Source organism: Salvia splendens, chromosome 18, assembly GCF_004379255.2.
Source record: "Salvia splendens isolate huo1 chromosome 18, SspV2, whole genome shotgun sequence".
Lineage (NCBI taxonomy): Eukaryota > Viridiplantae > Streptophyta > Magnoliopsida > Lamiales > Lamiaceae > Salvia > Salvia splendens.
In genome coordinates this window covers 15795035-15867123 of record NC_056049.1, presented here as the reverse complement: position 1 = coordinate 15867123, position 72089 = coordinate 15795035, and the positions used below count along the sequence as shown (strand labels likewise).

Sequence of the window (72089 nt, the reverse complement as noted above, 5' to 3'; positions counted from 1 at the left end):
ATAATAAAATAAAATAAATTTCTCTCTCCATAATATCATATTACAATTTCAATATATAACAATTAAAAAAAGTTGTATATATCCTGGGATCTTTAACAAAACAAATTCTATTTGCTGATACGATATTTTATATTTCTAAAATATATAGCACTACCTTTTAGATTGAAAAAATTAGCATAACTAAATTTAAAATTGAGTTTGTTGTTATAGTTCCAGGAATAGAATAAGATTGCATGGATTAAAAAGACATGGATAAGAATAAGTGGATTAATAAAGTGAATGGCCGCCACGTTAGCAACCTAAAATGAGAAAAATCGCCACGCAATTCGCACCCCAACTGACGCGTTTACCATTCAGAGAAACACGTGTCCCTCTGCTACCTAAATTAACTAATTACCAATTCCCGGACAATCTGGCTGAGTTTTTTAAGACAGAAGGGAAGGAAGAAAATTGGTTTGATTTGTTTGAGTAAAGAAGGGAAAAACAATGTCGGGAAGCAATTTGGAGACGAGATCATTGATTGATGAGCTGAGAAGCTTCGACAGTGGCGGATTCTTCGATCTCGGCCACCCTCTCCTCAACCGCATGGCTGAAAGCTTCGTCAGAGCCGCTGGGGTATGTTTTCTTAATTTAATGTGTTTTATTTGTTTAGTTTGATTTGATTTGATTTGATTTATGTGTGTAATTGATCGTTGGCAGATCGGAGCGATTCAAGCAGTAGCGCGGGAAGCATATTTTACAGCAGTCGAAAGTGGGTTGATGATTTTGATTCGTTTTTATTTTGTATATATGATTTGGTGATTTTGGAAAATCAGGTGGCGGTGGAGATGCGAGCGGGAGCATCCCTCCAGAGACGGGGAAGCATCACAGGTTCCCAAATCTTAGAGGTATATACCAAAATAAAAATGTGTCGATCAAAGTGGGACGACAAAAAGAGAGTAGTACTCCCTCCGTCTACTTGACTCGACACGAGTTTTAAGAAATTATTTGATTTTGTAAATTAAGGCCAATGAAAAAAGTTAATGCAGAGTCATTTTTATTTGTCCCTTACTTCCCTTCTAAGTGGAGAATTTTTATTTCGGCATGAAATTTTACTAATGTTGTTTTATGACTTAAGTGAAGAGATCAAAGTAAAAGTGTGAGAAAAAGTAGAAGAGCAATATTTCTATTTTTAGAAATTTCTTATTAAGTGTAAGACATTTGAAAGAGGAAAATGGTTAACTTAGAATGGGATAGAAGGAGTATTAGTTTTGTATCTCCTCCTTAGTTTTGTATGGAAGGAGTATTAGTTTTGTATCTCCTTAATTTTACTAATGTTGTTTTATGACTTAAGTGAAGAGATCAAAGTAAAAGTGTGAGAAAAAGTAGGAGAGCAATATTTCTATTTTTAGAAATTTCTTATTTAGTGTAAGACATTTGAAAGAGGAAAATGGTTAACTTAGAATGGGATAGAAGGAGTATTAGTTTTGTATGGAAGGAGTATTAGTTTTGTATCTCCTTCTTAGTTTTATATGGAAGGAGTATTAGTTTTGTATCTCCTTAGTTTTGTATGTTAGTGGACTGTGATATCTACTAACCACCGACTAGAAAAAAGTTGGACTCTCTCTAACCATGATTAAAATGATTTTTTAATCATGGATAGGGAGAGTATAATTTTCCATTTACCAATATATATATCTAATATATATATGGGCAGGTGCGGGCGGAAACTCTGTGGAAGCATTGGTAAGTAAGCCCTAATTAAATTGGTAATAAGTTGGTAGGTTAATGTTATGATGTAATAAGTTTGCATTGGGATATGCAGGTTATAAGTACTGGAAAGGAATCGGTACAATGGGGTAATTGAGCTTGATCTATTAATCTATTCTCTCAATTAGTAGTCTATTACCCATTAATTCCCATTGTTTTGTTTGATCACAGGTTTAGCAGCAGGAGCCTACTCAGGTCTTACTTATGGGTTGAAAGAGGCTCGGGGAGTTCATGATTGGGTAGTTAGTTATTATCAATCTCAGAGTCACAACAACTAATTAATGGTGTTTGGTTTGATGGGAATGAGTTTAATCATGTTGCAGAAAAACAGTGCCCTTGCCGGAGCAATCACCGGTGCAGCTTTGGCCATGACATGCGAGTATCACTCCCACGAGCAGGTAGTGCAGTATGCTATAACCGGAGCTGCCATATCGGCCGCAGCTAATATTCTCACCGGCATATTCTAGTTTTATCAACAAAAATGGATGTAATTTCCGACTAATCTCAACAATAGATAGCTTTAGTGTTGTATGGACTGGACTAAGCACAGCACAACGGATGATAGACTTTATTTCATGATTATCTGTTGCTAATGTGCGTCTTCCAAATTATCAGCAATAACTAGTAAGAGCCACTGTTAATAAAACTAATAATTGCCATTCAATTAATGATTGCATTTTTTTCATATATAGAAACAAAGCTTAAACGAGTCTTTAAGGTAGAAAATTCAGTTTTCTGAAACTATCTTGAGACACTCATGTTCCAACATTCAAGCGCAAGCTTAGCCTAGCATGTCGTTGCCTCCTTTCTTTTAAGAGGTATTGATGTTTTGCATACAACGGTAACTATGTACGCATACAACTGTAACACTCTCTACCTGTCATTCGATTTTTTTTTAAATTAACTCTTATATATTTTTTTCCTTTTTTTAAAAATTAACTCCTATATAAGGGAGGAAATTAGAACTGATGTCAAGAGGGCTCAAACTCAGCACCTCATGCAATAATGTCTAAGCTCATTGCCGCTAGGACAAAGGCTTTGGACTCTACCTGTCATTCGATTGATTGAATATGAGATGTCACAATTTGATACCATTAAATAAATTCTCACCTAATACCATAAAATAAATTCCCATTCCCATATAATTCATTCACAAAATATGTTAGCATTAGCACATAATTCTCGCATATCATCATTTTTATACTGTAATGTCATATTAGCCCATCCGCAACGCATCCCTTAGCCGTCTCTTATCTCGTTCCGGAGAGACGAGACGGATATGAGACGGCGTTGCAGCCTTCCGTCTCCATTCGGTCTTGGAGAGACGCCCGTCCCGGAGAGACAGCTCGCGAGACGTCTCGCCACGCGCGTCGAGCTCCGGTTCGTCCGTGACGCCCACTCGACGGCCCGAGAGTGGGCGTCGTTTTTATCCGAATTTTTTTTTGTTTTTTTAAAAATTCAGGAAAAATTAAAAAAAAAAGCGCCAACTCGCCGGCCCTCGAGTGGGCGTCGTTTTTATTCGAAAAATGTTTTTTTTGTATTTTTTTAAAATTCAGGAAAAATTCAAAAATAAAAAAAAAATCCCACAAAATATACTAGCAGTTTATTGGCATTTTTTGCAAATTATTTATTTATTTTTTTATTTTTTAAGCCTCCAATCACTTCTATAAATATAAAATCATTCCCATAAATTAATCCACCATAAAAAATATGTTTTTTATTTAAATTATATATTTTTAATTTTTTAGGATTTTATTAATGAGGTTTTTAATTTTTTTAGAATTTTAAGTTGTAATTTTATTTTATTTAATGAAGTGTGTTTTTATTAATTGAATTTGTTGGAAATAAAAATAAAAATTGAAATTGAATGAATAGTTAAGGGATGAGATGGTTAAGAGACGGATAAGAGATGGAGGGTTGCAGGTGTTGTCTCTTAGTTAAGAGATGGAGTAAAAAGTACAGTGGGGCCCATGAATAGTTAAGAGATGAGACGGTTAAGAGACGGATAAGAGACAGCATTGCGGATGACCTTATGTCACTCACAATTACGTAACACTTTATATCCTATGATCACGTCATATCTCATCAGATAGTATCATACTATATCCTGAGATAAATTCAACGTCATATCTCATCAGATAGTGTCATACTATATCCTGAGATAAATTCAAGAACGTTAGATAATACTCCCTCCGTCCCACATAATTCAGGTCAGTTTGACCTGGCATGAGTTTTAAGAAATATTGTTTGAATTTGATTTAAATGAAGGTAGGTAGTGAAAAAGGGGTCCCACCTTGTTTCTTTTTCTTCTATTTTTATGGAAATCTTGCATTAATGATGATTTGAGGATAATTAAAATTAGAAAGTTCAATTTTTTAATTGTAATTAGTGTTTTAATGTGCACAAAATTAAATTTTGTTGCTTAATTCGGCAGCTCAAAACTATGCCTCAGTCAAAAAATTTATGAAATACACATATGCACAGATTATAAATCAAATTGCCTATTCCATACAACTCCATAAATTACAAATTCTCAAGGAGAGCTAATCAATTTACATTTGGAGATTTCTGGGAGGGAAATCCCAAATCCCACTAAACTTAAACCAATTTTTTTGGAGGGAACTTAGGAGGGAAATGCCAACTACCACTAGCTAAAAAGGACTACCTACACAACAAAAGGAGATTTATAGAAGTATTGCCCACAGAAAATTTTCATCATAGGGCTATGGAGTCTGCTGGTGGAGACAGTGCCGGAGACAGTGCCAGAGATATCACCGGCGACAAAGACTCACGCATCGTAGGAGTGGACACCAAAAATTTGATAGCTCAAATGCTGCTACAATTGAGCCATGAAGGTAAAGTAGCACATGGAGGTTTTGTGAAGACAGCAAAGGACTTTGGAGTGAGAAAGAATCTGGGCAGAGGCTAGCAAACAAATCCAGAGCGGAGTACCTGTGAGCATAAACGATCGTGTTAAAGGCTTCAAGCGCAAATATCGAGTTCAGCTTGATTCAAACATGGTAAGAGCTCTTTCATTCCTCGAAAGACCTACCATCCGCAAGATGGTTGTCAAGCTGGATTTAAGTAAGAGTGCAGTGGGCAGGAAGGTGAAAGCAGGGGAACTGAGGCCACACACAAATGATGTGAAGCCCCTACTTACTGCTGCAAACAAGTTAGCAAGAATGAAATGGGGTCTCATTCATGTCACACAATGCACAATGTAGTGCACATTGATGAAAAATGGTTTTTCATGACTAAGACTACGGATAGATACTACCTGCTGCCAGATGAGGAAGAACCATATAGGTCATGTAAGTCAAAGCGGTTTATCACAAAGGTGATGTTTATGAGTGATGTGTGCAGACCGTACTTTGGAGAAGATGGAGATGTCATATTTGATGGAAAAATAGACATCTTTCCATTCACAACAAAAGTGTCAGCACAGAGAAAATCCAAGAACAGACCAAAAGGCACCTTGGAGACAAAGCCAATTCCATCAGTGAACAAGGCAGTCATGAGAGATTGTCTTATTCAAAAAGTACACTGTTTTTTGTTCCTTTTTGTATCCGACTGTAACAAATCATAATTCAGACTTCACATAAGCAACAATTATGCAGATCATACCAACAATCAAGGCTAAATGGTCAGATAACATAAGCAACGACATATTCATACAACAAGACAATACAAGACCCCACATCATGCATAATGATGCAGAATTTCAGTCAGTTGCAAATACAGATGGGTTCAAATTCCATATCATTTGCCAACCAGCTAATTCCCCAGATTGCAATGTGTTGGATTTAGGTTTTTTCATAGCAATCCAGTCTATACAAGATGGCAAACTGGCTAGGGGAGTGGATGACTTGTTGGGTAATGTGCAAAGCTCTTTTGAAGAACTTAGTGCGCAAACACTCAACAAAGTTTTTCTAACTCTTCAAGCTTGCTTAACAGAGATTTTGAAAGTGGAAGGGGGAAATGGCTACAAAACTCCACATATAAACAAAGACAGGTTGCCAAGGCTGGGGATATACTTCCACACACATTGGAGGTTGAAGAACATGTTGTCAAGGCTGCAGTGGCATACCTCCAACAGACAAAAAATGATGCTGGCACATCATATGACATCTCAGGTTTCTGTAGAGCTGTAGGCTTCTAATTTCAGTAAGTAGGAAGCATTTTTTGGCAGTTGGGTGTGGAAGCCTCAAGATTAGGTATGGCTTATGCTATCAACTATTTTTTGACATCTTTTGTAAAGCCTCCACACCTACATGTGTAGGGGTGGCTTCTAAAATCCTAATCCCTTAGAAAATTGTCATCATAGGGCAGCCTCCTAACCATACATGCGTAAGGGGTGGCTTCTAAGGCTGCCTAACTAACAAAACAACCTCCTAACCATGTAAAGGGGTGGCTTTTGTAATGTCAGTGTATGGTGTTTTTGAAACATTTTCCCTCAGATATTGGTGTTTATATCAACTCACAAATAAACCTCCTAACCTAACAAGAGGGGTGGCTTAATAATCAACAACCACAGACTCCACCCCACATAAACAACCACAACCCCCAATCCACACAAGCACACCAACAACCACAGACTCCACCCCACACACCAAATAACATCCTCCAACCCAAACAAACACACCAACAACCACAGCCTCCAACCCAACTAAAAACCACAGCCCCCAATCCACACAAACACACCAACAACCACAGACTCCAACACACACAAAAAATAACAGCCTCCAACCCAAACACACACACCAACAACCACAGACTCCACCCCACACACCAAATAACAGCCTCCAACCCAAACAAACACACCAACAACCACAGCCTCCAACCCAACTAAAAACCACAGCCCCCAATCCACACAAACACACCAACAACCACATACTCCAACACACACAAAAAATAACAGCCTCCAACCCAAACACACACACCAACAACCATAGACTCCACCCCACACACCAAATAACAGCCTCCAACCCAAACAAACACACCAACAACCACAGCCTCCAACCCAACTAAAAACAACAGCCTCCAACCTAACTAAAAACCACAACTCACTACCCAATCAAGAAAACAACCAAATTGAGGGACAACATACTTAGAATAAATCTAAAATCCCAGGCAGCAAAATAGCAAGAATCTGCCTCTCGAAGTCAGAATACACGATGGGGGCGGCTTGAGCTGGAACGGTGGGGGAGGTTAGTTGCCCGTTGTAGGGGGTGGCTGGTGGTGGTGGCCCGTAGTAGGGGAAACCACAGTCATCGTACTCGATGGCGGAGTGAGACGGCCACACATCTACGGGTATGAGGAAATCAATTGGGGTTTTGGGAAAAACGGTGTCAATTAGGGCTCCGGCGTCGAAGGCGGAGTCAGAATCCCATAGATACTCCGGCGTGTCTGGGACGACGAGATCGTCCAGATCGACCGATAAAAAACCAGTAGGAGAGTCGGGATAAGCATCCATCGCAGTCGGAGCTCTCGAGGCGGTAGAACTAGTGGAAGGGGAGTCGATTTGTGTGGAGGCGGTGGAAATTGTGGAGGAATCGGTGTAGATCTAGGGTTTTCAAAGGGAGTACTGAGAGTGGAAGGGGAGTCGAGTTGTGTGGAGGCGGTGGGAATTGTGGAGGAATGAGTGTAGATCTAGGGTTTTCAGAGGGAGGGAAGGGGAGACGAATTGGAATGGGAGGCGAATTGAATGGGGGAGACGGTTGGGAGGAGTAATTTGGTAGATTGAATGAATTAATTGTTTGATTTGGGGTAGGCGATTGTAAGTAGGAAGGGTATGGTTTTTTGCCATAAATGGATAATTTGAAGTGGTACAAATTATGTGGGACAGACCGAAATAGAAAACTGGGATGAATTATGTGGGACGGAGGGAGTACCTCTTACCATATGAGGATACTGAAAAGAGGGGTTTTGCACGTGTGTCGTGTGCACATGTTGTCACGACCGCACTTCCTAAGGATAGAAAGTACGGTGGGTCGCGACTAATGGGGGAATTAAGAAGCGGGAAAGAAGGTGAAACAATCAAGGGGTTCGACATGTAGATCAAAAGGTGAAACTTTATTACCAACTTATAGTCTGAAATCACGAAGCGACATAGTTTGTATGAAAAATAGTTCAATAGATTAAGGAAACATAAGAGTTTTAAAACTTGGCATTGCGGAAGCATCTGAGAGTTTGCTACTACTATGTATAAAGACACAATAGCAACCGGAACACTTATTGAATATGGTCTCTGTCCAATGCTCAACATCCTCCGCCGCCCGTCCCCTCTCAACCTGCACATAGGGAAAACACATGCAAGGGCTGAGTACTTGATGCACTCAGTGAACTCATGCCCGAAATTTATTTTATCAATAATTTTATGTCAAGCCATCATTCAGTGAAACTTGGGTTTTACTTTAAAGAAAAAAAAATACCGAGAAACACTAAAATCATTTCCGTAAATAAAATAGTGCCCGCGCAGACAATGTCATCATCACCCTCCATCGTATACCATATCTGAACCATCAGGTGAAACGAGAATGTGGCAACAAACTCGATCACTGGACCGGCCGACCCAAGGGACGACTCGCGATCCCCATTAGTGCACTAGCCCAAGTAGGGCTTGGACCCTAGTTAGACCCGAATTCGTTAACCATCAAAGTCTAGTAGAACATTATTCTAGTAGACAATCAGATTGGCAATTCAAAACATAAATTATGGCATGACATAATATTTAAACCACCCTTATCTCACCATAAACATATCATTTGTAAATAAAGAGTTAAGTAATAAAGCCCACCTCCAAAGCTTAGAATTTCCTTAAACAACTTCTCGATCCAACTTTAGCGGGCGTGCGAACCACCTTTTCGAAGAAATAAATAAGGTATACATCAATCTCAATAACGAAGACATTTAGAATGCATGCAGTCTAATTAAATTCTTTTATCTCGTTTTATCAATTTTCGTGCATTTTTTATTATTCGGCGGCAGCCCAAGGCGTCGCGGGCGACGCCGGTCGGTCGCTTACACCAATACTTCCTCCATTGGCTCCTCGTATTTTTTCCCATGTTGTCGGAATAAATTTCCAAAAATTATTTAAGCGCATAATTAAATTATCGCAACTATGTCTCTTCACAATTATTTTCACACTTGGGATAAAATTATTCACCTTTCGAAATATTCTGGGATTTAATTAATTTTTCCCATGATTAAATTAATTATTTGCTCATTGATTTAATCAACTAACCCAAGCTATTTTATATTCGAGCCCAACGTAATTATCGAACAACCCACCTTATTTCTCCATTTTAAAAGATGAGCCCAACTTAAATAAATCATCCAATCAATTTATTAAGCCCAAATTTTCTTAGAGCAAAGGCCCAATTTCTTTTTTTTAACTCCCCATACCCCCACGCCTATCTCTCACTCTTCTTCTTCCCCTTTTCTTCTTTCTCCTTTATTCCCCAAATTCTCTCTCTCTCGACGAAATGCAGTCGACGGGAAAAAAAAACAGAAGCGCCCTCTCAAATTCCGTCGTCTCTCTCCCGTCGTTGGTGTCCGTTGGCCTCTTGAACCGTCGCCGCTGCTGCTGACGGAAAAATCGCGACGCCGCAGTCCCGTCGCCGTCTTCTGTCTCACTCGACCCGCACCAGCGCGTCCACTGCCGTTCGCCACCAACGTCACCGCCGCTACCGTCGTCGGCAGCCGCTGAACTGACGCCGGCCTCTGCGTCGTCACTGCTGCTGTTCCTCGGCAGAAGGATGCTGCTGCTACTGTCGGTTCGTCTAGCTCGCCGCTGTGAGGCTGCTGCCATCGTCGCCGGGAGACGCCGCCGTCGGTCAGCCTACGAATCCTTCGATTCGACCCAAATCAACTCCGAACAGCCCCGAACTCCACCCGAACAGCCCCGAAACCAATTCGAACTACCTCGATTATCCCCGATTCCCATTAAAGGTAAAATCTTGATTTATTTAGATCCGATTGATGTTATTGTTTTAGTTGTTTGTGTGGGAGGTTGATGTAGGAAATATGTTATGAGCTACATGCAAAAAAAATTCATGCTTTGAAGATAGGTAGAGATTATACCTCAATGAATTGAACTTGGTTGTGGAGAAAACAAAGAATGGCAGCAACTTCTTCTTCCTCTTCCTCTCTCGGCTCTCTCTCCCTCTCTCTCTTTGTTTCTTCTTCCTCTTCCTCTCTCGGCTCTCTCTCCCTCTCTCTCTTTGTTCTTGTTGTAAAGTGTATTGTGAGGAGTTAGGGGAGGGGATACATGAAGGAGCTTATGTATTAAATGTGTGACTTTGGGATGTAGGATTGAATGAGGGAGGTGGAAGGTGGAAGAGTTGAAAGATGAAGGGTCTCCATGGTGGAAGGAATCGGCGCAAGGGAAGGAGAAGTAAGGAGGAGAAAAAGATTTTGGGCTTGCACCAACACATTTTTGGAAATGAATTGGGCTCAAAGTCATCTCCCACAACTTTAATTAAATTGTTTGGGCTCATTTAGTTGCAGGGCCCAAATTTATATAATTATTTATTTGTTGGACTTTTTTTTCGATGGTTATGGCCCCAAGCCATTTTTATAAAAACATTTTGTAACATCCCAAATTTTGTGACATTTATTTAAGATATGTCGATTGGAAATTTCATTTATGAAATTTAAATTGTTGTTACGTGATTGAGTTTGATTATGTGGAATAAATCGTCATGGGGAAATTGGAATTAAGTGCTAGTTATATTTAATGTGAGAAATCAATTTAAATAAAGATCATGCATCTTGTTCTAGCCAAATAAAGTGGCTATTGTCGGCCCTTCCAATTATTGGAAATTTTCTTGGATTTAATTAATTGTTTTGGGATATTCATCCATATTAAATCCAAATCAAATTATCCCTAAATTGTGCTACATGAAACTCAAACTCTAACCTATTATTTTTGTGAGTTTCGGATATCCTGTACTTGAATTAAGAGGATGCATTAGTTTCTTTGATAAAATTGGTACCTTGTTGATTCATTCATTTATTTTAAATCCAATTAAATCTTGCCACATTTTATTCCCTCACCCCAATTAAATTAAGAGTTGCATTATTTCCTTGGGGCTAATTAAGCCAATTTTCGGCCCCCCTATTTGTAGATGAGAATATATTTGTTTCCTATTTTATGGAATTCCCTTTATTCAATACCAAATTAATACCTAAGCCAAATTAACTGGGGATGTGAATATTTTCCTTTTATTGTGTCTCCATCCCACACTTTTTTTAGCTTAGTTTCCTTGGGGGAAATCTATTTTATTGCTGCCTATTTTATGGGAGTCATTTCCTATAAAGAAATTACCAAATTTAAATCCTATTCTATTACATTGAGGATTTAAATAATTTCCTTGTGCACACCATCAAGATTTTCGCCCCTTCCCTCATTATTTCCTACTTGGAGATTTAATTTATTTTGTTCCCTTGTTTATGGAATATTCATTGACTTATTTCCTAAATTGTAAATCTATTGCTCTCCAAGTAAATACCAAATAAATTCCTTATTGAATTTATTAACCTAATTTTTGAAATTTTGCCTTCTTTTTAATTGTGGGATTATATTTATTGGCCTCTATTTTATTCCTCCACAATTAATTAATTAATTAATTTATGGGATTAAACCTAGGACTATATAATCACCTAAACTAAACCCTAGCCCCCATTCTCCCTCATAATTTTCGTGCCTCACCTCTCCTCCCTCTCTTCATCCTCTCCAAAATTTCTTCCATCATTGTTCTTGCATCCATTGAAGTTTGATTTTCAAGAGTTCCCGACGAATCGCATCAATATTTGCTTCTACCGTTTGGTTTTCGATTCAAGAAGGTATAACTAAATATTTTCCTCATCTTCTCCATTGAAACCTTGTTCTAGATTCCTTCATGCATATAGTGAGTGTAGGAATCACAGATCGCAAAATTAATCGGTGGGAATTTGTGTTTGTATGAGAAAAACTGTGAATATGCGATTGTGAATGAATATGTGTAAAGTTTGAATGATTCATTGGTGAATGATGTGTGGTTATATGAGAACATGATTGTGAGAACCTTTTGAAGCATGTTTGTGTGTGGGAAGCATGAAAAATTGTGTTTGGTTGAATGAGGAAGAAACCCTAATTTCGAAATTTTGAGACCTGAAAACTGTGGTGTTCAGACAGTGGATTCCGACGTGTGTTTGAATGTCCAAAGGATCTTATTTTGGTTCGAATTTTTAACTAAGTAAACTTCAAGGTGTTTTCTGTGTGGTGTGTAAATTTCAGCCCCTTTTGACGAAAGATGAATTTTTAATAAATTTTTGAAGTCGACTGCGCAATTCTGCCAGAAACTTGTATTCTCGCCCAGAAAGTTTCATTTTCTATTTGACCGACCAAATGGCCTCATTTTAATGTGAATTTTTAACTTGATGAAATTAAAAGTGTCTTCTGTGTTTTGTGAAAATTTTAGCCTCATTGGGCATCGGATGAATATTTGGTGAATTTTTCAAATGAACTGTGCAGTGCTGCCAGAATTTTTATGTTCCGACCAGAGAGTTGCATTAATGTTTTGACTGACCAATCGACATGATTTGAGTGAGAAATTTTAACTGAATGAACTTGAATGTGTCTACTGTGTTGTGAACAAATTTTAGATTCATATGAGGTCGGATGGATTTTTGGTGATTTTTACTAACAAACCGCACAGTTCTGCCAGATTTGTTGTTATGTGGAAATATCACTTGTTGCCAAGTTTTAATGAATTATCTGATGCTTGTATGATTTGGGAAGGTATCCTGTGACGTGATTATGCGTGACACGTTGAGAAATATTATGGCATGTTGTTCCTTAGGTTGATGAATGTTGGGATGGGTAAATTAAGGGAATGATAAAAGGAACGATAGGACATGCATGGTAATGTGAATTTATGGAAGGCTGATTTGTGTTGTGATGATTGGCAAGGGTTATTGTGTGTACGTGAGCACAAGGAACGAGGGTTGCCTTAAGTGGATATTGAATTGATTAAACCAACGAGGTGGGCTTTCTTTACAAATCTTTTATTTTCCGAAAATATGATGTGGTGTTATAAGGGTGGTTTAACTTGTTATGTCATGCCATGGATTGTTTTGATTGAGATTGTGTGCCTGATGCCTAGTTCGTCTGAGTTTACTCCGTTAGGCTATATGGCTGTGTTGTGAAACGAATTCGGGTCTGAGTACGGCCGCAAACCCTATCAGGCTGTGTACACTGGTGAGATCGAGAGCCGTCCTTGCTAGTCGGCCGGTCTCGTGGGCGAATAGTGTGGCCACACTTTCGTCGCACTGTGGATTGATGATTTTGATTGATGGATTGTTGAGAAAATGGGGAGATTATTTGACTGGTCAGTCTATGAAACGTTTTTGTGTTCTCGATGATATTTCTTTACTACGTATAAAACTCGAGATCACTGGTATGGATGACATAACTGTATAAATGTTTTCGGCATGAGCCCATTGAGTACAACAAGTACTCAGCCCTGCATATATTTTTCCCTATGTGCAGGTTGAGCGGGATGTTGAGGTGGATGTTGAGTTGGCCTAGGAACTTTGGATGCGTTGTGTCTTCATACATAGACGTCATCCTTGACTCTCTTTAAACCTTATTTCCGCTGCTATATTTTTGAACCATGCCTCAAGACTTTATTCTGTTTCGTACTGTGTTTGAGCATGTTTGATTGTGTTAGGCGTTAATCTGATGTTTACTCTGTTACTCTGAAATGGTTTTTCGTAAACAAATACGTTATCTCTTTGAAAATATTTGGGTTTTAATAGTTATTTACCTTATTGTTTTCTTTATGAAAACTTTTATTAGGAATCTTCTCATTATATAAATTATGAGATTATAACATTTATTATACTTTTAAAACTGATCACTTAACTTTTGAATAATTAAATGTCTTCTAAATTGTTTGAGTTGTGTCCCCTTTGTATTGCTTTCCCCCCGCAGTCGCGATCGTCCCGTCAGTAAGGGCGGTCGTGACACATTTGGACTCCAATTTTATTTGAAAAGCCCAAGTGTTTATATTTATTTTTGTTCGTTTTCTTTCATTTAGACAAATTATTATTTGCCTCGTAGTAGTTTGGTGTTGTTCCAAGTACTATAAAATCCATCTCATTTAATCCCGCCAAGCATAGCAATATCAACGTCATTACTTCAACAGAACTTTCGAGCACGTCTCCTAGAAAACTCCATCAATTAATTAAAAGGGACGTCTCATTCCACACCAAAACACATAAATAATATACTCCATTCCAAAGAAAATTAACGGGAAGCATAGCATGACGATAAAATTTTATTAACTATTTTATGACGTATTTTAACTTAGTACTTAAAAGTACGGGTGTTACATTCTACCCACCTTAATAGAAATTTCGTCCCGAAATTTGCTCATCTGTAACGAACAACTCCGGGTATTTCTCTTTCATTTTATCCTCGAGTTCCCAAGTAGCCTCCTCGTGACCATGATGTTTCCAAAGCACTTTCACGGACGCAATTGATTTATTTCTCAATTCTTGCACTTTCCTGTCCAGAATAGCTTCGGGCTTCTCCTCATAACTCAAGTCGGGATTCAAAATCATTTCCTATTGGTGGACCACATGTTTGGGATCGAACACATACTTTCTTAATTGCGACACATGAAAAACATTATGCACGGTTCCAAAACTCGGTGGTAGTGCCAAATTATACGCTACGGGTCCCACCTTCTCAAGAATTTCATAAGGTCCTACGTAACATGGTTTTAACTTATCCTTTAAACCAAACCTCGCTATCCCCTTCGACGGAGATACTTTCAAGAAAACTTTATCTCCAGCGTTAAACTGTAAATCGGTACGCCGGACATCAGCATATGACTTCTGCATGTCTTGAGCTTTTTTTATCCTTTGACGAATTTGTCGAACAATCTCAATCATTTCGTCTACTGAATCTGGCCCAAGTATTCTTCTTTCACCAAGCTCATCCCAGTAGAGTGGTGATCTACACTTCCTCCCATACAACGCTTCATATGGGGCCATATTTATCGTTGCTTGGAAACTGTTGTTGTAGGCGAACTCGATTAACGGCAGTACGACTTCCCAATTTTCTCCTCTTTCAAGAACTACAACTCTCAACATATCCTCGAGAGTCTGGATCATTGTCTCGGACTGTCTATCGGTTTGTGGATGAAGAACAGTACTAAAATTTAATCGGGTACCAAGCTCTCGTTGCAGACTTATCCAAAATCTTGAAGTGAATCTTGTGTCTCGGTCTGACGTGATTGTTACTGGCACTCCATGTAACCGAATAATTTCTTTCACATAAATTCGGGCTAGCTTGTCGGATCCATGAGTTATGGGAATAGGTATAAAATGTGCACTTTTAGTGAGGCGGTCTATGATTACCCAGATGGTAGTATTCCCTTGTCGAGTTTTTGGTAAACCCGTCACAAAATCCATGGCGATGTGTTCCCATTTCCATCCCTGAATCTCTAGCGGTTGCAACTTCCCATAGGGTCGTTGATGCAGAACTTTTACTTGCTGGCAAGCCAAGCCTTTCTCTACAAACGAAGTTATATCCCTCTTCATCCCATCCCATCAGAATGATCCCTTCAGATCATGGTACATTTTTGTACTTCCAGGATGAGCGGTATATGGAGTCTCGTGTGCCTCAGTCAAAATTTCATTTCGAAGTCCTTCGTCATTCGGCACACATAGCCTTACCTCGTATGTGAGGGCATTATCAGCCTCTTCTCGGAACTTCTCTTGCTCACCTTTCCTCACCTTTAGTCGAACCTTCTCCAAATCTTTATCATTTCTTTGACCTTCTCTTATCCTCGCCCGCAGGTCGGGTGCAATTACCAAGATGGCGGTCTTTCCTCTTACGGTCTCGGGAGCTCTCACTACTTCCAATCGCATCTTGCTAAATTCGCGAATCAAATTTTCTTCTTGAGTGAGAAAGGTAGCCAGTTGTGGTTGGGCTTTCCGGCTCAGTGCATCTGCCACTATATTTGCTTTGCCCGGATGATAGTTAATGCCAAAATCATAATCCTTGACTAGCTCGAGCCATCTGCGTTGCCTCATGTTCAAGTCTTTATGCTCAAAGAAGTATTTTAGGCTCTTATGATCAGTAAAAATCTCACACCGAACTCCGTAGAGGTGGTGCCTCCAAATCTTCAAAGCATGCACAACGGCTGCTAATTCCAAATCATGAGTGGGGTAATTTAGCTCGTGTGGCCTCAATTGAGGCGAAGCATAGGCAATCACCCTACCGTTCTGCATCAATACACATCCAAGTCCAACCTTAGACGCGTCAGTGTAAACCACATAGTCTATTCCCGGTTCTGGCACGGCGAGAATAGGTGCAGTGGTCAACTTCTCCTTCAACAACTGGAAACTAGCTTCACACTACGGCATCCAATTGACCTTAACCCCTTTATTCAGTTGCTAGGTCATCGGCCTTGCAATTTTGGAAAATCCCTCGATGAATCTTCGGTAGTATCCTGCCAGACCCAGGAAACTCCGAATCTCATTTGGGGTCTTTGGCGTATTCCACTGTTGTACGGCCTCCACTTTTGCAGGGTCAACTCGAATCCCTTCGGCCGTCACAATATGTCCCAAAAAGTTCACTTCCCTTAGCCAGAAATCACACTTACTAAACTTGGCGTACAACTTCTCAGTTCTCAGTGTATCTAGAGTGATCCTTAGATGTTCCTCATGTTCTTTTTCATTTTTCGATTAAACTAGCACATCATCGACTAACACCAAGACGAACTTGTCCATGTATGGATGGAATACTCGATTCATTAAGTCCATGAATACCGCAGGTGCATTTGTTAGTCCAAACTGCATTACTACAAACTCATAATGCCCATATCTTGTTCGGAACGCCGTCTTGGGAATATCTTCTCTTCGTACCCTCAATTGGTGATATCCCGACCTCAAATCCGTCTTCGAAAATACCCCTGCTCCCATGAGTTGGTCAAACAAGTCATCTATTCTCAGCAGAGGATACTTGTTCTTGAGAGTCAATTTGTTCAATTCACGATAGTCTATGCACATTCTCAGCGTTCCGTCTTTCTTCTTCACAAATAGCACAGGTGCTCCCCAAGGCGATACACTGGGTCTTATGAAACCCAAGTCCAACAGTTCTTGTAACTGAATTTTGAGTTCTTCCAACTCTTTAGGTGCCATCCTATAAGGTGCCTTTGATACTGGTGCGGCTCCTGGTTCTAGATCGATAGTAAACTCCAACTGTCTATCAGGCGGCGGTCCTGGAAAAGCGTCGGGAAAAACGTCTGAAAACTCATGTACTACAGCCACATCTTCAACTTTTATTTCTTTCTTGTCATGCCCTTGCAGCTAAACGAGATAGGCAGGATGCCCCTTTCTAATCATCGTAGTTGCTTGAAGTGCCGAGATTACCCAAGTCCGTTGACTCATTGGAATCCCGTGGAAGGTAGTGGGCTCCTTCCCCGGGGTTTGTAACGAAATTTGCCTCTCTTGGCAGCGAATAGTGGCATAGTTTCGGCTAGCCAGTCCATTCCTAGAATAATATCAACGTTTTCCATTGGCATAACATGTAGGCTGTGAGCCACTAAGCTAAGTTCTCCCACCACAAATTCTATGTTTGAGCAAGATTGTGAAATGTCTATAAGGCCTCCTACTGGTGTGTTCACATTCATCTTATGTTCAAGTTCATCAATAGGAAGTTTTAAAGCATCTACGCATGAGTGGGATATAAAGGAGTGCGATGCACCCGTATCAAACAGAACAGCAACAGGCATATCAAGTAGTGTTCCCAAACCTGCCAGATTATCCTATTTCGGATCTCCCTGTGCGGCTTTAGCTTGCTTGCGTCCCAAAGCATAAGCCCTAGCCTGAGTGGGATATGGTTGGCGACGTTGTTGCGGCTGCTGAGGTGGTGTAGGGTTCCCCCGAGGCCCATTTGGTGTTCCCCCTATTCCAGCATTTTTGTTGCTCGGGCACTCCTTGGCAAAGTGTCCAACTCCACCACATTTGTAGCATACATTAGTCCCCATTTTGCATTCACCCAAATGATTCTTTTGGCACTTGGTGCAGGGAGGTGCTCTCTGACGGTACTCTCCACCTTGGTATGGAGTAGTTTGTTTTCCCTTGCCCCTGCAGAGTTTGGGGTACCTTGGAACTTCTTGTTGCCAAAGGATTCTCGATTCCCATCCCACTTTCTCTTATCACCGAAATTTTGTTGTGGTGTAGGTGGTGTTGGGGTAGTAGGCGTTGCTGTCTTTTCTCGTGGCATTGCTTCCTCCACATCCAACGCACGAGACAGTGACTCGGTATACGAGAGCCTTCCACGGCATGCCAAAGCCATTCTTATTTCGTGCCTCAGACCAGCACAAAATTTCTCCACCATCTTCTCATCAGTATTCACTTGCTCTGGTGCATATCGAGACATCTCGCATAGGGCACAGTTATATTCAGTTACTGTCATCCGCCTTTGCTTCAGATTGTAGAATTCGGCTTCCTTAGCCTTACGGTAACTCCTCAGGATGTACTTATCGTATAATTCCTCCTTGAAGTTTTCCCAAGTTAGGGCGTCTAGTTGTTCACGCGTCATCGTTCGCTGCTTGGTCTCCCACCAAAATTCTGCGGACCCAGTGAGCTGGTAGGTCATGCACGATAGGCGCTCCTGATCGGTACACCTTAGGAATTTGAATATGCGCTCTATGGCACGAATCCATGTTTCAGCCTCTGCCGGATCTCCCATTCCATCAAACACGGGAGGGTGCTCTTTTCGAAATTCCTTTTTCGATGTTTCGTTCTGGCTGCAGTGGTGGTGGTGGTGGTTGTCCCTCGGGTCCCACACTACTTTGGGTTTCATTGCTGGCCTCGCTTTCATGATGAACTGATGCGTGTCTGGGAGGCATTCTGTTTAACACACGCGTTAGTACAATTGTCCGAAATTTGCCCATCACCACACCACGCCACACAACCTCTTCAAAAATTTTTTTACATGTTTTCCGTACACATCTCAAGGTAAACATGAGCACAATGACAAAGCAACAATAATTTCATAACTTAAAACAAGTACGTCTTTCAAGGTCTTTGTATCCAGTACAACCAAAAAAACTCAAAAGAAAACTACTACGTAGTTCGATAAAACAAAACATCCATAAAACTAGGAAAAGCAGAAAAACTCTACTCCTCGGGTGCTCTCTCGACATTCACCGCATCCTCATTTCCAACTTCAATCTCCCTTTCAAGGGGTTCTTCATCCTCGTCTGGGTCATCTTCTTCTTCCATGGGATCTTCTTCATCTTCAAGAGGATCTTCCTCCTCCTCTTCCTCATCGTTCTCTCTCACATAGGTAGCTACGTCGATATGCTTATCGATAACAAGGACTTCTGTCGCAGGAGGTGTAGACGTGCTCATCCCAAGCCTCATTCTCTTAGGAAAGTTTGGCTGCGGCGTCTCACTCTCGTATCGACCCCCGCTGTAGGGGCTTAGACGTGATGAGGAAGCCTCCTTCTTAGGTGGAGCATAGGGCGGTGGTCCGTCACGAGCATCAACTAGGGCTTCCAAAAGAACTTTCACAAAACCATGCATGTCTCCTTGTACACTATAGTCGGGGAGCCTATGCCAAAGGTATGGCCGCGAGGCATCGTCGGCCCACCTATTCCATGGTGCCGGTAAACCATCAATCAACCTCATTATGCCCTCGTAGTGTTTTACTCCACACCCATGGGCATCCCTCCATAGTGCCAAGTAGTCAGAAACGTATGACATCAAAGGGGCCCTCTCGTCTCTCTCGTACCCCCGGTACAATTCCACAGCTCGCAGCCCATTCTTGACGTACCTGCCCCTTAGCGGTGCGTGAATCATAATCTCCATCTACATGAAAGTAAGTTTCCTTAGTAACGAATCGAAGAGAAGAAACAAAACAGGGTAGAGAAGGAGAAATACGCGTATAGAACGTCATAGGTGCTACCGGGTGTATACCTGCCGGTTACCAAAGGGTCATAACGATTCTTTCTTTTAAAGTTACCCCCGGTACAATTCCACAGCTCGCAGCCCATTCACAAGGTTTGTCCTTGTCTCGTCATCTCATCATCCCTTAGGATTCGCTCTTTTCTGTGCCCCATTCGTTCCATCGACACATATATTGCCTTAAAGGAAGTAGTCCGCGCGTATGACTAGCCTACATCTAAGGCTTTCGAAGTCTACATATCAATCATATCTCATTCATTGTCACATCCAGCATGCCTCATTTCAAAACATTTGACCTTCTCTCTTGTTGAGCGCAGTGTCACGACCGCACTTCCGAAGGATAGAAAGCACAGTGGATCGCGACTAGTGGGGGAATTAAGAAGCGGGAAAGAAGGGGTAGCAATCAAGGAAGTACGACATATAGATCAAAAGACGAAATTCCATTATCAAATCAAAGTTTCAAATCACGAAGTAACATAGTGTGAATGACATAGTTCAACAACTTAAAGAAAAAGTAAAAATTCTTAAGACTTAGAGTAGCGGAAGCAATTGAGAGTTTGACTACTACTATGTATGAGGACACAGTAGTAACCGGAACATTTATTGAATAAAAATCTTGGCTCATTGCACAACATCCTCCGCCTCCCGTCCTCGCTCAACCTGCACATAGGGAAAACATATGCAGGGGAGTACTTGATGCACCCAGTGAACTCATGCCCGAAATACATTTATCGTTTAAGTTATGTCAAGCCATCATTGAGTGAAACTCGAGTTTTACTTTAAAAGACCGAGAAACACTAAAATCATTCCTTAAAATAGTGTCCGCGCAGACAAACATCATCCTCCATCATATACCATATCTGAACCATCATGTGAAACGAGAATGTGGCCACAAACTCGATCACTGGACCGGCCGACCTAGAGGACGGCTCACGATCCCCATCAGTGCACTAGCCTAAGTAGGGCTTAACCCCTAGTTAGACCTGAATTCGTTAACCATCAAAGTCTAGTAGAACTTTATTCTAGTAGACAAATCAGATAGACAATTCAAAAACATAAAATACGGCATGACATAATATTTAAAACCACCCTTATTCCACCATAAACATATCATTTCAAATAAAAGAGTTTAAGTAATAAAGCCCACCTCAAAAGCTTAGAGTTTTCCTTAGTAGCTTCTCGTTCCGACCTTAGCGGCTGTGCGAACCACCTTTTCGGAAAATACATAAAGTACCCATCAAATCTCGGTAACGAAGATATTTAGAATGCATGCACTCTAAGTAAAATCTTTGAATTCATTTTCTCGGTTTTTCGTGCGTTTTTTATTATTCGGCGGCCGCCCAAGGCGTCGCGTGCGACGCCGGTCGGCCGCTTACGCTCGTTCTTTCCTCCGTTGCCTCTTCATATTTTTCATGACGTCGAAATTTTTTTTCTAAAGTTTAATCAAGCACATATTTAATTTATTGCAATTATTTCTCTTCGTAAATATTTTTTTTACTTCGCACTTGGGGTAGTATTATCCGCCTTTCGAAATATTCCGGGATTTAATTAAATAATTTCCCGCGGTTTAATTTAATTGATGGCCCAAAGTTTAGGAAGCCCCAAATAAAATTAAAGAGGCCCAACTAAAATAGCCTCCCAATAAAAACAAGGCCCACAAAAAAAAAGAACAAAAGAGGCCCAACTATCACTCTACCCTCTCCACACCTCTCTCTCGCCGACGTAAACCAGCAGATTTCATCCAAATCTGCCGGTGTCTCTTCAATTCCTTCCACGCCGCCGTTCCTCCGTCACTACTGTCGCCGTCCGTTGCTGCTGGTTCCGGCTTCTCCAACGAATCCTGCCGCCTTTCAACTCAACTCCGACAAGCTCCACTTCAGCCGGCCGCTCGCCGTCGGCAACACGAGGCCGCTGCTGCTGGGAAGACGCGACGCCACCGCTGTCTCGCCGGGAAGACGCAACGCTGCTGTCGCCATCGAGCTCCTCTGCTCCAGCCGGCTTCACCAGCCACCGCCGACGTCCACAGCGAGCCGTCGATGGTCGGACAGCCCAGGGGCATCCCCGCCGCCGACCCGAACAGCCCCGCACAAGCCCGAAAAAGCCCCGATTCCCTCCGGGCAGCCCCGTACTTAACCCAAACGTCCCGCAAGGTATGTTTTTATTACCAAGTTATGTTCTTTCGGACTTTCGATTACATACAGCGAGTGTTCGATTATGTTGATTGTTAAATTGTTTGAATTACTTGTGGAAGGTGAATTATGAAATGATGTAGGAAATATATATGTACTAAAAATTCATGCTTTGGGGATTGAAAAGAGATTATACCTCAAGAAGGATTGAACTTGGTGGTGGAGGAGCAAGAATGGTAGAAGTTCCTACTTCCTTCTCTTTCGGCTCTCACTCTATCTCTCGGCCCTCTCTCTCAATTTTTTTTCTTTCTTGAAATGTTGAAGTAGAAGAGTAGTGGAAAGATGAATGAACATAAGTTATAACATGGGTGACTCTTGATTTTATAGAATTAATTGTGGGAGGTGGAAGGTGAAGAAGTTGGAGATTGGAGGGTCTCCACTTGAAGAGGGCGTCGACCATGAGGGAGAGGAAGAAGAAGAAAAGCTTCTTGTGCTTGCTCCTATTTGGTTGGAAAGAATTGGGCTCCTAATTAATTAAATGGTTTTGGGCTCAATTGGTTGTAAGCCCAAGTTGATAATATTATTAATTAGTTAGATTCTTAAATAATTAGGGCCCAAGCCATTTTTTATATACTCATTAGACTCTAATTTAATTTGAGAAGCCCAAAAATAAATATATTCGTACTTTATATTCCCGCATTTATTTCGATAATTAAAATTCACGGAAACTTTATTAAATTTCGTTATCTTGTTCTTCACAAAGATTAATGCAAAAAAAATCACCCCACGTCACAATTCATATTTGGTGTTGTTCCAAATATAATTTCTTCGACCGTTCCTCGATTTTCGTGCGTCATCTTCCATAAAAATATTCATCTCCCACATCTCATTCATTATGCTAAAAAAATTGCAATCGTCACCATTACTTTAACGAGACATTCACACGTCTCCTAAAGTTCCATAATTACATAAAAAAAGCGTCCCAAAGTCACGTTGTCACATAAATTGTAACATCCCAAACTTTTGTGACTTCTTTTTTTTATGTAATTGGAATTTTGGGGAATTCTGAAACGTTTGATTCTATGTGATTAAGTGCTTGGTGTGAAATAATTTGACGTGGTTATTGTGGAATGAATTATCGTGTTTAACGTGATTGATGAGCTCGAATTCTATATTTTTCCAACGAGGGGAAATGACTAATAGGATCATGCATTTATTTTTTTCTCGAGTCAATTCATTGAAATATTCGGCCCTTCCTAATTATTGAAATAGTACTTCTTTTTGTGGATTTAATTAGTTGTTTTGGGACATTAATCCAAATTAAATCCAAACTAATGACCCCTATATTGTACTACATGAAATTCGAACTCCATTTTATTATTCCTTGGGAGTTTTCGAAAATCTTCTATAGGAGAAAGAGTTATTTTTTTTTCCTTTTGATTTAATTGGCTTTATTGACCTCCCTCTTTTGAATTAAATCCAATTAAATAATGATATATTTCATTTCCTCGCCCAAAAATAGATAGAGAGTTGGGGTATTTTCCTTGGCTATTTAGCCTAGCAATTTTCGGCCCTCTCCAATAAAATTTGGAGAATATTTTATTTGTTCCTATTTTGTGGAACCCCAGTTTATTCAAATAAATTCCCATGTCTAATTAATTGGGGATGTGAATATTTTCCTTCTATTTTTCCTCCATATCACACGCCCCTTTTTCATTATTTTTCCTTGCGGGAATTTAATTAATTGTTGCCTATTTTATGGGAGCCTTTTTCCTATAAAGAAATTACTTAATTTAAATCCTATTTTGTTTAATTGGGGATTTAAATAATTTCCTTGTACAATCCCTCCTTAAATTTTCGGCCCCCTCCTATTATTACTTACTTGGGGATTTAATTTATTTGTTCCCTTATATTCATAATTTTTATTTCCTAAGTTATGAATATATTCTCCAAGAAAATACCAAATAAATTCCTTGTTGTGTACATGGAATTTTCGAAATTCCCTCATCTCCCACAAGCCTATTTTATTCTTTTAATTGTGGGACTTTTTATTCATTAGCCTATATTTTAATTCTCCACAATTTATTTATTTAATTCATTCATGGACTTAAACCTAGCAAATAAATACCAACTTATCAAACCCTAGCCCCCATTCCTTCAAAAATTTCGCCCACCCCTCTCTCTCCCTCTCCCATACGGTTCTTCATCTCTCCCACTCTCCCATCTCCAAAAATCCTTCATCCAACCTTTGTTCTTGCAAATCCGTTGAAGTTATTTTCGAGAGTGTCCAACGAATCACTTCATTCATTGTTCTACCGATTCGTTTCGTGTCAAAGAAGGTATATTGCTCACTTTTTATCATCCTATCCGTTTTAACCATGTTCTTGAGTCCTACATGCATGTAGAGAGTGTAGGTTTGATAGATCGCAAGTTTTAACGGGAGGGAAATTGTGTGTTCATAAGATCTTGTTTGATTTTTACGTTGTTGATTGGAATCATATGTGTTGAATCGAATTAATTGGTGAATAATATGTGTTTGTATGCAAAGATGGGTATGAAGAACGTGTAAGCATGATTATGTGTTTTCGAGCATGAAAAATCGGTGGTTGTGTTGTGGAAGTTTAAAAAAAAACCCTAATCCCGAATTTGAACCAGAAATCTGTGATGCACGACCAGTGACTTATGATCTATGTTCGACCCATCAAACGAATGAATTTTGCTACGAAATTTTTACTGAGTACACTTCAAGGTGTTTTCTGTGTCTCGTGTGAATTTCAGCCTATTTTATCGAAAATTGATTTTTTAATAAATTTTTGAAGTTGACTGCGCAAATCTGCCAGAAATGTGAGTTCTCGCCATGAATGTTTCGTTTTCTGTTTGACTGACAAATGACCTCCGATTGATGTGATTCTTGAACTATTTTGAAGTGTCTTCTGAGTCGTGTTAAATTTTCATCCTTTTTGGGCATCGGATGAATTTATGGTGAATATTTCAAATGAACTGCGCAAACTGTCAGAAATTGTATGTTCCGACCAGAGAGTTTAATATGTGATATGACTGACTAAATGACGTGATTTCGGTGTGAAAATTTTCATGGATGAACTTGAATGTGTCCTCTGTATTGTGACCAAAATTTAGCTTCTTTTGAGGTCGGGTGAATTTATAGTAATTTTTACGAAACGGTCGCGCAGTTCTGCCAGTTTTCTGCCTTGTTAAAATAACTCTTATTTTCATGTTTAAAAGTATTATATGATACATGTATGTCCAAGGAACGTGTCTAAATGATGTGATCACGTGTGATAAATCGAAATGTGTTACGATGTGTTCACCCATCCTTGTGACGTATGTTGGGTCGGGGATTTGAGAAAAACGACGAGAGAATCGATAGGACATGCATAGTAATATGTTGTTGGGGAAACTAATTGTGTTGTCTTTGACAAGGGTGCTGTGTAGTCGTGAACTCGAGGATCGAGAGTTGCTAAGTTGGGTTGTGAATTGCTAAGAGAACGAGGTGGGCTTTCTTTTCAAACCTCTTTACTTTTCCGAAAAATATTATGTGGAGATATAAGGGTGGTTTAACTGTTATGTCATGCCATGGACTGTTTTGTTATGAGATTGTGTGTCTGATGCCTAGTTCGTATGAGTTTACTCCGTTAGGCTATATGGCTGTTTTGTGAAACGAATTCGGGTCCGAGTAGGGCCGTAAACCCTATCGGGCTGTGTACACTGGTGGGATCGTGAGCCGTCCTTGCAAGTCGGCCGGTCTCGTGGGCGAATAGTGTGGCCACACTTTCGTCGCACTGTGGTTGTGATTGTTGGATTGATGTGAAAAGTGGGGAGATTATTTGACTGGCCAGTCTATGAAACATTTTTGGTGTTCTCGTGATATTTTCTTTACTACGTATAAAACTCGAGATCACTGGTATGGATGACATAACTATATAAATGTTTTCGGCATGAGCCCATTGAGTACAACAAGTACTCAGCCCTGCAATTTCTTTTAAAAATTTTGCAGGTTGAGCGGGATGTTGCGGTGGATGTTGAGCTGGCTAAAGACCCTAGGATACGTTGTGTCGTCATACATAGGCGTGATCCTTGACTCTCTTGAACCTTATTTATCCGCTGCTATGTTTTAAATTGTGTCTTAAGACCTTAATCTTTATGTTTTTGTATTTGAACATGTATGGTGGTGTTAGGATTTAAACGTGTGTTTACGTCGTCTTTTGAAAATGGTACTCTTCGGGATTTGAGTTAATGTTTGCTTTACTTTAGTTATTTAATTGTTGTGTTTTCTTAAGTCTAATTTTTCCGTTATCTTTTTTTTAAAGTATTTTATCTTAGGTCTTTTCAAAAAAAAAATTTACCTTAAAATCTTTTAAGTAAGGTGTTCTTTTAAATTGTTGTCCATGCATGTCGGTCACGATCGCCGCGTTGTGGTACCCCTTGTTTCGGCGGTCGTGACATAAATACCATACTACATTCCAAAGCACGTTAACGCGAGGCATATCATAAAATAGGAAGTCTAAAGCATCTACGCAGGAGTGCGATATAAAGGAGTGCGATGCACCCGTATCAAAAAGAACAGCAACAGGCATGTCAAGTAATGTTCCCATACCTGCCAGATTATCCTGTTTCGGATCTCCCTGTGCGGCTTTAGCTTGTTTGCGTCCCAAAGCATAGGCCCTAACTTGAGTGGGATATGGTTGGCGACGCTGCTGCGGCTGCTGAGGTGGTGTAGGATTCCCTCGAGGATCATTTGGTGTTCCCCCAACTCCAGCGTTATTATTGCTCGGGCACTCCTTGGCGAAGTGTCATAGTCCACCACACTTGTAGCACACATTTGTCCCGATTCTGCACTCCCCCATATGATTCTTCTGGCACTTGGCGCAGGGAGGTGCTCTCTGACGGTACTCTCCACCTTGGTATGGAGTAGTTTGCTTTCCCTTGCCCCGTGCAGAGTTTGGGGTACCTTGGAATCTCTTGTTGTCAAAGGGTTCTCGACTCCCGTCCCATTTTCTCTTATCCCGAAAATTCTGTTGTGGTGTAGGTGGTGTTGGAGTAGTAGGCGTAGCTGTCTTTTCTCATGGCATTGCTTCCTCCACGTCCAATGCATGAGACAGCGACTCGGTATACGAGAGCCTTGCACGGCATGCCAAAGCCATCCTGATTTCGTGCCTCAGACCGGCACTAAACTTCTTTGTCATTTTCTCGTCGGTATTTACCTGCTCCGGTGCATATCGCGACATGTCGCATAGGGCACGGTCATATTCAGTCACTGTCATCCGTCCCTGCTTCAGATTGTAGAACTCGGCCTCCTTAGCCATGCGGTAACTCCTCGGGATATACTAATCATATAGTTCTTCCTTGAAGTCTTCCCACGTTAGGGTGTCTAGTTGTTCCCGCGTCATCGTCCGCTGCTTGGTCTCCCACCAAAACTCCGTGGACCCAGTGAGCTGGTAGGTTACGCACGATAGGCGCTCCTAGTCGGTGCACCTTAGGAACTTGAAGATGCGCTCTATGGCCCCAATCAATGTTTCAGCCTTGGCCGGATCTCTCATTCCATAAAACACGGGAGGGCGTTCCTTTCGAAACTCCTTCTCGATATTTAGTTCCGGCTGTGATGGTGGTGGAGGTGGTGGTGGTGGCGGCGGTGGTTGTGGTTGTCCTTCAGGCCCCACACTACTTTGGGTTTCATTGCTTGCCCCGTTTTCGTGATGAACTGCTGCACGTCGGGGAGGCATTCTGTTCAACACACGCATTAGTACAAAAGTCCGAATTTACCATCACCACACCACACCACACAACCTTTCCAAAAGCGATTTCACAAGTTTTCCATACATAACAAGGTAAAAACGAGCACCACGATAAAACAACGGGAATTTTATTAACTTAAAAACAAGTACGTGTTTCCATTAGGTCTTTGCAACAAGTGCAACCAAAACTCAAAAGAAAACATTACATAGTTCGTCAAAACATAACATTCAAAAACCAACAAAAAACAGAAAGAGAAAAAAAAACGCTACTCCTCGGGTGCTCTCTCGACATTCGCCCCTCCTTCGCTTTCAACTTTAACCTCCCTTTCAAGGAAGTTCTTCATCCTCGTCGGGGTCATCCTCTTCCTCCATGGGATCCTCCTCATCTTCAAGAGGATCTTCCTCCTCTTCCTCATCGTTCTCCCTCACGTAGGTAGCTACGTCGATATGCTTATCGACAACAAGGACTTCCGTCGCGGGAGGTGCGGAGGTGCACATCCCAAGCCTCCTCCTCTTAGGGAAGTTTGGTTGTGCCGTCTCACTCTCGTACCGACCCCCGCTGTAGGGGCTGAGACTCGATGAGGATGCCTCCTTCCCAGGTGGGGCATAGGGTGGCGGTCCGTCACGAGCATCGACCAGAGCTTCCAAGAGAACCTTCACAAAACCATGCATGTCTCCTTGCACACTATAGTCGGGGAGCTTATGCCAAATGTATGGCCGCGAAGCCTCATCGGCCCACCTATTCCAAGGTGCCGGTAACCCATCAATCAACCTCTTAATGCCCTCATAGTGCTTCACTCCACACCCATGAGCATCCTACCATAGTGCCAAGTAGTCGGAAACATATGACAATAAAAGGGCCCTCTCGTCTCTCTCGAAACCCCGGTACAGTTCCACCACCCGCAGTCCATTCTTGACGTACCTTCCCCTTAGCGGCGCGTGGATCATAATCGCCATCTACATGAAAGTGAGTTTCCTTAGTAACGAGTCGAAGAAAAGACATAAAGCTAGGTAGAGAAGGATAAAAACGCGTAGAGAACGTCATACGTGCTACCGTGTGTATACATGTCGATTTCCATAAGGAAAAGGTCATAACAATTCTTTCTTTTTAAGTTATCATCTAAGGATAGATGTTTCGCATTTTAGGAACCTAGTAATTTGCAGTCTCGTCAATCTTTCGATCTAGCGTTAGTCGCGCTTCACAAGGTTATCCTTGTCTCGTCCTCTCATCATCCCTTGGAATTCGCGCCTTTCCACGCCCTGTTCGTTCCATCAATACATGTATTGTCTTCAAATGAATAAATTCGCATAAACGACTAGCCTATATCTAAGGCTTTTGAAGTCTACATCTCAATCATATCCCATTCGTTATCACGTATATCATGCCTCGTTTCAAAACATTTTACCTTCTTTCTTGTTGAGCGCGGCGAGATGTAATGTTGAGCCTTCAATGAATACTCTTTTAGTCTCGGGAAACGAGTCTAGACTAATAAAAGACTCTCGGTCCAGAGCGGAAGGAAAAATGGCTCTGATACCATTCTGTCACGACCGCACTTCCTAAGGATAGAAAGCACGGTCGATCGCGACTAGTGGGGGAATTAAGAAGCGGGGAAGAAGGGGTAGCAATCAAGGAAGTACGACATATAGATCAAAAGACGAAATTCCATTATCAAATCAAAGTTTCAAATCACGAAGTAACATAGTGTGAATGACATAGTTCAACAACTTAAAGAAAAAGTAAAAATTCTTAAGACTTAGAGTAGCAGAAGCAATTGAGAGTTTGACTACTACTATGTATGAGGACACAGTAGTAACCGGAACATTTATTGAATAAAAATCTTGTCTCATTGCTCAACATCCTCCGCCTCCCGTCCTCGCTCAACCTGCACATAGGGGAAACATATGCAGGGGCAGAGTACTTGATGCAGCCAGTGAACTCATGTCCGAAATACATTTATCGTTTAAGTTATGTCAAGCCATCATTGAGTGAAACTCGGGTTTTACTTTAAAAGGCCGAGAAACAGTAAAATCATTCCTAAAAATAGTGTCCGCGCAGACAAACATCATCCTCCATCATATACCATATCTGAACCATCATGTGAAACGAGAATGTGGCCACAAACTCGATCACTGGACCGGCCGACCTAGAGGGCGGCTCACGATCCCCATCAGTGCACTAGCCTAAGTAGGGCTTAGCCCCTAGTTAGACCTGAATTCGTTAACCATCAAAGTCTAGTAGAACTTTATTCTAGTAGACAAATCAGATAGGCAATTCAAAAACATAAAATACGGCATGACATAATATTTAAAACCACCCTTATTTCACCATAAACATATCATTTCAAATAAAAGAGATTACGTAATAAAGCTCACCTCAAAAGCATAGAGTTTTCCTTAATAGCTTCTCGTTCCGACCTTAGCGGCTGTGCGAACCACCTTTTCGGAAAATACATAAAGTACCCATCAAATCTCGGTAACGAAGATATTTAGAATGCATGCACTTTAAGTAAAATCTTTTAATTCGTTTTCTCGGTTTTTCGTGCGTTTTCGATTATTCGGCGGCCGCCCAAGGCGTCGCGTGCGACGCCGGTCGGTCGCTTACGCTCGTTCTTTCCTCCGTTGCCTCCTTGTATTTTCCATGACGTCTAAAAAAAATTCTAAAATTTAATCAAGCACATATTTAATTTATCTCAATTATTTCTCTTCGTAAATATTTTTTTTACTTCGCACTTGGGGTAGTATTATCTGCCTTTTGAAATATTCCGGGGTTTAATTAAATAATTTCCCGCGGTTTAATTTAATTGACGGCCCAAAGTTTTATTTACTTAGCCCACCTTATTCCTCCAATTAAATTTAGGAAGCCCCAAATAAAATTAAAGAGGCCCAACTAAAATAGCCTCCCAATAAAAACAAGGCCCACAAAAAAAAACAAAAGAGGCCCAAATATCACTCTACCCTCTCCACACCTCTCTTTCTCTCTATCTTTCTCTTCCTTCTCTCTCTCTCTCGCCGACGTAAACCAGCAGATTTCATCCAAATCTGCCGGTGTCTCTTCAATTCCTTCCACGCCGCCATTCCTCTGTCACTACTGTCGCCGTCCGTTGCTGGTGGTGCCGGCTTCTCCAACGAATCCCGTCGCCTTTCAACTCAACTCCGACAAGCTCCACTTCAGCCGGCCGCTCGCCGTTGGCAACACGAGGCCGCTGCTGCAGGGAAGACGCGACGCCACCGCTGTCTTGCCGGTAGGACGCGACGCTACTGCCGTTTCGCCGGGAAGACGCGACGCTGCTGTCGCCATCGAGCTCCTCTGCTTGAGCCGGCTTCACCAGCCACCGCCGACGTCCACAGCGAGCCGTCGGTGGTTGGACAACCCAGAGGCGTCCCTACCGCCGACCCGAACAGCCCCGCACAAACCCGAATAATCCTCGATTCCCTCCGGGAAGCCCCGTACTTAACCCGAACGTCCCGCAAGGTATGTTTTTATTACCAAGTTATGTTTTTTTGGACTTTCGATTACATACAGCGAGTGTTCGATTATGTTGATTGTTAAATTGTTTGAATTACTTGTGGAAGGTGAATTGTGAAATGATGTAGAAAATATATATGAACTAAAAATTCATGCTTTGGGGATTGAAAAGAGATTATACCTCAAGAAGGATTGAACTTGGTGGTGGAGGAGCAAGAATGGTAGAAGTTCCTACTTCCTTCTCTTTCGGCTCTCACTCTATCTCTCGGCCCTCTCTCTCAATTTTTTTCTTTCTTGAAATGTTGAAGTAGAAGAGTAGTGGAAAGAAGAATGAACATAAGTTATAACATGGGTGACTCTTGATTTTGTAGAATTAATTGTGGGAGGTGGAAGGTGAAGAAGTTGGAGATTGGAGGGTCTCCACTTGAAGAGGGCGTCGGCCATGAGGGAGAGGAAGAAGAAGAAAAGCTTCTTGGGCTTGCTCCCATTTGTTTGGAAAGAATTGGGCTCCTAATTAATTAAATGGTTTTGGGCTCAATTGGTTGTAAGCCCAAGTTGATAATGTTATTAATTAATTAAATTCTTAAATAGTTAGGGCCCAAGCCATTTTTTATATACTCATTGGACACTAATTTAATTTGAGAAGCCCAAAAATAAATATATACGTACTTTATATTCCCGCATTTCTTTCGATAATTAAAATTCACGGAAGCTTTATTAAATTTCGTTATCTTGTTCTTCACAAAGATTAATGCAAAAAAAATCACCCCACGTCACAATTCATATTTGGTGTTGTTCCAAATATAATTTCTTCGACCGTTCCTCGATTTTCGCGCATCATCTTCCATAAAAATATTAATCTCCCACATCTCATTCATTATGCTAAAAAAAATAGCAATATCGTCACCATTACTTTAACGAGACATTCACACGTCTCCTAAAGTTCCATAATTACATAAAAAAACGTCCCAAAGTCACGTCGTCACATAAATACCATACTTCATTCCAAAGCACGTTAACGCGAGGCATATCATAAAATTTTATTAATTATCTAATGACATACTATAGTTTCGTACTTAAAAGTACGGGTGTTACACGCGGCGAGACGGAATGTTGACCTTTCAATGAGTACCCTTTTAGTCTAGCGAAACGAGTCTAGACTTGATTGAATAAAAGATTCTCGACTAGAGCGAAGGAAAAATTGCTCTGATACCGTTCTGTCACGACCGCACTTCCTAAGGATAGAAAGTACGGTGGGTCGCGACTAATGGGGGACTTAAGAAGCGGGGAAGAAGGGGAAACAATCAAGGGGTTCAACATGTAGATCAAAAGGTGAAACTTTATTACCAACTTATAATCTGAAATCACGAAGCAACATAGTTTGTATGGAAAATAGTTCAACAGATTAAGGAAACATAAGAATTTTAAAACTTGGCATAGCGGAAGCATTTGAGAGTTTGCTACTACTATGTACGAAGACACAATAGCAACCGGAACACTTATTTAATATGGTCTCTGTCCAATGCTCAACATCCTCCGCCGCCCGTCCCCGCTCAATCTGCACATAGGGAAAACACATGCAGGGGCTGAGTACTTGATGCACTCAGTGAACTCATGCCCGAAATTTATTTTATCGATAATTTTATGTGAAGCCATCATTGAGTGAGACTCGGGTTTTACTTTAAAGAAAAAAAAATACTGAGAAACACTAAGATCATTTCCGTAAATAAAATAGTGTCTGCGCAGACAATGTTATCATCACCCTCCATCGTATACCATATCTGAACCATCAGGTGAAACGAGAATGTGGCCACAAACTCGATCACTGGACCGGCTGACCCAAGGGACGGCTCACGATCCCCATTAGTGCACTAATCTAAGTAGGGCTTGGACCCTAGTTAGACCCGAATTCGTTAACCATCAAAGTCTAGTAGAACATTATTCTAGTAGACAATCAGATAGGCAATTCAAAACAAAAATTATGGCATGACATAATATTTAAACCACCCTTATCTCACCATAAACATATCACTTGCAAATAAAGAGTTAAGTAATAAAGCTCACCTCAAAAGCTTAGAATTTCCTTAAACAGCTTCTCGATCCAACTTTAGCGGGCATGCGAACCACCTTTTCAAAGAAATAAATAAGGTATACATCAATCTCAATAACGAAGACATTTAGAATGCATGCACTCTAATTAAAGTCTTTTATAAGGTATACATCAATCTCAAAAGCGCCCTCTCAAATTCCGTCGTCTCTCTCCCGTCGTTGTTGTCCGTTGGTCGCTTAAACCGTCGCCGCTGCTGCTGTCGGAAAAATCGCGACGCCGCAGTCCCGTTGCCGTCTTCTGTCTCACCCCACCCGCACCAGCGCGTCAACTGCCGTTCGCCACCAACGTCACCGCCGCTGTGCCGACGCCGTTACCGTCGTCTGCAGCCGCTAAACTGACGCCGGCCTCTGCGTCGTCACTGCTGCTGTTCCTCCGCGGAAGGATGCTGCTGCTGCTGCCGGTTCGTCCAGCTCGTTAGATTTTAAAATTAGTGGATGAGATTAAAGTTCACGGATTTCAATAAATAGTAGACAAAATATCAATAAAAGGTTAAAATAGTCAATCTTTTATAACATAATAATTTGTAGGGTTCTTTTTATATCAACATAGTGTATTATTACAAATATCAACACAATGACATGAAAATTTCAATACAAGCACTCGAAAATATCAACACAATTTTATTGATATTGTACATGCTTTATATTGAAAAAAATTTATGCAATTATTGATATAAAATCTACTTTCAACATATACGGAAATTGAAATCGAAATTATAAAATTTTATCATCCGATCATTGTCGGAACATATGCAATTGAGATCTCATTAGAATAATTATGAAATTACCTTTAATTTGGTATAATTTTAAAAAAAAAGTATTTACATAGAGGGAGTTACGTAAATTTAAAGTTTTAAGATGATTTTGAGGAGAGAGAAAATTGTTAGTTATAACCACAATATAAGACTTGACATTAATACTCTTTAAGTTTATTTAATAATTTTTAAATTTAAAATATAATCTAATTGACATTATTTCAACTCCTACATCTCCTAATCTAATTATATAAGTATCTATATCTAGGCATTATCAGCTTATCAAACGTTCCCCAAATATATATTGATTGGAATATATGAATTCGTTCTAATGGATATATTATGTATAGAATAATGCATACTCCATCCGTCCCACATGAATATGCATTATTTTCTTTTTAGTCCATCCCATAAGAATATGCACTTTCCAATTTAAAAAACTTTTTTCTCTCTAATGAGATGGAGCACATACCCCACTATCAATACTTTAATTACTTTTCTCTATCTCTCTTTTACTTTACCAATTTTACATTAAAACCCTTGTTAAACTTAAAGTGCATATTTTTGGACGGAGGGAGTATAACAATTGTCATTGATGAGTGTGTTACACAAATTTTTATCATTCTCATCCCTACAATTGTCATTGATGAGTGTGTTACACAAATTTTTATCATTCTCATCCCTTCCATATTTGGATTTACGTATTTTCCTCACATATATCCAATGAGATTGCATTTTTCACGTCTGTTTATCTTTATCTTATTCAGATAACTTACTATCAAAGTAAATATTCACTTTTTATATGGTAAAATATAAATTAATTTGTTCATATTATTGACATCGATTAGTGTGATATTGTATTTTTATTGATACTGGGAATGTGTTATTGATTTAATATGATTAATTTGTTTAAGAAAGCTAAATATTTCTTTTAATAGTAGTAGTTTGTAATTTCATTGGTAAAAATGATTTTGCCCAAGTATTTATATCATTTGATATTTCTTTTATTCCTTTTGTTAAAATGGTTATTACAATACACAAATAGTATAAAAATAAATAATAATATTCAATTGTAGATTTACAGAATAGAGTTTTGCGGGGAAATTTGTGTTCAACTTCTTCGGGTTTGGATACCCGCGGGTACCCAAATTTACTGGCCTACTAACAAACATTCTGGTACTGTAAAACAATATTGCAAAAATAATCAATAATCTTACAAAAATAACCAATGATCTTGTGAAAACCATACCAAAAATAACCAATACCTTACCAAAATTAATAACTAATAATCTTGAGAAATAATCAGTACTATACCATACATTATTAACCTATAAATTTGCGAAAATAATAAAAATCTTTTGGTTTACCTGACTTGATGCACCAAATAGCTAGCATTGTTCATCGTTTATATCCAGAATAGTCATAGTTTATTAAAATATTTTATTTTATTATAACAAATAAAAGTACAAAAAGTATCTTAGCATTTCTGTAAATAGTTTTCTGTGTTAAGTGTTCATAATTTCATTAATTTGTATATTTATTGTTTAGATATAAATAATTGTAACAATATTTTATTTAATTTAATTCAATTCCATGGAGTACTATATAATCTAGTAGTGTTTTTTTATAATCATAATACTGGTATATATAGTCCACGCATGGTACGGGCGGTCAACTGGTTGCCAGTTACTAATAATAATAAAATCAGTTTTGTAAAACAAATTCAACTCCTCTAACTTACAATCAAGTATTTGTCCAGAGCCTTTGTCCTCGCGGCAAGGAGCTTAAACAATTATTGCATGAGGTGCCGAGTTCGAACCCTCTTGACATCAATTGTAATTTCCTCATTTGTAATTTCCGAGCCCTCTTGACACCAATTGTAATTTTCTTGTAATTTCCTCTGTTATATAGGAGTTAATTTTTTAAAAAAAAGAAAAAAAAACTTACAATCTAAGTATTTTGCTCCCCCAGGGTCACATAATGCTTCCTGTTATGGCCATGTCTACGCAAATTGAGAGTATTAAGTATTTTATAATTTTCCTTATTTATAAAAAAATTAATTAATTAAATTAAAATAGTGATAATAATAATAATATATTCCATTACATTGAGTACCTAAATATGAAAGATTCCTAAAATTGGAGAAAAGAATATATAAAAAAAAGTTAGATTCAGAATTCTAAAAAATTATAGTGATTTCCTTATTTTCAAGATTTTGATTACTTTCTCAATTTAATTAAAAATAAAAAAATTTAAAATTTAAAGAATATTGTCATCTTGCCAACCAAATCTGGCGTATATATTAGCAAAACAAAATCAATCCCCTTTTATAATCTTTTTATTCTATTATATATGTGTGCTACAATTTTTGGTGACTGCATATGAGTTATGCTAAAATAGCTCGACACATATACTACTAATTTTCAGCATATATCTCTTGTAATTTCCTGGAACTATTGAGTTCCGTTGAATATGGGCAAAAAAATGAATCTTGGAGTGAATCCAACGTCTCTAGTTACTTCAAGTGCTTCTTGGAAGTCCGGCGACGCAGTTTCCGGTGGGTTTGAGGATTCTCGTCGTCGACGATGACCATACTTGTCTTAGGATTTTGGAAAGAATGCTGACTAATTGCCGCTATGAAGGTAACATTTCTCTGGAATCAAGCATATTTTTGCTAGTGTTTATTGTTTAATTACCGTGTATTATTTTTCCTTGTTATGTTTAATTCTTGTAGTTTAAGATGTTGCTTATAAAGCTGTCACGACCGCACTTTGCTAATGGTAGCAAAAGCGGGAAATCCGTGACTAATAAGCGGAATTAACGAAACGAGGAAAGAACTCAAGGGACTTGCCGAAAGGCCAATCAATTGATACCCCAAATTAGAAGTCAAGCATTTGATTACAAGATCTCAATATAGAATAATTCATCATATCAACTAAATCAGAGTTCGAATGTGAGACTTTGAAATTCTCACTTGACAAAAGTACAACGGAATAGGTCCTTACTAAACGACTTCGTGTATGAAGACACGAATCGTAGAGAAATCCACTTGATTATTTAATAGCATCGACTCCGATCGATATTCCTTCCTCTTGACGTTCAACCTGCACATTTATAAATACATGCAGGGCTGAGTACAGGAGTACTCAGTGGACACGTGCCGGAAACAAAACATACATATATAAGTTGTCATCCATCAACAGTATCGCACGGGGGTTTTTCTTAAAAAGGCCCGAGCATACTAAATTCTTTTGTGATCTTAAAAGTTCGACTGATCAGTCTAAGTTCTTCAAATTTCCTACCATGTCTGAGAAACTCGTGTCGTGAAGGTGGCCACCTTCAACGAACACCCTCGCCGGCCAACCTCTCTCTAGGATGGCTCACAGCGCTCGTGCACGAAATTCCGAATATGATATGCGGTCCTATTGGGAACCGAATTCTTTATCAAATTTTTGGCATCGCCAAACTTTCGGCATATAGCCCTAACAGACAGGTCTCGAAAACAAACATTTTATGGCATGACAACAACTTTAAAATAAATCACATCACCATTTTTGAGAAAGGATGATATTTCATAACTTCAAAATATTTGCTTTATATCCACACTATAGTGCTGGATATTAAAAGAAAGCCCACCTGATATGCTTAATTCTCAACTCAATTTCTCGCTTTGGCCTCACTTGCCCTTGAGCAATTTACCCTTTGAAAAATAAATAGCGTAGCACGCTAATTAGTACTAGACTATTTCTCTTGAGAAAAGAATGCATGCATCCTATTGGATAGAACCTATATCTTAGTCTTGTCTTATAGGATTTTCTTAATCCTATCTCGGGCTTCACTACTCTGCAGAATTTATTCACTTTACTAACTTCGGAGAAATTCTATTTTCTCTAAAAAAGTATTTGGGCACTTATTTAATAAAATATGGATTCTTGGAAAATCCCTTTTTAAATAATATTTTTTCTTCGAATTTTCTTAAGGCCGCCCATGGCGTCGCGGGGCGACGCCGGTCGGCTTCCCGCGTCCCCATCTTCATCATTTTCCATCTTTGGAATTTTAATACTTAATTCGGGATTTAATCGAGCACTTGCTAAATCTTCATGATAATTTAATTCTAGTCCAAGAATCATCTTCGTAACTTGAGCTACTAGGTTGAGATCGTTCTTGCTGTCCATTGTGAGTCCGCCATAGAAGGTTGAATAGACCTCACGATCTCCCATCTTGTGGTTAGGGCATGCTTGAAGCAGCCCTTGAAATCTATCCCAATACTGGCCTAGAGGTTCATCATACTCCTGTCTCGCCTTTGTGATCTCCCTCTTCAGGGAACCCGTCTTCGACGCTGGGAAGAAGCGGTCTAAAAATATCATGCGAAACTCGGCCTATGTTCTAATCGATCCTTCTGGAAACCTCGACAGCCAGACCCTGCGTCACCCTTCAAGACGAAGGGTATGGCCTTGAGCCTATAATCGTCGGATGAGGATCCAGCCGGAACAGGCTGAATATCACAGTATATGCAAAATTCTTCCAGAAAAGAGTAAGGACACTCCTTCGAGAGGCCATAAAAATTTGACAATACGGCTAGCACCCCTGATTTGATCGCGATCGTCCGCATTCCTGGAGTAATAGTGATGGAATGGGTGGTCTTCTTCTCGTCGTGGGCATGTAGGGAGCCGATTCCTGAATCGTTGTCAACGAGGGCCCTCTCTGCTTCTGCTTGCTCAAGTGGTTGTCGTTTAGGTGGCGCATTCTATTCTCCTTCTTCCTCGCTGGTCAGTTGCTCAGCGGCTGCTGCCTCTAACGCGGCTCTGTATCGAGTGGTAACAACACCGGCTTCCTGGACTCGCCAATGAGCGTTTGTATCTCTGTATATGAGAGGATGATTCCAGTATCCTCCGCAGTGATACCTTCTCATAAAAGGAAAGTAAAACAAATCAGAAAAGAAGGAAATAAAACTATTTACACCTATGCACTAAACACATCCATGTAATAACACAATGTTTACCCGGCAACGGCAAGTTCGGGGTCGATCCCACAGAGAAACCGGTGTGTTGAGTGTGTGAATAATGAACAGGGGTCGGCTGCTGCCACGCTTTAAGTTGGGAGTTTTTAAGCTACTGGATTATGCTAGGCAGAATATAAACTATCTACTTGATCAAGTAACTCAACATGCTGGAAAAGGACTTAACTACCTAGGCTTGGTATGAAAACACAAAACACTTTGCCATTCATCATGATTAAACACTAGATCAGAGACTTTAACGTTGAACTAGACTGGAATAGTAATTGAGATGACGAAAACAAAACAACTCCGATTTTTATACTCAATGCTCAAAACAGAACTGTAAACATGCGGAATAGAAAAAGATCGATTCTTTAACTACGGAACAACACGGAATTAAACTAAGCTAACAACTTCAGAAAATAAGAAAGCGAGTAAAGTCGAGAAGCTCTCGGTCGGAAACATGAGATGGCGCCGAACAGATATTGAGTATTTTGTCGCGCTCCCTTCGGTCGCTCTCTCTCTACTGACCATTTCTCTAAGTAAGCTATCTTCAGAACTGGAAACTAAACTAGAAAATGGAAAAGAGAAGATAAAAGGGAATATGCTTAAAAGGAAGAGGATTTATATTAGGATGGTGCATCCTCTATTTAAAAGCTCGTCGCAACAATCTCCAGCTGGGGTAACGCCTCTGGCAGCGAATATTCGTCCTTACTGGGATTGAGCGCCTCATCGATTGATACGTGCCCTTCTTCTGGAATGACGTCGCTCCTCAATAACAGAATGATGATCGGCTTCGTCCTTGCGTCTTACGTATCAGCACGTGTCCCCTTCTAGAATGTCGTCCTTGATAACCGATTGATGATCGTCATCCAGCGCATCAGCCTCACGTGTCTTTCTTCTAGAACGAAGTGGTCCCCTGGCTAACTGCTTGACTACTCCCTTGATCAACCCACCTGGTTTTTGGCCTTATTCACCTTCTGTACCTGCTTGATCAGCTTGGCCTTGTTGCCCTTGGTCAAGCGGCATTCCTGCACAATTAACACTCGCTTGCGCGATAAACTGATCAAGTAGCATACATTTTACCCCTAAACCGATGCATGAAATAGGCCTTATCAAGTGTAAGAATATTCCCCCTTTATTTAGCTTCTAAAGAAAAAGGCTTTAAAGGCTTAAAGTGGCTAGCTAGGGAAAAATATTTTGAATAAGGTCATTACATTGGACATATAAAGTAGCTAAGAAGGATGGCCTAATGTCCTCTTTTATCATTTAAACACTATGTAGACTTAGGCAGACTAGGAGCAAGTTCTAGAAACAAATACATGAATGCAGATAAATCAGACAAGAAAGAAATTTATGGCTCAATTCTCACAAGGTATAAGCAAGATTCAAGGCAAACAAGCAATTTATTATTTATGCACCTTTTCACTAAACCTTGAAATCAATGCATCAAGTCAACTCAACCAACACATAAACGAACTTTTCATCATAGGCAACTCGGTCTGATGTTCCTAAACATGAGTATTTCTAAGTTTTCTATGTTATGCTCATGACAAGATTCACCTCGGGTTTATTAAAAGAAAACAAACAAAACAACTACACTCACGGTCCACCACTTAATCCCCCCAAACTTGTTCAAAACTACGTTAAGAATAAGTTAGAAAAGTTAGTAGGGACGTGAGGAAACTGAAAAAAAAACAATTTAAACTAAAAAAACAATTTATACTAAAAACAATAAACAAAAACCAGAGAGCTATTATCATTAAACTTTATATCTCACCCACGCTCTACGGATAATATCAAGTGTTGTAGTAGATGATTGTATATTGCATCGGAGTGTAGAATAATCCATTGTTGTGATTCGTGTTCTCCTCAAATAGCAACCCTTGCAAAACAGATAAAAAAAATTAAAATAACTGTACAAAATTTTACACTCTAAATTAGTATTATAGACCGTTTTAAAATATCAGCTTAAAGCAATAATATTCCCCCGCAAGGCGCCAAAAACTCGGTGCATTATTTATTAGCACTAAAAATACCTGCAAGTTTACAAGATAGATCTAGTATAGTTAAAGGTCAGTACGGGGATATCGAACATATATTACGCGTCATATACTATTTATAGACACGGAGATTTTGATTTCAGATTTTATAAACTAGACAGAAATAAATAAACAAATATAAAAAGCATAAAACAATAGAATACAAGCAGGCTAAAGAATGTAGAGTTTTAGGATCCAACTACTAAGACATAGTGATGATTAATCTCACAGAACCTCTACCTTTATGTGTCTCTCTGATTATTAGGAAAGTCGCGATTCTAGAATAAGCCCTCTCTCGAGTGCATCTATCCAGTAGATTAGATTCTAACTATCAAAGTCTCCTTCAAATAGATTAGATTCTAACTCCTTAAGTTCCTAATACTCAAGCCCTCACAAAGGATCCCATCTCTCGAGTGCAGATAAACCTATGTGTTGCACTCGTTCCTTTTACCCCGTAAAACTAGCTATCTCTCGATTAATCTATTTAAACGGACATGGTTCTAAAGTTGGCCAGACAAAAGAACAATAAAAGCACAAGAACAAACAAAACAATCACAAGAGCTAGGAAAAGGTTCAATTCTATAAATCAAAACATATTCACAATAGTCTTCAACAAAAAAATATACAAACGATGTTTAATTACTCATAGACAAGTAGTAGAAATAATAAAAGTACGAGACATGAAAGAAATTGATAAAACCCAAGGTTGAATCTTCAATCTTCAGTCTTCTCTTGCCTGGACCTACAGAGCTCCGCTCCAATGGAAGGTGGAGGAATTTAAGTGTGGAAGATGAGATTGAAGAAGGTGTAGAGAGGGGGAAGGATTGGAGGCTTTGAGATGGAGGGATGGAAGAAGGTGTAGAGATGGAGAAGGATTGGTGGAAGAAGGTGTAAAGATGGAGAAGGATTGGAGGCTCTGAGATGAGGATTATGAATTAGGTTATGAGTATTTATAGGCTAGAAAAAGTTTTATTCTTGATATTTTTCGTGTCCTACAAGAAATAGAAAATATGGTATTTTGTTTCCATCCTTGATTCCGCCTAATTTCCGTCAGCTTTGATGCACCGCGCAATGTTCGTAGAATGGTCATAACTTTCTCCACATAACTCCGATTGAGACATTCAAGGTGTCCACACGAAGCTATTTCGAAGAAGAAGCGAATGGTATGAATTAATCATTGATTGGACTTCAAAAGCGCTGGGAAAATTGGCTTGAACTGAGGCTAATGCATCTTGGCCTTATTGTACCTTTTTCTGTCTTTTTCTATCATTTATCAACAAACACATCAAAAATACCTAATGATAATATATGCAATTTAAGAACATAATTTGCATGATTAACATTTAAAACGAATCAAATCTAGTTCTTAAAAACATGCAAAATCCGTGTTTGTGTCATACTGAATTTTTAGTATACTGGATTGCAGTATACCGAAAATTCGGTATGGTATCGGTATGCTATATTGTTATACCGCAGTTTTCGGTACGGTACGCGGTAGGGTGTTCTCGGTACGGAATACCGTACCGACCCACCCCTAAGTGGGACACACTCACACACATTATTATTAATGTTTAATTCTGGACCCTAATGGTATACTCTATCCGTCTGCGAAAAGGAATCCCATTTTTCCATTTTAGTCCGTCCGCGAATAGGAATCCTGGTTCACTTCTACTCACATTTCATTTAAAAATAATATATACAAGTGGGACCTCTATTCCACCAAAATGCTGTATATGCACCAGAATACTCAAACCCACAGCGAGAGGTGAGCTGAGAGTTACAAAACAAAAACAAAGAAGATAAAACAACAGACTAAAGCCCCTTTTTGGAGCACAACGCACACAAGCAAAGACATCGAAGACAAAGAAACAACTCTTAGCCTACCCTTACACAAGCACAAACACCACAACATCAAGAAGCTTAGAAAGTCAACATACCCACGTCAACCTCGTACCTCCTGCAGACATGGAAAAGGAAGAAAGCTAACCCCGTGCGGACAGCGTAGTCTCTCTGTACGCGTTCCACTCCGTGCCACTTTCTTTGAGAAAATGAGATTAATTTTCCGTGCACTCTTTGGTTCCAGACATCCTCTAATGTTGTTTAGGTTATCCATCACTTGTCCTGGAGAGAATGAAAAGTCCCAACACCATCCACGTATCCACAAGCCAAGTCGCCATAAGAGCCTCTTCTTCTCGAATTCCCAATTAGGCTTGAAATCATGAAACACAACCTTGTTTCTTATATCTCAAATAGACCACGAGACAACATAGAACACTGACACACATTTTCTTATCAAACTGCTGGAATGGAGCCCCCATCCATGAGAGATAGCACATTCTTGGTTCCTTAGATAGTCATGTGGACAAATTCACCTTAGCAAAAAAATCAAAAGATGTTATTGAGCTTATAATCAGATGAGGGTTTCCTGACTCCTAATTTTTATAGGACAAATAGAGTATTAAATTTAATAAAATATGATAATGTTTTTTATTTAGAGCCAAAAACCAATGCGAAATTGATAGTTGTTTATCAACAAATCAATAAATATAAATAAATATTCTCAAACTGAAATAAAATTGTTTGTGATTCTTTTAAAGGGAATTCCCCATCAAAATTCTTAACGAAAAAGATTATACACTGAATAACTTGAACCCTATCTCTCAGACCTTTTGATAGAAGTTTTCTCATTATTTGTCATCTTACATCTAATTTACTCAATTTTCTTTCATTTATATACATCTACTCTGTGAATGCTAGTTTCCTGTGGACATATATATTTATTTCCAAAAAAATAAATTAAAATAATTAACTAAGAATAATAAGCAGCAAAATTAACCTAATTCATTAATATAGAAATTATAAAAATAAATAGACTTAAAATTAAATATAAAAATAAAAATCAATCAATATATAAAGCCACTTGTGAACTCATTTTTGGCACCTAATAGATTAACAGTTAACTATAACACAAAATACTTAGAGCATCTCCTATGGCGCCCCTCCGGTAGGACGTCCGGTCGGACACCGGGAAGGGCGACGGGACGTCCGCCGTTGGGAGGTCGGAGGTCGGATACGGACGTCCCGTGAGGACGTCGGGTGTCCTCGGACATCCCGGCGACGGGCGGGCGGACGTCCGCCACTGTGGCTTCAACTCGGACGTCCGGTCGGACGTCCCGTTTTTTTTTTTTTTTTTTTTTGAAACTCTATATATACGGCTCGTTGAAGTTGTTAATTTTTCCGATAAAGTTGTTTTTTCCGATAAAGTTGTTAATTTTTCCCGTTCGTATTCTCGGTCAAATTTTATTTCCGTAAACGTAAATTGTTTTATTTGTGAATTTATGATTTTTTTTATTGCGGGATGTCCTAGTGGGAAGGGCGATGGGAAGGGCGGATATGCATGGGATGTCCTAGTGATGTGGCACTGGGGTGGGATGTCCTAGTGACGTGGCAGGAGGTGTTTTTGGGATGTCCTAGTGGATGTCCGAGTGGGATGTCCGCCCACTGGAGATGCTCTTAGAAATACTCAAACAGGGTCATATGCGTTTAGTATCTAATCCCCAACTAAGACCAATCCTATACCATTAGATCATAAAATGAGTGGATGAGATTAAAGCTCATGGATTTCAATAAATAATAGATAAAATATCAATACAAGGTTAAAATAGTCAATCTTTTATAACATAATAATTTGCACGGTTCTTTTTATATCAACATAATGTATTACAAATATCAACACAGTGACATGAAAATTTCAATACAAGCACTCAAAAATATCGACACAATTTTATTAATATTGTACATGTACTTAATTTGAAATTTTTTGATGCAATTATTGATATAAAATCTGCTTTCAACATATACGAAAATTGAAATCAAAATTATAAAATTTTATCATTCGATCATCGTCGGAACATATGCAATTGAGATCTCAGTAGAATCATTATGAAATTACCTTTAATTTGATATAATTTTTTTAAAATATTAGTTAAATCAATATATAAAGCCACGGTTTTTGTGGACTCATTTTTGGCACCTAATTTGTTAACAATTAACTATAATATCAAAAACATAGAAATAGTTATACATGGTCATGTTAAAAATGCATTTAGTATCTAATCCACAAATAAGCCTATCCTACACCATTAGATCTTAAAATGAGTGAATGAGATTAAAGTTCACGGATTTCAATAAATAGTAGACAAAATATCAATAAAAGGTTAAAATAGTCAATCTTTTATAACATAATAATTTGTACGGTTCTTTTTATATCTACATAGTGTATTATTACAAATATCAACACAGTGACATGAAAATTTCAATACAAGCACTCGAAAATATCAACACAATTTTATTGATATTGTACATGCTTTATATTGAAAAAAAATTATGCAATTATTGATATAAAATCTACTTTCAACATATACGAAAATTGAAATCGAAATTATAAAATTTCATCATCCGATCATTGTCGGAACATATGCAATTGAGATCTCATTAGAATAATTATGAAATTACCTTTAATTTGGTATAATTTAAAAAAAATTATTTAGATAGAGAGAGTTAAGATGATTTTGAGGAGAGAGAAAGTTGTTAGTTATAACCACAATATAAGACTTGACATTAATACCCTTTAAGTTTATTTAATAATTTTTAAATTTAAAATATAATCTAATTGACATTATTTCAACCCCTACATCTCCTAATCTAATTACTAATATTTGATCTTAATCTAATTATATAAGTATCTATATCTAGGCATTATCAACTTATCAAACGTTTGCCAAATATATATTGATTGGAATATATGAATTCGTTCTAATGGATATATTATGTATAGTATAATGCATACTCCATCCGGCCCACAAGAATATGCATTCTTTTCTTTTTAGTCCATCCCACAAGAATATGCACTTTCCAATTTTAAAAACTTTTTTTTCTCTAATGAGGTTGAGCCCGTATCCCACTATCAATACTTTAATTACTTTTCTCTATCTCTCTTTTACTTTACCAATTTTGCATTAAAATCCGTGTTAAACCTAAAGTGCATATTCTTTGGACGGAGAGAGTATAACAATTGTAACTGATGAGTGTGTTACACAAATTTTTATCATTCTCATCCCTTCCATATTTGGATTTACGTATTTTCCTCACATATATCCAATGAGATTGCATTTTTCACGTCTGTTTATCTTTATCTTATTGAGATAACTTACTATCAAAGTAAATATTCACTTTATATATGGTAGAATATAAATTAATTTGTTCATATTATTGGCATCGATTAGTGTGATATTGTATTTTTATTGATACTGGGAATGTGTTATTGATTTAATATGATTAATTTGTTTAAGAAAGCTAAATATTTCTTTTAATAGTAGTAGTTTGTAATTTCATTGGTAAAAATGATTTTGCCCAAGTATTTATATCATTTGATATTTCTTTTATTCCTTTTGTTAAAATGGTTATTACAATACACAAATAGTATAAAAATAAATAATAATATTCAATAGTAGATTTACAAAATAGAGTTTTGCGGGAAAATTTGTGTTCAACTTCTTCGGGTTTGGATACCCGTGGGTACCCGAATTTACTGGCCTACTAACAAACATTCTGGTACTGTAAAACAATATTGCAAAAATAATCAATAAGCTTACAAAAATAACCAATGATCTTGTCAAAACCATACCAAAAATAACCAATACCTTACCAAAACCAATAACTAATAATCTTGAAAAATAATCAGTACTATACCATACATTATTAACCTATAAATTTGCGAAAAATAACAAAAATCTTTTGGTTTACCTGACTTGATGCACCAAATAGCTAGCATTGTTCATCGTTTATATCCAGAATAGTCATAGTTTATTAAAATATTTTATTTTATTATAACAAATAAAAGTACAAAAATTATCTTAGCATTTCTGTAAATAGTTTTCTGTGTTAAGTGTTCATAATTTCATTAATTTGTATATTTATTGTTTAGATATAAATAATTGTAACAATATTTTATTTAATTTAATTCAATTCCATGGAGTACTATATAATCTAGTAGTGTTTTTTTATAATCATAATACTGGTATATATAGTCCACGCATGGTACGGGCGGTCAACTGGTTGCCGGTTACCAATAATAATAACATCAGTTTTGTAAAACAAATTCAACTCCTCTAACTTACAAATAAGTATTTGTCCAGAGCCTTTGTCCTAACGGCAAGAAGCTTAAACAATTATTGCATGAGGTGCCGAGTTCAAGCCCTCTTGACATCAATTGTAATTTCCTCCTTTGTAATTTTCGAGCCCACATCAATTGTAATTTTCTTGTAATTTCCTCTGTTATATAGGAGTTAATTTTTTTAAAAAAAGAAAAAAAACTTACAATCAAGTACGAGCCCACATCAATTGTAATTTTCTTTTAATTTCCTCTGTTATATAGGAGTTAATTTTTTTAAAAAAAGAAAAAAACTTACAATCAAGTATTTTGCTCCCCAGGGTCACATAATGCGTCAATTGTAATTTTCTTGTAATTTCCTCTGTTATATAGGAGTTAATTTTTTTTAAAAAAGAAAAAAACTTACAATCAAGTATTTTGCTCCCCAAGGTTACATAATGCTTCCTGTTATGGCCATGTCTACGCAAATTGAGAGTATTAAGTATTTTATAATTTTAATTATTTATAAAAAAATTAATTAATTAAATTAAAATAGTAATAATAATAATAATAATATATTCCATTACATTGAGTACCTAAATATGAAAGATTCCTAAAATTGGAGAAAAGAATATATAAAAAAAAGTTAGATTCAGAATTCTAAAAAATTATAGTGATTTCCTTATTTTCAAGATTTTGATTACTTTCTCAATTTAATTAAAAATAAAAAAATTTAAAATTTAAAGAATATTGTCATCTTGCCAACCAAATCTGGCGTATATATTAGCAAAACAAAATCAAACCCCTTTTATAATCTTTTTATTCTATTATATATGTGTGCTACAATTTTTGGTGACTGCATATGAGTTATGCTAAAATAGCTCGACACATATACTACTAATTTTCAGCATATATCTCTTGTAATTTCCTGGAACTATTGAGTTCCGTTGAATATGGGCAAAAAAATGAATCTTGGAGTGAATCCAACGTCTCTAGTTACTTCAAGTGCTTCTTGGAAGTCCGGCGACGCAGTTTCCGGTGGGTTTGAGGATTCTCGTCGTCGACGATGACCATACTTGTCTTAGGATTTTGGAAAGAATGCTGACTAATTGCCTGATACGAACCTCTATTATTATTATTTAGTTTAGATATTATAGGGATTTAGCATATCTTTTTCTATATCTTTGTTTTCTTGTTCATTAAGTCAGTATCATTATAAATAGGATAGACTGTTATCCTTTTTATTCATTCAATCAATTAATGAAATATTTTCTCCACCAAGGATAACGTGTGTTTTTCAATCCTAACTTTGGATTCCCTCCGCCGATCCTAATTGGACGCCGGAGTATTCTATCAGCCGCCGAGTTATCTGCCCGACGGGAGCGACTCCCGCGCACAGAAACTCTGTCCCCGTCCGCCGAGCCTATTGGTCGCCGGAAATTGATCTCCACCGCCGAGCGAAACTCGCCGCCGGTGCTTGTTAAGGGAAACACCCTTAACAACTGGTGCTTTCATTGAGATTTGACCCTCCCACCATCTCAAACCGAAGCTACACCGCTGCCCGACGGAAAACATTCCGCGCACAACAACTGCTTTGGTTGTCGAGTCCCGCCTGTCCGCCGAGCTCTAGCCGCAGGACAACACTACTTCTGCAACGCCCGACGGGAAGGATTCCCGCGTGCCGCGTCGAAGTCAAACGATCATCAACCACCACAGCCACGCCTCAGTCCGTCAACATGTCATACGACTACGCCGGCTATCGCCGTCGTCATTACGACTTCCCTCAGGCCACACAGCCATTCCGTCCCTACCAGCCGGCCCAACCTCGTCGTGTAACCAGTTGGGACCCTCCGAGCAGCCGAGTGGAAGTACTCCGTCCGTCGTCGTGGCCTGATCCAGAATCACCCTACGTCTCACACCACTTAGATCCACCTGATCGTCGCCCACAGCCGAGATACCAGCCCATCGGGTACCGCGATCACGCGCAAGACGCTTGGCCCCGACACCGCGGTGGCTACATCGAGAAGGGTGGCCACCTATCTGATCGCGGAGATCATCAGACCCAATTAGGGTTTGATCGCTACCCGACAACCGCAACGCAGCGGCACCGCCCAACATGCTGGGACCCACCGGCACAACAGCAGGACCGCGGCTACCTGACCGTTGACCGTCCCCGACGCTCGGAGACGTGCTGGGACCGACCTCGCCCTCGGGAGGAGGTGAGAGCGCGAGTCCAGCCCGCCTCCCATCAGCCCCGCTACTCCACCGAAAAGCCAACGCGGGACCTGTACAGTCAGCCCGCACGTGTGACCAGTCAAACTCCGGAGCAGCCACTCCTGCCACTAATACGAGTCTCCCAGGCGGAGAAGTCAGAACGGTCCAGGTTGGGTCTCTGCTGGCACTGTCCCGAGAAATGGGTGATGGGACATGTGTGTAAACAACGCATTCTATGTTATGCGGATGATGGGGAGGAGTTTGAGGAGAACATTCAAGATGAGAATTTAGCCGAAGAGAAAACTGATAATACTCCCACGATAGTATTCGGTGATGATGTTCCCAATGACGTTACCGATGTTCACAATGATGGCGCTCCTCTTGATGTTCCAAACAACGAGTCCCCTAAAGAGTTCGTCAAAAACAAAGGGATTGTCAAGAACGACAATGAGTCACCGCAAGTGCTCGTTGGGGTATATGATGAGAAGATTGGTGAAAAGGAGGAGACATGGCTAGAAGATAAAGAGGAGGATGGTTCTATTAGTGAAGTGGAGAAGATAATCGCCTCACTCAATGTTGTTCAAGTGTCATCCAAAAATGTTGTTGGAAATTGTTGGGGCAAGAAAGGAGATGGTGCTTACACCGATTTGCCCGTAATTGCTTGTGTCTATGTGGATTTGAATGTCGGTGATGTTCCAAGTATGAATCATCGATCAACATCGCTTGACAAAGATGCAAGGTTGATCCCTCCGAGTAATGACATGCCATGCTTGGGCATTCTGGGAGGCGTGGACAAGCTTTTCGATTATGGAAGTGAAGAAGGGAGACGTTCATCTGTTCGGTGTGTGTTTGATCCAGGAGGAGTTGCCTCGCCGAAGCTTCTGCTTTCAACTCTCCTTTTTGCTTCGTGGTTCCCACCTTGAGGACAAGGTGGATTTTAACCGTGGGGGAGTTGATACGAACCTCTATTATTATTATTTAGTTTAGATATTATAGGGATTTAGCATATCTTTTTCTATATCTTTGTTTTCTTGTTCATTAAGTCAGTATCATTATAAATAGGATAGACTGTTATCCTTTTTATTCATTCAATCAATTAATGAAATATTTTCTCCACCAAGGATAACGTGTGTTTTTCAATCCTAACTTTGGATTCCCTCCGCCGATCCTAATTGGACGCCGGAGTATTCTATCAGCCGCCGAGTTATCTGCCCGACGGGAGCGACTCCCGCGCACAGAAACTCTGTCCCCGTCCGCCGAGCCTATTGGTCGCCGGAAATTGATCTCCACCGCCGAGCGAAACTCGCCGCCGGTGCTTGTTAAGGGAAACACCCTTAACATTGCCGCTATGAAGGTAACATTTCTCTGGAATCAAGCATATTTTTGCTAGTGTTTATTGTTGAATTACCGTGTATTATTTTTCCTTGTTATGTTTAATTCTTGTAGTTTAAGATGTTGCTTATAAAGCCCAAATATTTATGTGTTTTTTAGTTGGTGATTGTGGAGCTTTGATTGTGTGATTGATTAGGGGATTTTTGTTTAGAGAGAAGAAGTTGATGACTGGAATCTGAAATCTAGAGATAGAGAGAGTTGGTTGGTAGAGCTTGTTGTTTGATTTCCTTTAGCCAACAATAATACGGAATCTTGTTTTCGAGGTTTCAGTTACGAAATGCAGTCGAGCTGAGGTGGCACTGCAGTTAGTTAGGGATAACATGGATGGATTTGACATCGTTATGAGCGACGTCCACATGCCGGACATGGATGGTTTTAAGCTTTTGGAGCACATTGGATTGGAGATGGATCTGCTCATCAGTAAGTAGTCACATATTTGATCATTTTATCAATATACTATAATTAGTAGTAGCAATTGATACTCCATGTTACATGAGGTTTTCGAATTCTTGATTGTTTGTGGTTGTTTACTGTTTAGTGATGTCGGCCGATGATAGCAAAAGTGTTGTGATGAAGGGTATCACTCATGGTGCTTGTGACTATCTGATAAAACCGGTTCGAATGGAGGCATTGAAGAACATATGGCAGCACGTGATTCGTAAGAAGAAGTATGAGTGTAAGGAGAAGGATACGGAACACTTGGGAAGCGTGGAAGAAGGAGATGATCAGCAGCACAAGCCTACGGATAATGCTGATTACTCCTCTTCAGCTAACGAAGGGAATTGGAGAAGTTTGAGAAAGAGGGAAGAGGATGAGGACGATGGTGATGACAAGGATGAATCATCTGCATTGAAGAAACTACGTGTTGTTTGGACTGTTGAGCTGCACCGGCTATTTGTAACCGCTGTTAATCAACTTGGGATCGACAGTATGTTTCTAACCCCCTTTTCTATTCCTTCTTTGCTACTAGACTCTGGAATTAGTTTAATTTGATCTTACAAAATTTATTTACATGTTAACATTGCATAAGAAGGACTAGTATCACAATTGTGTAAGTACATACTACTTGTCTTCTAAGCTAGAGTTACGCCCAAATAAATCAAACTTGGATCGTCTTACTTCTTCAAGGGATGTTATTTTGTCATATTTTGATAATTTTGATATTAGTAAATTGATATTCTTATGAGATCTATAATGAGTTGGTTGTTGTTGCAGTTCAACAATTTGAAAATATATTCTTGCTTTAAATGGAGTTTATTTGATAAAGTTTCTGAAATTTAATTTATTTGTATAAATGATTTATGTAGTTGAGCCACTTGTTTCCGTGTAAACAGAGGCTGTACCAAAGAAAATATTGCAATTAATGAATGTCCCGTGCCTCAGTAGAGAGAATGTTGCAAGCCACCTTCAGGTAGGTTGGAATCAGAACCTGTCTTGTTTTTTACTTTCTTTGAACTCCTATTCCTTAACGGTCTCTTTGTAATTATTCTGAAACGATGCAGAAATATCGTCTTTATCTTAGAAGGATTGGTCAACAGTCTCAGAATGGGGCTGGGAGCTCTTTTCTTGAACACCAGGATGCAGGTTTTGGCATGATAAGTTCGGTTAACGGCCTAGATCCTCAAGCTCTTGCTTCTTCAGCTCATAGTCTTGGTAGGGTGACCAACAACTCCGTGCCCATTGTTGATCAACTTAACATTTTCAGCATCAATAATCCGAACATCAGGTTTCTAGATGGGCAGCAACACTATAACCACAGTATGCAAGTGAATCCACTCCATGGAATCCCCACGAATATGGATCCGCAACAGCTTGTTGCATTGCAGCCATTTGGTAAAATGCACATGAACATCCACTCCCAGTCGGGTCCTGTAATCAGACAGTTGGTTCAACCACAGTCAAGGACACAAATGTTGAATCAAGTTGGTGGCAACCAGCTCTTGACTCATCGATCATCTGTAGGGCCACCCGGTCTGTCTCAGGCTGTTCCCGGATCAGTCTTTTGCATGTATGGAATGGACAATGTTCGTGCTCCAACGTACACACCTCTTCCCCAGAACGTCGGATCAAGCCAACATCAAGGCCGTGTGGATGTTGCACCGTCCGTTTTATTTCAACCAGGATTTGCCAGTGAGCATAGGAATGGACATATGAGGAATGGCGCAAACCTGAGGCCATCACAGGGGGGTAGCTCTCTAAGAATCAAGACGGAAAGACTGCCAGACATGGGTAGGGGTGGGAAATTATACCGAAATACCGTAATACCGGACTTACCGTACCGGAAAAATACCGAAAATACCGATTTTTCGGTATACCGCAGTTTCCGGTACGGTATGATACCGTACCGCAATGTTTCGGTACGGTAACGGTAGCAATTTTTCTATACCGCGGTATACCGCGGTATACCGAATCCACGGTATGCCGGTATACCACGGTATACCGAAACTTCGGTATATACCGAATCCACGGTATACCGTGGTATACCGTATACCGTGGTATACCGTATACCGTGGATTCGGTATATACCGAAGTTTCGGTATACCGTGGTATACCGGTATACCGATAGATTATTATATATATTATTATTAAATATGTTAATATATATATTACATTTATATATATATTATATTAAAAAAATTAATACATCAATTAATACAATAAAATTAAACATTCAAATGATAATTTATTCAAACAAATTTAAAATTAACCTGAATTATTTTTTTATCAACTCATCCTATTAAATATAATAAACACAATAGCACGTAACACCGAAACAAGATTGAAAATACGATTTCGGGAATATGTTTCAACAGAGCACATTTGAAAGAATTTGTATTAACTCACACCATTTAGTATATGATTCTTTGTGTAATGTCATATTCCAAATATACAAAGTAATTAAAAATTTTGTTTAATTCTTCATTTCATAAAATGTCAATTAAAAATATGTGCAGCTGAAAATGAATCAAATCGTTTAATTAGTGTTTAATTCATTGTATGTTATCTTATTTTATATACTACTTAAATTGAAGGATGAATAAATATGATATTGATCAGTCATTCTTAATTCTTAAAGAGAAATAAATGTCCAATTTAAATTACTAACTAGTGTCACGCCCGTACGATGCACGGAACATTTTAGGAATTGATTAGTTTTCTCAAATATATACAATATATATGCAAAAATAATCTAGACAAATAAAAGTGTAAGAATATCTTCAGTTTTGTTAGCGGAAACTATAAATTAAAATAACAATATGAAAGATTATATACATATAGATTAAACTACGTATATTAATAATTATATAGTGTAGCTCCGTTTTATTTTATCATTGCATAGTAATTTTATGAATATTATACCCAGGTTATACATTATATTAAATTATAAAAAGAATTAATAATAATAATAATAATGATGATGATAATAATAATAAGATTATCTAAAAATTAATTTTATTATATTAGTAATTATTTTCAATATAGCATGAAAAACTCTATAAACTAAAATACGACAGATGATTGTTGAATGATAAAGCATTAAATGAACAAATTTTTAACTACTGGTATTATAATAAAAGAATAAAGATAAATGGACAAACCCTACTTTCCCAACTCCAAACAATAATCTCGCTCCCGCCGCCTCAATTCTCAAACCCTTTCCCGTGAATCATCAAACCTCCACGGTGTCACCACATCTTCGCCGCCTGGGTCGCAGCCTCAGCTCCGCTCCGCTCCGCTGCGCCACCACGAGGCCGAGGTCGTCGTCTTACATTCTTACGCAAGCTTACAAAACGGAAAGGGGAAGGAAATTTCTTTTGATTTGGAGAGGGATGAGATCAAGAATTTGAAGGTGGCTTCTTAATTACCTGTGTGTTATTATCTCAATTACCAGTTAGTTTCAAATTTCAATTGGAAAATGTGAACTAACCAGAACATTAACCACAATGCACGATTAATTTTGGTGTTTTGCAAAAATTAAATATCAATAAGGAAAGCTTGAAGCTTTATGTAGTTAATGTTGTAGCTTCTGATAAGGTATGCATATTTATATGTGCATTGATGGCCAAGCATTATCTTCCTGCAAAGTTTAACTTTATGTTCATTGAATACAACTCAACAACTTGTGTACTTGATTGGAAATTAATTAATACAATAACTGATCAGATTTGCACCTTATTTTCCCTTAAATTTTTTATCACTTACAAGTTACAGTATATTTATAATAATGAGATTGAGATTCACAGATTATAGGACTCACTATGTTTTTATTTTTTTAGGATGGAATCAGAATCTTCTCATTCGCTTCCAACTCCACATATTCCTGAATCATCAAAAACAGTTGACACTTCAACAAATGATGGTGGTGCTAGTCGAAAGCGAACAATAGAACATTCAACAGAAAAGCCTCCTCCTGCTCCCAAAAAGAAGAAACGTAGCCCATATTGGGATCATTGCGAAAAAAGAGTAGAGAAATTGAGTGATGGCAGTTTACAAGTAACTGGGATATGCAAATACTGCCAAGTTGAAATACCATGTGGTGGTGGAAGTACAAGTGGGCTGATAAATCATTTAGTGAAGAGATGCACATTATGCCCACTATATGATCACAGTTGTCACGAGAAGGGTCATTGCAAAGGATATCTTTGCAATGGTATTATAATAAAAGAATAAAGATAAATGGAAAGGAAGTGGAACTAGATATCCAATCCTTTCACTCATTGCAAAGGATATCTTTGCAATTCCAAGCTCAACAGTTGCTAGTGAATCCGCTTTTAGCTTGGGTAAAAGGGTTGTGGATCCTTTTAGGACCAGCTTGAGTCCAAAAATGGTAGAGGCATTGGTGTGCACGAATGATTGGCTCAAAGCAGATAAGTTTAGCTTATATAAGGATCCAACTGATGATGACCTTGATTTGTATAAAGAAATTGAAGAAATTGAAAAGAGTAAGTGTTACTTTAATTTATTAAGTTTCTTTGTCTTATAGAAGTTAATTACTTTTGTGTTTCTTTTGTAGATGCACACATGAGTCAAGATGATTCTCAAGTTTTATCTACTACTTGATCCAACAAACGATGAGGTACTAATATTATCCAACAAATTTCATCTCCTAATTTTTTTGGTGGGGGGTGTTAAGAAAAATAGTTGGCTGTTGTTGGAAGAGGTAGTTGGGATTGTGGCGCCAGAATGATTCATGCATACATTCAGAATCAGAGGTGATCCAGTTTCAAATTCCAGCTTCAGCTGCATCCTCCATATCTATTATAAAACCTGATCAAGGCCACACCAATTAAATTAACATTTTAAACTTTAGGATTAAATCTAGAATGTCTGTCTGTGTGACCTTGGCAGTGGCAGCCCATTTGAGTAACTCCTTCATCCTCGAAACTACTTTATTTTGGTTTGGTTGTTTGTGTATTGTTATTATGCTCGACTATTAATAAAGGTTATCAAATGCAGGGTCATCTTCAACGATTTTTTGTGGAATTTTGAGAAATGAAGACAACGAGGTTGCAAGAAATGAAGATAATGTTGTTGATCGTGACTTCATAAATTGTTTTGGATTTGAATGTTGAAGTTTTATTAATTTGAATGCTATGAACAAGATTTGATTGTGATGAAGTTTTATTGTTTTGGGCTTTTTTAAATAGTTGAACACTTGAATTGTTATGTTAAATATTTTGGACAAAATAGGTTATTTCCGGTATACCGTTACCGTTACCGTACCGTTATTACGGTATACCGTACCGTGTTTCGGTATACCGGTATACCGAAACACGGTACGGTATACCGTAATAACGGTATGGTAACGGTATAAAAAAATATTATACCGAATTTTCGGTATACCGGAATTCCGGTATACCGAAAATTCGGTACGGTATCGGTATGGAATTTTGTCATACCGTAATTTCCGGTATGGTATGCGGTATGGCATGGTCGGTACGGTATACCGTACCGTCCCACCCCTAGACATGGGCATCGTTCCTGATCAGGTAAGCGTCGTATTTCACAAATCTAAATTCGATTATTATGTGATAAAATGGTAACCTCCAAGTAAAGACGGTTTCTTACATGCAGCAGCAACAAGGGTCCGGTGCCAGTTGAAGACCGGTTTGGCTATGACGAATATCAACTCAGATAATCATCCAGTTTAGCCTGATGCTGACTCGGATTCGTGTGCTATTGACAGGCTTCATTCTTTTCACATCCACAACGCGGGAAACAATAATTCTTTTGGTTTTTTCTTTTTTCTTTTAAAATTTATTTATGCACCACAATCATTCTTTTGGTTGCTGCTTTAAGTTTAGGGTTGGTTAATTGACTAGGAAATTGTTGCAGCCGATTTCCTGATTTCTTGTGAGACTTGAGTCAGGGTAGATTTATTTAACACGGATCCAGTTTGGAATAAGGTTTAGTTCGACATGTTTCATTATGAATGTGTAAATCTTGATAAAGCTTCTTTTTTTGTTTTGATTAATGAATTTTTTGTTTTGATTAATGAATTTTTTGTTTTGATTAAATCGTTAATAATGTAAGCTGTGGAGAGATTTAGCATCACTAATATGCTTATTTTCTCCAATAGAACGTATAGCCTCTCTCTTTGGAGCGTAATTAGAAGCTGCGAAATACCATTACATATCTTTAAATTATACAATATTTTGTAATTAAATGTTAACTAATCCTAAAATGCTATTCCCTCCGTCCGCAAATAGGAGTCCCGTTTTTTCATTTTAGTCCATCCGTAAATAGGAGTCCCGGTTCACTTTACTATAAATGGTACTCTCTCTATTCTATAGTAGTGGAATCATTTTGCTATTATGGTACGTTTCGTAGTAGTGAAGTCATTTCACTTTTTAGTAAAAGCCAACACATTTTTTCTTACTTACTTACTCTCTCTTACTTTATTCTCTCTTCACCTCTCTACATTTTTCTTTTCCTACTTTATTCTTCTTTTACTTAACTCACTTAACACAACTTTTCTTATGTGCAGAAAAGAAATGCCTACACTATTGAGGAACATAGGGAATAATAGGGTCTCACATTCCACTAACTCATTCAATTCACATTTCATTTAAAACTAATATATACAAGTGAGACCAATATTTTGTGGCTAGGGTCATTATCGGATTACCTCGATATTGACCCAATCCAATAAGGCCAAGCTATAACCTAATTTAAAATCATTGGGTCTTTATTGGTTCTCACTCCATTAACTTCGAGTGTGCTCGTATTGGGTTTCCGTGCCATGTTGAAAATTGAGAGCCCTACCGTTAACATTAGTAAGTTAATATACAATTTTGCTTGTTACGACATGATAACGATTTGAACATAATATTATACGATAAAATTTGATATTACACGATTAAAACTTATAATAACATGATTAAAACTTTATCACGTTAAATTTAAATAATAAAATGAAAGTATAATATTTTTCATTAATAATTTTTTTATTTATTAACGGATAACTCTAACCTAATCAGACTCAATCTAAAATCATTGGGTTCCATTTAGGTAGATCTGGTAAAGGATCCAACCCAATAAGGCTTCATCCATTGACCCAAACCTATTGACTTTGTCTCTATTCAAGTGTTCATGTCTGATTTCCGTGTCGTATCAAAAACGGGCAGCCTTACTACCAACTATGAGCCATACGAATGATTTTAGAGAGATAATGGTCTTCAATACTAGCCACGTTTAATTTTGTTATTTATTAGTATTATATTAAATGGATAATAAGAAGTACTACCCCGTCCACAAAAAATTATACTCTCTCCGGCCCATATTACATGCACTTATCGTTTTAGGCCGTAAATTTAGAATTGATTTTTTAGTATAATTAAATTAGTACTTTAAGTTTATGAGAAATTATTTAATAAAGGAAGTATTAATTAACTATAATATATTAATTAAATATCATAATTCTTTCTTGAAATAGAAATAATGTAACAAATTAAGATAAGCCGAAACTCAAAAGGTTCAAGTAACACGGGACAAAGGGATTACTAGTTTTACCATTTCAGGTTATCTACCAAAATTAGACTAATTCTAAAAATGAAAAGTTTTAAACATCACTAACACTACTAATAATGTTGACTCCATAATCCGCTAACACTATTTGTGTCATTTACAACTTTGTCTAATTTTGAGGATGAATGTAGTATAAATTTAGGGCATAAGATTGTGATGTCAATATAGTATACTCCATCCGTCGAACAAGAGTAAGTACTCTTTCTTTTTTAATCCATTCCACAAGAGTATGCACTTTCTAATTTGGGAAATTATTTTCTCTCTAATGAGTGAGACACATTCTGCACTATCAATATTTAAATTACTTTTTCTTTCTATCTCTCTTATTTTAATAATTGTGCATTAAAATTCATGCCCGACCATGAGTGCATACTCTTGTGGACGAAGGGAGTATTAAAAATATTAACACAGTGACATGAGTGTCAGAAGTATTTAATATTGACATTGTGAATGTATTGAAGCAAGTAATAAGAAAAAATATATTAAATAAATAAGAACTGTATAAACCAAAGTCGTTAATAACACTCCCTAGAATTCTATGAATTTAGCTATTCATAATGAAATACACTAAACCCATAGTTTGTACGGAAAAAACTTAGAAAACATAAGTAATAAGATAATAAAACTCAAAGGTTGAATCTCTTAGCATTGATCTTCTCTTGATTCCACGCTTCAAACTCTTTGAACAATAATGAACAGTGGAAGGAACTCTCAAATATTATGCTTGAGTATAGTATGCAACAAAAGGTACATTGGATGAAGCTTGAGGGATTAATTATACCTCCAAGTCGTGTACAATGACATAAAAAATCTTCACATGGTATGGTAAATCTTCAACGATCGTTGGACAACATTTAGTAGCTTCTGGATCTAAATCAGCAGTCGCTACGCATACTCGAGTGGTCGTTGGGTGAAAGTAGCTTTACTGACTTAGGTCTCGAGTATACTCAAGTTTAATGCACTGATTTAAACAAATAAAGCGCGCGCACTTGATCAAGACAACAAGCAATGGATCAAGATGATTACTAACTAGTCGTTGTTTGTGCAACCTGAGAGACTCAGGCTTTCAAAACCTTAACCCACAATACTATTAATTAGTAAAGGGAAGTAAGAGTCAAATCCCACAAAGAGAGAGGCGTGTCGAGTTGTGTTTGGGACATTGGGAAGGTTTTGGCTGCTGCCACGCTTCAAGGTGAACTGTTCAAGTCACAGAATTAAACTGATCAACTAAACTAGGTAGGATTAAAACAACACATAGCAAACGGATCAACTCAACTAGCAAAGTACGACAGCAAAAAGTAATCGGGACCACTGAAAAGAAAACTACGCACTACCAAAAGCTGCTACGACAAAAAGTTGACAGAGACAGTTACTCTAACTAACTACGACCTTCATCTACGATCAACATAGTAAATTGACGAAACATCCATGGCAGATCCGAACAGAGTATTTAGCAAAAACAGACTAGAAAACAAAACTAAGACAGATCCATGCAATTCGAACATACAGAAATGTGACGCCCCGTCTTTTTCTATTTCTTTTAAGTTAGTTTTTTTGAATTACCGTCGAATTTTAGCCAAATATCGTTCTGTTTTATTTTGAGAGTCTATGGAATTTATTTTTTTAGAAATCCGAAATATTAATTATTCATTCTAGTCAAGCAGTCAAAATTTGGTCAAATATATTTCTCCCAAATCCCATCAACAAACGTTTTCCCCATAACAGAAGTGAAATTCTTTTAGCCCAGTTTCACTACATAAATTGTTTCATGCTCTTTCTACAACACCAAGTTAAGGCTATCATGTTCTTTTTTTTCCTTATCGTATTTGATCTAGTTGATTTTCCTAAAAATTTCACTTCACGTTGGTTGCAAACCTGTGAATCCATTGATGTGACTTCATTATTCAATAACCTGATGTCACCGAACCATGATCAGTGCAACTTTATGATGCTTGTCTATTCTTCTAAATCCTCCCACGATTGACCATCTCATGTCATGACATGTTTGAACCATCATTCATTATGCCAAAATTTTGCAAATTTGATTTGACAATTGAAATATCTTATTTGGCAGCCTACTATGGAATTTGAGACCTAATTCAGTTTCATCATGTTTTCAAGACCTATCTCATATTCTTTCGAGCCCTCATCAGAAGTAAAGTCTCAAGCTTTATGAGTTTATTTGAAACCTTAATTCCCAGAATGAACATGATCAAGTTCAATGAAACTTAGACCCTGCTTTATTTTTTTTCCAACCAATTTTTGCAAGATGGTGATGAGATCTAAAAGAGTCGAGCTAGAAATGTTGTTCTTGTTTTCGCTTCTTTAATTTGCAGCCTTTCTGATTAAGACACCTTCAGCAGTGTTGTTACAATTTTGAAATCAGTTCATATTCAAGTATGACTGTTTGATCAATTTTTGAGTACTTGATACTAGACTTTAGTGAAAGGATGAAGTTGAGCTGTTCGGATACTCATAAGGAATAGGTTTCTATAGTCGACATAATTTTGGGAATGGATTGGCTTGCCGAGAATCACGCAACGAGTCACTGTAAAGAGAGACAGATTTCTTTTCAAGCCCCGGGCAAAGAGCCGACTATCTTGTACGGGATCTCTTTGAACCGAAGAACCTCCATAATCTCTGCTTTACAAGGAACCACGATGATAAAAAAGGGCGTCCGGCGTATCTTGTGTACTTGAACGGAGAGGAAAAGAAGGATTTGAGGGTGGAAGACGTGGAAGTGGTACGAGATTTTCCCGACGTGGTTCCTGAAACTTTGCCTGGACCGCCGCTCGATAGGCAAGTGGAGTTTACCATTGATTTGGAGCCTGGATCTGCGCCAGTATCGAAAGCACCATACCGAATGGCGCCTAAGGAGTTGGCAGAATTGAAGATTCAGTTGCAGGAACTACTCAATTTGGGATTAATCCGACCTAGTGTATCACCATGGGGAACGTCTGTGTTGTTCGTAAAGAATAAGGATGGAACGATGAGGATGTGCATCGACTATCGTGACAAGTTGACCTTGAAGAATAAGTACCCACTGCCAAGGATTAATGATTTGTTTGACCAACTTCGAGGAGCGGGCGTATTTTCAAAAATGGACTTGAGGTCGGGGTATCATCAACTAAAGGTCCGACGAGAGGATGTGCCTAAGTCCCGTTGGTCAGTCCAAATGACATCACAACGAATTCATAATGGCCATAATGAATTCGTTGTGATGTCATTTGGACTCACCAACGCCCCGGCAGTTTTCATGGACTTGAAGAACCGAGGAGGAGCATGGATGACACCTGCAAAACTGTATTGGAAACGTTACGAAGAGAGAAGCTTTATGACAAGTTTAGTTGACTTGAGTGAACTTTCTTGGTCATATCGTGACGGCAAATGGAATTCAAGTGGACCCAGCGAAGGTCGAGGCTGTGCAAAATCGGAAGTCGCCGAAAACGTCAAGTGAAACCCGTAGTTTCTTGGGATTGGTGGGATACTACCGATGTTTCATCGAGGGATTCTCTAAGATTGCGAGACCGATGACGCAACTGTAAAAAAAAGGAATCAAGGTGGTTTGGACGCCGGAATGGGAGGCAAGTTTTCAACTATTGAAGGAGAAATTGACTACAGCACCTGTCCTAGCGGCACCAGAACCCGATAAGGACTTCGCCGTCTATAGTGACACGTCGAAAGTAGGACTTGGATGGCTGTTGATGCAAGATGGGAAAGTTATAGCGTATGCTTCCCGGCAATTGAGAAGAATGAGCTTAACTTTCCGACTCATGATTTAGAGCTGGCAACAGTAGTACACGCACTAAAGATTTGGAGACATCATCTCTATGGAGTGAGATGCGAGATTTATACGGATCACAAGAGTCTCAAGTACTTCTTCGAGCAGAAGAAGTTGAACATGCGACAATGACGTTGGCTAGAGATCGTGAAGGATTATGATTGTGGTATTCACTATCATCCGGGCAAGGCGAACGTAGTGGCCGATGCCTTGAGTAGGAAGAACCAACCTCAATTGGCTTCGTTGCTAACTCGGGAGGAAACATTGATCAGTGAGTTCGATATGATGCAGTTGGAGGTAGTAAAAGCGCCCGAGACAGTAGGAGGAAGAATGGCGACGCTAGTGATTGTTCCAGACTTAAGGGACCAAGATCATAGAAGCTCATCGACGTGATGAGAAATTAGAAGAGACACTTGTGAAAGTGAGAATTGAGAAACATGACCATTTTCGTGAAGAGGCGGACAATGCTTTGACGTTCGATGGACGATTATGTGTGCCGAACGACGAGGCACTGAGTGATGAGATTTTGAGTGAAGCACACGACACACCTTACACTGCTCACCCTGGAAGCATGAAGATGTATCGAGATTTGAAGCAACGCTTTTGGTTGAACGGAATGAAAGGAGACGTAGCATCGTCCGTGGAACGATGCCTAGCTTGTCAACAAGTGAAGGCCTTACACCAACGGCCATATGGGAAATTGCAACCGCTCGAGATCCCCGAATGGAAGTGTGTCACGACCGCCCAAACTAGGGGTACTACAAACGAGGCGATCGTGACCACATGATAACATTAAAGACAACATTTAAGGGTAACATTTTATATGAAAACTTAATTAGCTTAAAGGATTAATATTTTAGTTCATTAAAAGTTTAGACAACAAATTTTTAGTTTAAAGAAACTTAATGTTATAAATTTATTATTAATTAGCAACGACTTATGGCAAAGTATTTTTCAAAAGAAGCAGCGGAGAAAAATAAATGTTAAAATCCAATTAACTTCCAAAAGAAATCATTTGGTTTAGTTCACGAAAAACCATTTCAGAGTAACAGGGTAAACATCAGATTAACGCCTAACACAATCAAACATGCTCAAACACAGTACGAAACAGAATAAAGTCTTGAGGCATAGTTCAAAAATATATCAGCGAAAATAAGGTTTAAAGAGAGTCAAGGATAACGTCTATGTATGAAGACACAACGCATCCAAAGTTCCTAGGCCAACTCAACATCCACCGCAACATCCCGCTCAACCTGCACATAGGGAAAAACATATGCAGGGCTGAGTACTTGTTGTACTCAATGGGCTCATGCCGAAAACATTTATACAGTTATGTCATCCATACCAGTGATCTCGAGTTTTATACGTAGTAAAGAAATATCATCGAGAACACAAAAACGTTTCATAGACTGGCCAGTCAAATAATCTCCTATTTTCTCAACAATCCATCAATCACAATCATCAATCCACAGTGCGACGAAAGTGTGGCCACACTATTCGCCCATGAGACCGGCCGACTAGCAAGGACGGCTCCCGATCTCACCAGTGTACACAACCTGATAGGGTTTGCGGCCCTACTCAGACCCGAATTTGTTTCACAACACAACCATATAGCCTAACGGAGTAAACTCAGACGAACTAGACATCAGGCACACAATCTCAATCAAAACAATCCATGGCATGACATAACAAGTTAAACCACCCTTATAACACGACATCATATTTTCGGAAAATAAAAAAGATTTGTTAAGAAAGCCCACCTCGTTGGTTTAATCAATTCAATATCCACTTAAGGCAACCCTCGTTCCTTGTGCTCACGTACACACAATAACCCTTGCCAATCATCATAACACAAATCAGCCTTCCATAAATTCACATTACCATGCATGTCCTATCGTTCCTTTTATCATTCCCTTAATTTACCCATCCCAACTTTCATCAACCTAAGGAACAACATGCCATAATATTTCTCAACGTGTCACACATAATCACGTCACAGGATACCTTCCCAAATCATACATGCATCATATAATTCATTAAAACTTGGCAACAAGTGATATTTCCACATAACAACAAATCTTGCAGAACTGCGCGGTTTGTTTGTAAAAATCACCAAAATATCCATCCGACCTCATATGAAGCTAAAATTTGGTCACAACACAGTAGACACATTCAAGTTCATCCAGTTAAAATTTCTCACTCAAACCATGTCGATTGGTCAGTCAAAACATTAATGCAACTCTCTGGTCAGAACATAAAAATTCTGGCAGCACTGCGCAGTTCATTTAAAAAATTCACCAAAAATTCATCCAATGCCCAATGAGGCTGAAATTTTCACAAAAACAGAAGACACTTCGAATTTCATTCAATTCAAAATTCACATCAAAATGAGGCCATTTGGTCGGTCAAATAGAAAACGAAACTTTCTGGGCGAGAATACAAGTTTCTGGCAGAATTGAGCAGTTGACTTCAAAAATTTATTAAAAATTCATCTTTCGTCAAAAGGGGCTGAAATTTACACACCACACAGAAAGCACCTTGAAGTTTACTCAGTTAAATATTCGAACCAAAATAAGATCCTTTGGTCAGTCAAACACACTTCGGAATCCACTGTCCGAACACCACAGTTTTCAGGTCTCAAAATTTCGAAATTAGGGTTTCTTCCTCATTCAACCAAACACAATTTTTCATGCTTCCCACACACAAACATGCTTCAAAAGGTTCTCACAATCATGTTCTCATATAACCACACATCATTCACCAATGAATCATTCAAACTTTACACATATTCATTCACAATCGCATATTCACAGTTTTTCTCATAAAAACACAAATTCCCACCGATTAATTTTGCGATATGTGATTCCTACACTCACTATATGCATGAATGAATCAGGAACAAGGTTTCAATGGAGAAGATGAGGAAAAGATTTAGTTATACCTTCTTGAATCGAAAACCAAACGGTAGAAGTAAAGATTGATGCGATTCGTCGGGAACTCTTGAAAATAAAACTTCAATGGATGCAAGAACAACGATGGAAGAAATTTTGGAGAGGTTGAAGAGAGGGAGGAGAGGTGAGGCACGAAAATTATGAGGGAGAATGGGGGCTAGGGTTTAGTTTAGGTGATTATATAGTCCTAGGTTTAATCCCATTAATTAATTAATTAATTAAGTGTGGAGGAATAAAATAGAGCCCAATAAATATAATCTCACAATTAAAAAGAAGGCAAAATTTCGAAAATTAGGTTAATAAATTCAATAAGGAATTTATTTGGTATTTACTTGGAGAGAAATAGATTCACAATTTAGGAAATAAGTCAATGAATATTCCATAAACAAGGGAACAAAACAAATTAAATCTCCAAGTAGGAAATAATGAGGGAAGGGGCGAAAATCTTGATGGTGTGCACAAGGAAATTATTTAAATCCTCAATTAAATAGAATAGGATTTAAATTTGATAATTTCTTTAAAGGAAAAGACTCCCATAAAATAGGCAGCAATAAAATAGATTTCCCCCAAGGAAATTAAGCTAAAAAAAGTGTGGGATGGAGACACAATAGAAGGAAAATATTCACATCCCCAATTAATTTGGCTTAGATATTAATTTGGTATTGAATAAAGGGAATTCCACAAAATAGGAAACAAATATATTCTCCTCTACAAACAGGGGGGCCGAAAATTGACTTAATTAGCCACAAGGAAATAATGCAACTCTTAATTTAATTGGGGTGAGAGAATAAAATGTGGCAAGATTTAATTGGATTTAAAATAAATGAAGGAATCAACAAGGTACCAATTTTATCAAAGAAACTAATTCATCCTCTTAATTCAAGAAGAGGATATCCGAAACTCACAAAAATAATAGGTTAGAGTTCGAGTTTCATGTAGCACAATTTAGGGATAATTTGATTTGGATTTAATTTGGATGAATATCCCAAAACAATTAATTAAATCCAAGAAAATTTCCAATAATTGGAGGGGCCGACAATAGCCACTTTATTTGGCTAGAACAAGATACATGATCTTTATTTAAATTGATTCCGCACATTAAATATAACTAGCACTTCATTCCAATTTCCCCATGACAATTTATAACACATAATCAAACTCAATCACGTAGCAACAATTTAAATTTCATAAATGAAATTTCCAATCGACATATCTTAAATAAATGTCACAAAATTTGGGATGTTACATCCTTCCCCTCTAAACAGAAATTTCGTCCCGAAATTTGATCGTCTCACATAAACAACTCGGGAAACTTTTCTTTCATTTTATCTTCTAACTCTCACGTGGCTTCCTCGGGACCATGGTGCTTCCACTACACCTTCACGGACGCTATCGTCTTCTTTCGCAACTCTTGCACCTTCCGATCTAGGATTGCCTCGCGTCTTTCCTCGTAGCTCATGTCGGGGGTTGAGATCACTTCTTCTTGATGAATCACGTGCTTGGGGTCGAACACGTACTTGCGCAATTGCGACACATGGAACACGTTCTTGTTGGGGTTTGGAGCCCCTTGCACAGCGGAAGTCATGCATTCACAAATAAATCAGATCCATTTGACCGATTATGGGATTAATTAACTTCATGTTAAACACAGAATTGCATCCAAGAACGCACATAATTCATGTAAAAGGAATTAAAACCTAAAACATGAATTCATACGGTTTAGAATTACCGATCTGATTCTCCAAAGAATAAACGATTGCTTGCGCCCTCTCCACGTGATGTTCTTCGTACTCAACCACGAATCTTCTAATCTGTATCCCGAACTCAGAATCTGACCTTTGGGTGGGCAAAGCTTATCAGAATCGAAAAGGGCTTGATTAGAAAGAAGACAGAATATCAGTTTTCTCAAAAACCGATTTTTCGTCCACTCCCAAAGGGGAGCACGAAAATTATGAGGTTCATTGGTCCATAATCTCCTTTCTAATCTCCTTTTATATTGAGTTATAATAGGCCAGAATAGGGATCCATGGAGGTTGGACTTGGGCCAAACCTGTTGGACTTTTACTAATTAAATTGAGCCCCAATTTAATACAAGTCCAACAGAATATTATTATCATCCACTATAGTACAATAATATTGACTGCCCGTCCAATCCCAAATTACGAGTAATCCGAGCTTTACCTCTTTAATTTATTATTTCCCATGTTTAAGATATAAATATCCATTAATTAATTTAAGTCTGTTATTTGACTTTAATTAATTAATATCTTTTTCCAAGAGTTGTCTTGTTCAAAATCTTTATTTATTATTCTGGAATAAATTCCAACCGGCCGGGTTTCTGAATAATAAAACCTTTTTCGAACACCTCTTGAGGATATTATCAAACTGGACTCACCCAGCCCACGATTCATTGCAATAACAATACTAGCACCTCTAGACATTAATCACCACTACCCAAGATATCAGGATTCTTGGATTGCGAAAAATCCGCACCATTTGATAAATCAAAGTAGTGCATAATCAATATCGTATGCTCAATGTTATATCAACAATGATTAAGAAATAACAATCACCGAGACCTAGTCTTTCAGTAAATAGCAAGAAAGACTTATCTCAACTGTTAGATCCTTCAGTGCTATACCACACCAGTGTCGTTTATTTCCTAAGGTAAGGAAACATGAGGACTGACACTACAACCTTTCACGATAGGTACCCAAAGCCTATCTAGGTTGTGAAATTCTATTTCTCTTCTACAAAGGACCGACTGCGTCACCTTCTGTGAACGTCGTTCATGACCAGTCTACTATGCAGAAGAATTAGACTTATTTGCTTCTTATACATTTAAATGTTTGAGAAACATCTTATAAATGAATAAGCAAACACCAATGCGATAAAAGTGGATTGTAGAGTTCATTGTATACAAGTAATTCTATCCGTGCAACATGCTCGAAATATGCTTTTCAAAATACCAATCCTAACAGTTGTGCACGTTCCCTAAACTGGGAGGTAACGCCAAGCGGTACGCTACAGGGCCTACTTCATCAATAATCTCGTACGGTCCTACAAAACGCGGTTTCAGCTTGCCCTTCACTCCAAACCTAAAAAATCCTTTCGTCAGGGATACTTTCAAGAATACTTTGTCACCAACATCGAATTTGATTTCCGTTCGACGCACGTCAGCATACGACTTCTACCTATCTTGAGCTTCCTTGATCCTTGCGCGGATTTGGTGCACAATTTCGGTCATTTCCCTTATAGCATCGGTTCCTAACATCTTCCTCTCGCTAACTTCATCCCAATAGAGTGGTGATTGACACTTCCTGCCATACAAAGCTTCATAAGGAGCCATATCGATCGTCGCTTGATAGCTATTGTTGTAGGCGAATTCAACCAACGGTAGAACAGTTTCCCAGCTTTCCCCTCGATCTAGGACAACGGCTCGCAACATATCCTCAAGCGTTTGAATCGTCCTCTCTGACTGCCCGTCCGATTGCGGGTGATAAGCAGTGCTGAAGTTCAGTTGTGTGCCCAATTCTCGTTGCAAACTCATCCAAAACTTTGATGTCAACTTCGTATCGCGGTCGGACACAATGGTCTTTGGCACTCCATGCAAACGTACAATCTCACTCACGTAGAGTTTAGCTAACTTGTCCGCTCCATAAGTAATCTTAATCGGTAAGAAGTGCGCGTTTTTGGTAAGTCGATCGATAATTACCCATATCGCAGTGTTTCCCTTTTGTGACTTCGGCAAACCCGTCACGAAATCCATGGCTAGATGCTCCCACTTCCACTCGGGAATTTTAAGTGGTTGCAATTTCCCATACGGCCGTTGGTGTAGGGCCTTCACTTGTTGACATGCTAGACATCGCTCTACATACGACGCTACGTCCCCTTTCATTCCATTCCACCAAAAACGTTGCTACAAATCTAGATACATCTTCGTGCTTCCAAGGTGAGCAGTGTAAGGTGTGTCGTGCGCTTCACTCAAAATCTCTTCTTTTAGCGCCTCATCGCTCGGCACACACAATCGTCCATCGTACGTCAAGCTTCTCAGCTCTCACCTTCACACGTAATTCTTCCAACTTCTTATCACGTCGTTGGGCTTCTATGAGGTTGGTTCTTAAATCTGGCTCAATCACTAGCGTCACTATTCTTCCTCCTACTGTCTCGGGCGCTTTCAATATCTCCAAACTCATTTTGTCGAATTCGCGAATCAACACTTCCTCTTGCGTTAGGAAATAAGCCAATTGCGGTTGGTTCTTCTTACTCAAAGCATCGGCTACTACGTTTGCCTTGCCTGGATGATAGTGAATACCACAGTCGTAATCTTTAACGATCTCTAACCAACGTCGCTGCCGCATATTTAGCTCCTTTTGCTCGAAGAAATTCTTGAGACTCTTGTGATCCGTATATATTTCGCATCTCACTGCATAGAGATGATGTCTCCAAATTTTCAGTGCATGCACTACTCCTGCTAGTTCTAAGTCATGAATCGGAAAATTCAATTCATTCGGTCTCAACTGTCGGGAAGCGTATGCTATCACTTTCCCATCTTGCATCAACACGCATCCAAGTCCTACTTTTGATGCATCAGTATAGATGGCGAAGTCCTTGTCGGCTGCCGGTATAGCTAGAAAAGGTGTTGTAGTCAACTTCTCTTTCAAGAGTTGGAAACTCGCCTCGCACTCCGGCGTCCAAACCACTTTGATTCATTTCTTCAACAGTTGTGTCATTGGTCTCGCGATTTTAGAGAATCCCTCGATGAAACGTCGGTAGTATCCTGCCAATCCCAAGAAACTATGGATTTCACTCGGTGTTTTTGGCGACTTCTTATTTTGCACAGCCTCGACCTTCACTGGGTCCTCTTGAATTCCATTAGCCGTCACGATAGGACCAAGAAAGTTCACTTGAGTCAACCAAACTCACTCTTACTGAACTTGGCATAAAGCTTCTCTTTTCGTAACGTTCCCAACACAGTTTGCAGGTGCCATCCATGTTCCTCCTCGTTCTCCGAGTGTACTAAAACGTCGTCGATGAAGACTAACACAAACTTGTCAAGGTACTCATGGAAAACTCGGTTCATCAAGTCCATGAAGACGGTCGGGGCATTGGTTAGCCCAAATGGCATCACGACGAATTCATAATGGCCATAATGAGTATGAAAAGAAGTCTTAGGCACATCCTCTCGTCGGACCTTTAGTTGATGATATCCCGATCTCAAGTCCATTTTCGAAAATACGCCCGCTCCTCGAAGTTGGTCAAACAAATCATCAATCCTTGGAAGTGGGTACTTGTTCTTCAAGGTCATCTTGTTAAGCTCACGATAGTCGATGCACATCCTCATTGTTCCATCCTTCTTCTTAACGAACAACACTGGCGCTCCACACGGTAACACACTAGGTCGAATAAAACCCAAGTCTAACAGTTCTTGCAACTGGATCTTCAACTCTGCCAACTATTTAGGGGCCATTCGGTATGGCGCCTTTGATACTGGCGTAGACCCTGGTTCCAAATCAATAGTGAACTCTACCTGTCTGTCGGGTGGCGGTCCAGGCAAAGCTTCGGGAAACACATCGGGAAAATCTCGTACTACTGCCACGTCTCCCACTTTCAAATCCTTCTTTTCCTCTCCGTTCAAGTGCACAAGATACGTCGGACGCCCTTTTCTTATCATCGTGGTTGCTTGCAAAGCGGAGATTATGGATGCTCGTCGGTTCATGGAGATCCCATATAATATAGTCGGCTCTTTGCCCGGGGCTTGAAAAGAAATCTGTCTCTCTTTACAGTGACTCGTTGCGTGGTTCTCGGTAAGCCAATCCATTCCCAAAATTATGACTACGTTCTCCAAAGGCATACGTACAAAAGTTAGGCCACTACTCCTAATTCTCCTAACACAAACTCTATGTTCGAGCAAGTTCGCACAATATCAATTAAACTTCCACCAGGTGAAGACAACCTCAAACCCAAATCAACCTGTCTACAAACACGTCCGCATAAAGTGTATTTGAAAAGCTCAACCTCACCCATTCCTCCAAGTGTAGCATTAAGAACTCGAAAATTGATCAAGCAGTCTTACTTTGATATGAATTGATTTCAAAATTGTAGCTACACTGCTGAAAGTGTCTTAAGCAGAAAGGTTGCAGAATTAATCAAGAAAACAACGACTCTAGCTCGACTCTTTCGGGTCTCACTAACTTGCAACAATTAGTTATGATCATCTCCACGGAGCTTGAAAGAACATAAGATAGATCATGAATATGATTTTTACAAAACGACTGCGCAGTACTGCCAGATTTCTGTCATGTTAAACTTGTTGTCAAGTTTGAATGAATTACATGATGCATGTGTGATTAAGGAACGTATTTTATGGCGTGGTTATGTGTTATACGTTGAGGTATACTATGGTGTGTTTCCTTATGTTGGTGAACATTTGAGATGGGTAATTTAAGCAAACGATGAAAGGAACGATAGGACATGCATGATAAATTGTATTGATGGAAGACTGATTGTGTTGTGGTGTTGACAAGGGTTGTTGTGCGTACGTGAGCACAAGGAACAAGGGTTGCTTTTGAGTTGTGTATTGTGTGATTGTGGAGC

At 38.8% G+C, this 72089-nt stretch overlaps 2 protein-coding genes, 1 long non-coding RNA gene and 1 pseudogene across 3 annotated transcripts; all 4 read left to right on the top strand.

Annotated features, from left to right (window-relative positions):
• The first annotated feature begins 450 nt into the window (after positions 1–450).
• LOC121776440 (outer envelope pore protein 16-2, chloroplastic) lies at positions 451–2325 on the top strand. The gene is made up of 7 exons (XM_042173614.1): positions 451–615; positions 700–751; positions 816–887; positions 1697–1725; positions 1805–1838; positions 1921–1988; positions 2073–2325. Exons 1-7 carry the CDS (start codon positions 487–489, stop codon positions 2214–2216), a joined length of 528 nt encoding a protein of 175 aa, XP_042029548.1. The 5' UTR covers positions 451–486; the 3' UTR covers positions 2217–2325.
• A 2149-nt stretch (positions 2326–4474) lies between these two features.
• LOC121776796 lies at positions 4475–5900 on the top strand. The gene is made up of 4 exons (XM_042173960.1): positions 4475–4604; positions 4729–4921; positions 5020–5287; positions 5367–5900. Exons 1-4 carry the CDS (start codon positions 4475–4477, stop codon positions 5898–5900), a joined length of 1125 nt encoding a protein of 374 aa, XP_042029894.1.
• A 30518-nt stretch (positions 5901–36418) lies between these two features.
• Positions 36419–54113, top strand: LOC121776795 (annotated as a pseudogene).
• A 1313-nt stretch (positions 54114–55426) lies between these two features.
• Positions 55427–56385, top strand: LOC121777045. The gene is made up of 3 exons (XR_006045355.1): positions 55427–55675; positions 55747–55809; positions 56190–56385. It is a non-coding gene; the product is annotated as an uncharacterized LOC121777045 (long non-coding RNA).
• The last annotated feature ends 15704 nt before the right edge of the window (positions 56386–72089 follow it).

Bases quoted from the DNA above. Each gene is read 5' to 3' on its own strand.
- LOC121776440 (XM_042173614.1), top strand. From the start codon at position 487: ATGTCGGGAAGCAATTTGGAGACGAGATCATTGATTGATGAGCTGAGA. The intron at 752-815 runs GTGGGTTGATGA...TTGGAAAATCAG, and splicing joins ATATTTTACAGCAGTCGAAA to GTGGCGGTGGAGATGCGAGC. The intron at 1,839-1,920 runs GTAATTGAGCTT...GTTTGATCACAG, and splicing joins AAAGGAATCGGTACAATGGG to GTTTAGCAGCAGGAGCCTAC.
- LOC121776796 (XM_042173960.1), top strand. From the start codon at position 4,475: ATGGAGTCTGCTGGTGGAGACAGTGCCGGAGACAGTGCCAGAGATATC. The intron at 4,605-4,728 runs GTAAAGTAGCAC...ATCGTGTTAAAG, and splicing joins GCTACAATTGAGCCATGAAG to GCTTCAAGCGCAAATATCGA. The intron at 4,922-5,019 runs GTTAGCAAGAAT...GACTACGGATAG, and splicing joins CTACTTACTGCTGCAAACAA to ATACTACCTGCTGCCAGATG.